Source organism: Hemitrygon akajei, chromosome 8 (assembly GCF_048418815.1).
Source record: "Hemitrygon akajei chromosome 8, sHemAka1.3, whole genome shotgun sequence".
NCBI lineage: Eukaryota > Metazoa > Chordata > Chondrichthyes > Myliobatiformes > Dasyatidae > Hemitrygon > Hemitrygon akajei.
In genome coordinates this window covers 66385137-66457225 of record NC_133131.1, presented here as the reverse complement: position 1 = coordinate 66457225, position 72089 = coordinate 66385137, and the positions used below count along the sequence as shown (strand labels likewise).

The window sequence follows — 72089 nt, the reverse complement described above, 5'->3', positions numbered from 1 at the left end:
GGGAAATTCAACTTTTTTCCAATGTCCCATACACTTGTTGTAGCAAAACTAATTACATACAATACTTAACTCAGTAAAAAATATGATATGCATCTAAATCACTATCTTAAAAAGCATTAATAATAGCTTTTAAAAAGTTCTTAAGTCCTGGCGGTAGAATTGTAAAGCCTAATGGCATTGGGGAGTATTGACCTCTTCATCCTGTCTGAGGAGCATTGCATCGATAGTAACCTGTCGCTGAAACTGCTTCTCTGTCTCTGGATGGTGCTATGTAGAGGATGTTCAGAGTTATCCATAATTGACCGTAGCCTACTCAGCGCCCTTCGCTCAGCTACCGATGTTAAACTCTCCAGTACTTTGCCCACGACAGAGCCCGCCTTCCTTACCAGCTTATTAAGACGTGAGGCGTCCCTCTTCTTAATGCTTCCTCCCCAACACGCCACCACAAAGAAGAGGGCGCTCTCCACAACTGACCTATAGAACATCTTCAGCATCTCACTACAGACATTGAATGACGCCAACCTTCTTAGGAAGTACAGTCGACTCTGTGCCTTCCTGCACAAGGCATCTGTGTTGGCAGTCCAGTCTAGCTTCTCGTCTAACTGTACTCCCAGATACTTGTAGGTCTTAACCTTCTCCACACATTCTCCATTAATGATCACTGGCTCCATATGAGGCCTAGATCGCCTAAAGTCCACCACCATCTCCTTGGTCTTGGTGATATTGAGACGCAGGTAGTTTGAGTTGCACCATATCACAAAGTCCTGTATCAGTTTCCTATACTCCTCCTCCTGTCCATTCCTGACACACCCCACTATGGCCGTGTCATCAGCGAACTTCTGCACATGGCAGGACTCCGAGTTATATTGGAAGTCTGATGTGTACAGGGTGAACAGGACCGGAGAGAGTACGGTTCCCTGCGGCGCCCCTGTGCTGCTGACCGCCGTGTCAGACCTACAGTCTCCCAACCGCACATACTGAGGTCTATCTGTCAAGTAGTCCACTATCCAATCCACCATGTGAGAGTCTACTCCCATCTCCGTTAGTTTGTGCCTTAAGATCTTGGGCTGGATGGTGTTAAAGGCACTAGAGAAGTCAAGGAATGTAATCCTCACAGCACAACTGACCCCCTCTAGGTGAGAGAGTGATTTGTGCAGCAAATACGTGATAGCATCCTCCACTCCCACCTTCTCCTTAATTAAGGACCTATGCAGTGGGACATTGCCAGCACTTGGACTTGCTTAGAAGTTAGCATTGTGCCAAAGACTCCAGTAGGTAGCAGACCTCATGCTCAGTGGAACTACCATTGCCTGCTCCTCAACTATTACCTTCCCTAGGGGTCACCATCAGAAGCAGACCCATGGTTGGTTCTCAATTACTGTCGTGCAAAAGCTGAAGGTTCTTTGATTTCTTACAAGGAAACAAACTTCTGATCTCAAGAGTTTCTGTGTCCACAAGGAACAAGCCAGGGGTACAGCTTGAAATATATTGAGGAATTTCCATCACTTGGAGTATGCCATGGATTTGGAAAGATTTCCAGGGGCTTGGGAATATTAAACTATTCTCACCTAGTCCCTCAGGCTACCCTGAGAGTCCTAATGAAGTGGAGGAAACATACGTAAAACCCTGAGTGGGCAATACACATTTATCCTCAAGAAGCAACTCCTTACCATCTTTCTATGTTTTAATACTAGCCCGTAGGAGCAGAATTAGACAATTCAGACAATCGAGTCTGCTCCACCATTCCACCGTGGCTGAGCCCAGAGCCCGTACACCCACTTTCTCGCCATATCCTTTGATGTCCTGACCAATCAGGAAACTATCAACCTCTGCTTTAGCTATACCCGGACTTGGCCTCCACCACAGTCTGTGGCAGAGTATTCCACAGATTTACTACTCTCTGGCTGAAAAAATTCCTCCTTGCCTCTGTTCTAAAAGGTTGTCTCTCAATTCTGAGGCTGTGCCCTCTAGTTCTGGATACCCCCACCATAGGAAACATACTCTCCACATCCACCCTATCTAGTCCTTTCAACATTCAATAGGTTTAATGAGATCCCCACACATTCTTTTAAATTCCAGTGAGTACAGGTCCAAAGCTGCCAAACGCTCCTCATACCTTAACCCCTTCATTCCTGGAATCTTCTTCGTGAACCTCCTCTGGGCTTTCTCCGTTGACAACGCATCCTTTCTGAGATATGGGGCCCAAACCTGTTGACAATACTCCCAACTGTGGCCTGACTAATGTCTAAAGGCTCAGCATTATCCCCTTGCATTTATATTCTGGTCCCCGTGAAATAATTCCAACACAGACACAACCTGTAAATTAACTTTCTGAGAGTCGTCCACGAGGACTCCTAAGACCTTCTGCATCTCTGATGTTTGAGCTTTCTCCTCATTTAGATAATAGTCTACACTATTGTTCCTTTTACCAAAATGCACTTCCCAACACTGTATTCCATCTGCCACATTTTTGCCCATTCTTCCAATTTGTCTAAATCCTGCTGCAATCACATTACTTCCTCAGCACTACCTACCCTTCCACCTATCTTTGTATCATTTGAAAGCTTTTCCTCAAAGCCATCAATTCCATTATCTAATTCATTGATAAACAATGTGAAAATTATCGGTCCCAATACTGACCCCTGAGGAACACCACTTGTCACTCTCAGCCAACCAGAAAAGACCCCCTTTATTCTCACTCACTGCCTCCTGCCTGTCAGCCATTCCTCTATCCATGCCAGTATCTTTCCTGTAACACCATAGGATTTCATCTTGTTAAGCAGCCTGATCTGTGGCACCTTATCAAATGCCTTCAAAAATTCCAAGTTAATGACATCCACTACCTCTCCTTTGTCTACCTTGCTAGTTACTTCCTTGAAGAACTCCAACAGATTTGTCAGTCAAGATTTCCCTTCACAGAAACTATACTGACTTTGACTTATTTTATCATTAGTCTCCAAGTACCGTGAAACCTCATCCTTATTAATGGACTCCAACACTTTCTAAACCACTGAGGTTAGGCCAACTGGCCTATAATTTCATTTCTTTTGCCGTTCTCCCTTCTTGAAGAGTGGAGTGACATTTGCAATTTTCCAGTCCCCCAGGACTATGTCAGAATGATCATGAACAATGTGTTCATTATCTCTTTAGCAAACTCTCTCAGGATGCTGGGACGTGGTCCATCTGGTCCAGTTGACTTACCCACCTTAAGATCTTTGAGGTTGCCTAGCACTTTTTCCTTTGTAATAGCAATGTCTCTCATCCTGCTCTCTGACACCAGCAGACCTCTGGCACACCTCTAGTGTCTTCCACAGTGAAGACTGATGCAAAGTGTCCATTAAGTTCACGTGCCATTTCTTGTGTCTCCCATTACTACCTCACCAGCATCATTGTCCAGTGGTCCAATATCAACTCTCACCTCCCTTTTACTCTTTATATAACTGAAAAAACTTCTAGTATATTGCTTTATATTATTAGCTAGTCTACCCTCATATTTCATCTTTTCCCTTCTTATAGCTTATTTAGTTGCCATTTGTTGGATTTTAAAGGTTTCAAATCATCCAACTTCCCACTCACTTTAGCTACCGCATATGCCCTTTCCTTGGCTTTTATGCAGTCCTTCACTTCCCTTGTCAGCCACGGTTGCCTGCCCCCACCATTTGGAAATGTCTTCTTCTGTAGGACATATCTGTCCTGCGCCTTGTGAACTATTCCGAGAAACTACAGCCACCTCTGCTCTGCCGTCATCCCCACCAGTATCCCACTCCAGTCCACCTGGGCAAGCTCCATTCTCATGCCTCTGGAATTCCTTTTATTCCAGTGTGATAATGATACGTGTGAGTTACGCTTCTCACTCTCAAACTGGAGTATGAATTCAATCATTATTATGATCACTGCCTCTAAGTGGTCCTTTACGTTAAGCTCCTTAATAAGAACTTGGTTATTGAATCTAAAATACTTTCCCCGCATAGGCTCAAGCACAAGCTGCTGAAAAAAGCTATCTTGTGTGCATACAACAAATTCCCTCTGTTATGATCTGACACTAACCTGATTTCCCTAATCCCCTTGCATATTGAAGTCGCCCATTACAATTGTGTCTTTACCTTTATTATATGCCTTTTCTAGCTCCCTTTGCAATCTCAACCCCACATTTTGGCTACTATTTTGAGGCCTATATGTAACCCCCTGGGTCACCTCAGGCTCGCTCAGCCCGTTCTTGTCTAGGGGGAGCAGCCTTCGACCCCGCCAAACTGGGTAATCAGCTGGTGTGGATGCTGTGTGATGTCCCCGCCTCACCAAAGAACAAACAGGACACCATATGCGATTAAATTATTACAGTTTATAAAGATTACTACAACTGATTAATAACCACACAGTATATATGAAGGAAAAGAAAATAAAGAAAAGGTGCCAAACTTATCAAAGTCCAAACCACTTCATGGCACAACCGTTGGAGCTCAATTTCTGAAGTCTTCGGGCCACCATTCGATCCCCTCCGAACTCCTCGACTCGCAGCTCAGGACCACCCGAAGTGGGCAACCAAGCACATCTATCTTCGTCTCCTCTCCTCGGGGTACCTCCTGGCCTTGGACCCCTGCTTGGAGTCCGTTCCTCGCCCAGTTTACAGCATCGCGTCCTCTCTCTCTCACCCCCTTGCGCCGATCTCCCCAAAAGCCCGCCAACAATAGCTTACAGACTCAGAAGAAAGAACATTAATCCCAATTGGTTAACAAAGGAATACAATTCTTGTTATCAGTAAATTTTAACCCAAACAAGCTTCCAGCACTCTCTCGCAACAAAGAAGCATTCCTACTTTTAACAAAACAAAGAAGCCATTTTGATTAACATACGCAGTAACAAAGAAAAAGAAGAAACCCCCCTTTACATATATATGATTCCCATAATGGTTGTTTTACCCTTGCAAATTCTTAACTCCAACCACAAAGATTCAACATTCTCTGTCCTTATGTTACCTCTTTCTAAAAATGTAATTCCATCTCTTACCAACAGAGCCACACCACCGCCTATGCCTTCCTGTCTGTCCTTTCAATACAAAGTATATCCTTTGCTGTTAAGCTACAACTATGGCCTTCTTTCAGCCACGACTCAATGGTACCCACAACATACTGACCAATCTCTAATTGTGCCTCAAGTTCATCTTATTCTGAATGCTACACACATTTAAAAACAACACTTTCAGTCCTGCATTCTTCGCCTTTTTGAATTTTGCCACTGTGGTACAATTTACCTCTTTGCTCTCTGTCTGTGTTTGTACCCAATTATTGGCTTGTCCTTCCTTACATTCATGTTGCACCCATCATCTACTTGTAAACCTGCAGGCTCATCCTCAGCTCTGTCATCCTGGTTCCCATCCTCCTGCCATATTAGTTTAAACCATTCCCAACAGCTCTAGTAAACCACCAACAAGAATATTGGTCCCCCTTGGATTCAAGTGCAACTTGTCCCTTTTGTACAGGTCCCACCTGGCCAGAAGAGGTCACAATTATCCATAAACCTGAATCCCTGCACCCTGCTCCAATTCTTCAGCCACACATTTATCTGTAAGCTCATTCTGCTCCTATCCTCACTGTTACGTAACTCAGGCAGCAGTCTCGAGATTACTACCCTTGAGGTCCTCCTTCTCAGCTTCCTTCCTAACTCCCTGTATTCTCCTCCCTTTTTCTACCCATGTCATTGGTACCAATATGTACCATGACTTTGGTTGCTCACCCTCCCTTTTCAGAATATCGTGGACACGTTCAGAAACATCGCAGACCCTTTTACTTGGGAGGCAAACCACTACCCATGTTTCTTTTTCATGTTCACAGAATCGCCTATCTGTCCCCCTGACTATAGAGTTTCCTATTACTGCTGCCATCCTCTTCTGTTCCCTACCCTTATGAGCCACAGGGCCAGACTTGGTGCCGGGGCACGGCCGCTGTTGCTTCCCCCAGGTAGATCTTTGCCTCATATCCTGAGTTTATGTGACCATTCTTCTCAAAGTCTGCAGTGCCCATCGTATTTCTACCGCCATGTTGCGCACAAACATAGATCTTTAAGACAAGAGGTCTTACAAGAGGTTCAGTCCTGGTCTTTTAACTCCTTCTGGTGATGGAGATTATCCTTCTCACAGGTTGGAGAAGGTGGCCTTTGGCAAGCTTCCACTCAACAGTCAGCGCACTGAGTACGAGAGTTAGGTTTACAGCTTTCCAAGTTGTTAGTGAGGTTACACCTGGGATACGGTATCCCAGATATGAGCATGCCATTGTACACAGGTCTCTGAACAGAATTAGGATGTGAGGTACAAATTACAATGGGAGATAGAAAAGGCAGGTAAAGGGGGCAAGGGGGAATTCAATGTGCTGGTAAATTGGGAAAACCAGGTTGGTGCTGGATCCCAAGAATTTGTAGAATGCCTATGGGACAGCTTTTTAGAGCCCACTAGGGGAAAGGCAATTGTAGATTAAATGTTGTGAAATGAACCAGATTTAATTAGGGATCTTAAGGTAAAGGAACCCTGAGGAGACAGTGATCTTAATATTATAGAATTCACTCAGCAGATTGAGAGGGGGTAGCTAAAATTGGATGTATCAGTATTACAGTGGAGTAAAGGGAATTACAGAAGCATGAGAGAAGAGCTAGCAAAAGTTGATTGAAAGGGGACACTAGCAGGGGTGACAGAGAACATTAATGGCTGGAATTCCTGAGAACAATTCAGAAGGCGCAGGGAAGATACACTCCAAAGATGAAGAAATATTCTAAAGGACAAATGATGCAACCATGGCTGACAAGGGAAGTCAAAGACTGCATAGAAGCAAAAGAGAAGGCATATAACATAGCAAAAGTTAGTGTGAAATTGGGAAGCTTTTAAAAACCAACAGAGGGCAACTAAAAATGCTATAAGGAGATAAATGATGAAATATGAAGGGAAACTAGCCAATAATATAACAGGGGATACAAAAAGTAAAACAGAGGTCAGAGAGGATATCAGACTACTGGAAAATGACGTTGGAGAGGTAGTAATGGGAGACGAATAAATAGCGGACAAACTTAATGGGTATTTTGCATCAATCTTCACTGTGGAAAACACTAGCAATATGTCAGAAATTCAAGAGTATCATAAGGCAGAAGTGAGTGTAGTTGCTGTTATTAAGATGATGTTCGGGAAACTGAAAGGTCTGAAGGTAGATAAGTCACCTGGACCAGATGGACTACACCCCAGGGTTCTGAAAGAGGCAACTGAAGAAACTGTAGAGGTGTTAGTAATGATCTTTCAATAATCACTAGATTCTGGAGTGATTCTGGGGGACTGGAAAATTGCAAATGTCACTCCACCCTTTAAGAAGGGAGAGAGGCAGAAGGAAAAATGTTATAGGCCGGTAAGCCTGACTTCAGCAGTTGGGAAGAAGCTGGAGTCCATTGTCAAGTATGAGGTTTCAAGGTACATGGAGGCATATGATAAAATTGGCTGAAGTCAACATGGTTTCCTTTAAGGGGAATCTTGCCTGTAAGAGCTGTTGGAATTCTTTGAGGAAATAACAGACAGGATAGGTAAAGGAGAGTCAGTGGATGTTGTTTGCTTGGATTTTCAGAAGTCCTTTGACCAGGTGCTGCACATGAGACTGCTTAACAAGATAAGAGCCCATGGTATTAGCATGGGTAGGAAATTGAAATAAATGTGGCCTTTTCAGGTTGGCTGCTGTTAATTGGTGTGTTCCACAGGGGTCGATGTTGGGAGAGCTTCTTTTCACATAACATGTCTATTATTTGGATAAAGGAATTGGTGGCTTTGTGGCCAAGTTTGTGGATATTATGAAGAGAGGACGAGGGACAGGTAGTGATCAGGAAGCAAGGAGTCTGTGGAAGGACTGTGACAGATTGAGAGAATGGGCAAACAAGTGTCAGATGGAATATAGTGTTGGGAGGTGTATGGTCATGAACTTTGGTAGGTGGAATAAAAGCATACACTATTTTCTAAATGGGGAGAAAATTCAGGACTTCGGAGCCCTCATGCAGGATTCCCTACAGATTAGTTTGCAGGCTGAGTTGGTGGTAAGGAAGGCAAATGCAATGTTACCATTCAATTCAAGAGGACTAGAGTATGAAAGCAAGGATGTTTTGCTGAGACTTTATAAGGCCTTGGTCAGACCATACTTGGAGTGTTGTTAGCAGTTTTTGACGGCATATCTAAGAAAGGATGTACTTGCATTGGAGACCATTGTGAGCAGGTTCACAAGAATGATTCCGGGGCTGAATGGTTTAATGTATGAGGAATGTTTGGTGGCTCTGGGCTGGAGTTTAGAAGAATAAGGGAGGAAACACATTTAAGCCTATGAAATATTGGAAGCTCTGGATAGAGTGGATGTGGAGAAGATGTTTCCTTTGGTGGGGGAGTCTAGGATCAGTGAGTCTTAGAACAGAGAGGCACAGCTTTAGAACAGCAATGAGGAGGAATTTCATTAGCCAGAGTGTGGTGTATCTGTGGAATTCATTGCCACAGATGACAGTGGAGGCCAAGCATTGGGTATACTTACCACAGAGGTTGATAGGTTCTTAATTAGTAAGGTGTCAAATGTTATGACGAGAAGACAGAAGAATGGGGCTGAGAGAGATAATAGATCAGTCAAGATGGAATGCCAAAGCAGGCCCGATTGTCTGAATGGCATAATTATGCTCCTATGTCTTATGTCTTACTACATTGGGATTTCCCTGTCATAGAATCACCCAAAATCCTTTGCTTGGATGGAGTAAAGGAAATACGGAAATGAGTACCCTGCTCGGTGGGCTATGCATCCAAGGAGGGTGATAGGCCACTTAATGTTGAACAGTACTTACAGTGGACTGAAAAGCTTGAGCATGTAGATATTAAGGATAGTGGATGTGCTGGAGCTTTCGAAAAGCATCAAGTCGGGTAAGTCACCGGAACTTGATGAGATAGATAGATAGATAGATAGATAGATAGATACTTTATTCATCCCCATGGGGAAATTCAACTTTTTTTCCATGGGGAGATGTACCCCAGGCTACTGTGGGAGGTGAGGGAGGAGATTGCTGAGCCTCTGGGGATGATCTTTGCATCATCAATGGGGACGGGAGAGGTTTCAGAGGATTGGAGGGCTGTAGATGTTGTTCCCTTATTCAAGAAAGTGATTAGAGATAACCCAGGAAATTATAGACCAGTGTGTCTTACTTCAGTGCTCGGTAAGTTGATAGAGAAGATCCTGACAGGCAGGATTTATGAACATTTGGAGAGGCATAATATAATTAGGAATAGTCAGCATGACTTTGTCAAAGGTAGGTCGTGCCTTACGAACCTGATTGAATATTTTGAGGATGTGACTAAATACATTGATGAAGGTAGACAGTAGATGTAGTGTATATGGATTTCAGCAAGGCATTTGATAAGGTACCCCATGCAAGGCTTATTGAGAAATTAAGGAGGCATGGGATCCAAGGGCACATTGCTTTGTGGATCCAGAACTGGCTTGTCCACTGAAGGCAAAGAGGGGTCGTAGACGTGTCATATTCTGCATGGAGGTCGGTGACCAGTGGTGTGCGTCAGGGATCTGTTCTGGGACCCTTACTCTTCATGATTTTATTAAGTGATCTGGAGGAGGAAGTAGAGGGATGGATTAGTAAACTTGCTGATGACACAAAGGTTGGAGGTGTTGTGGATAGTGTGGAGGGCTGTCAGAGGTTACAGTGGGACATTGATAGAATGCAAAACTGGGCTGAGAAATAGCAGATGGAGTTCAACCCAGATAAGTGTGAGGTGGTTCATTTTGGTAGGTTAAATATGATGGCAGAATATAGTATTAATGGTAAGACTCTTGGCAGTGTGGATGATCAGAGGGATCTTGGGTCCCGAGTCCATAAGACATTCAAAGCTGCTGCGCAGGTTGACTCTGTGGTTAAGAAGGCATACATGTGGTTAAGAAGATTGGCCTTCAGCAATTGTGGGATTGAATTTAAGACCTGAGAGGTAATGTTGCAGCTATATAGGACCTTGGTCAGACCCCACGGAGTACTGTGCTCAGTTCTGGTTGCCTCACTACAGGAAGGATGTGGAAGCCATAGAAAGGGTGCAGAGGAGATTTACAAGGATGTTGCCTGGATTGGGGAGCATACCTTATGGGCATAGGTTGAGTGAACTTGGCCTTTTCTCCTTGGAGCAATAGAGGATGAGAGGTGACCTGATAGAGGTGTACAAGATGATGAGAGGCATTGATTGTGTGTATAGTCAGAGGCTTTTCCCCAGGGCTGAAATAGCTAGCACTAGTGGGCAAAGTTTTAAGGTGCTTGGAAGTAGGTACAGAGGAATTGTCCAGGGTAAGTTTTTTATGCAGAGAGTGGTGAGTGCATGGAATGGGCTGCCGACAACGGTGGTGAAGGTGGATACGATAGGGACTTTTAAGAGACTCCTGGATATGTACATGGAGCTTAGGAAAATAGAGGGCTATGGGTAACCCTAGGTAATTTCTAAAGTAAGGACCTGTTCGGCACAGCTTTGTGGACTGAAGGATCTGTATTGTGCTGTAGGTTTTCTATGTTTCTGGTATGTTGGTGAAATGCTGCAGTGTTACCCAGTCTCATTCACTGTAGTAGACCTCAGCAACATTCACCTCTCAAAGCTACGGCTTTGGGTATGACTTCTGATTCCTCAGTAATCTCTAAGTGAATCCTGAACATTGTTCTGGGTAACTGATAATCTTTTTGCTGAGGGTAGCTACAGAGCCTGTTCAAGATGCTTTGAACTTATCTCATGTCTGAGGTCAATAATCTGTGTTAATACAAACAACCATTTGTGGCTCTGGGGAGTGATTGACGTCAGTCATGTGTTTTGCAAGCTGCAGCTCTATGCCCTGCAGAAAACCACACAATTCTTAACGTGACAGTTGTTTCTTTATTAGAAGTGCCTGAGGCACTGGTGTACATCATTTGAAATGTGTTTGCGGTGTATGTGAAACCAAATGGGAAAACCCCACAAAACTGATCAGTATAGATCTGTAGCTTTACTGGAAGGAAGCATCATTTCCATGGTGGTGGCAGGGTATTCAGCTGAGATGTTGTCTTTGTGATTTGTTTGAAACATGTACAGAATGAAATTCAACTCCCCAGGCAAGTGGCCATTAACATGAGAGTTGAAACTGATTCATTGACTTACAATGCGCAGAACAGTGTTTTTTGGGCAAGGGAGGAATGATCCCCAGGCTGTCAATGGAAGAAGAGATGGGTTGATCTTAACCCTCACACTTGTAGGGTGCTTTGTTAGGGTGCTTTCATAAATCCTGCCTCTCAGGATCTTCTCCATCAACCTATAATTTCCTGGGCTATCCCTACTCACTTTCTTGAATAAGGCAAAAACATTCACAACCCTCCAATCCTCTAGAACCGCTCCCATCCCCATTGATGATGATCATTGCCAGAGGCTTAGCAATCTCCTCCCTCACTTCCCACAGTAGCCTGGGGTACATCCCATCCAGTCCCGGTGACTTATCCAACTTGATGCTTTCCAAAAGCTCCAGCACAACCTCTTCCTTAATATCTACATGCTCAAGCTTTTCAGTCCACTGCAAGTCATCCCTACAATTGGCAAGATCCTTTTCCATAGTGAATACTGAAGCAAAGTATTCATTAAGTACCTCTGCTATTTCCTCTGGTTCCATACACATTTTTTCCACTGTCACACTTGATTGGTCCTATTCTCTCATGTCTTATCCTCTTGCTCTTCTCATACTTGTAGAATGCCTTGGGGTTTTCCTTAATCCTGTCTGCCGAGGCCTTCTCATGGCCCCTTCTGGCTCTCCTAATTTCCTTCTTAAGCTCCTTCCAGCTAGCCTTATAATCCTCTAGATCTCTATCATTATCTAGTTTTTGAACCTTTCGTAAGCTCTTATTCTCTTCTTGACTAGATTTACAACAGCCTTTTTACACCATGGATCTATCTACTATAACTTCCCTGTCTTATTGGAACGTACCTACTCAGAACCCCACACAAATATCCCCTGAACATTTGCCACATTTCTTCCGTACATTCCCCTGAGAACATCTGTTTCCAATTTATGCTTCCAAGTTCCTGCCTGATAGCCTCGTATTTCCCCTTACTCCAATTAAACATTTCTGTAACTTTTCTGTTCTTATCCCTCTCCAATGCTATGGTAAAGGAGATTGTATTGTGATCACTATCTACAACATGCTCTCCCACCAAGAGACTTGACACCTGCCCAGGTTCATTTCCCAATACCAGATCAAGTACAGCCTCTCCTCTTGTAGGTTTATCTACATATTGTGTCAAGAAACCTTCCTGAACACACCTAACAAACTCTACCCCATCTAAACCCCTCACACTAGGGAGATGCCAGTCAATATTTCGGGAAATTAAAATCTCCCACCACAACGACCTTCTTATTATTACTCCTTTCCAGAATCTGTCTCCCTATCTGCTCCTCGATGTCTCTGTTACTACTGGGTGGTCTATAAAAAACACCCAGTAGAGTTATTGACCCCTCCCTGTTTCAAACTTCTACCCACAGAGGCTCTGTAGACAACCCCTTCATGACTTCCTCCTTTTCTGCAGCCATGACACTATCTCTGATCAACAGTGCCATGCCCCCACCTCTTTTGCCTCTCCCCCTATCCTTTCTGAAACATCTAAAGCCTGGCACTTGAAATAGCCATTCCTGCCTCTGCACCATCCAAGTATCTGTAATGGCCATAACGTCATAACTCCAAGTGCTGATCCACGCTCTAAGCTCATCCGCTTTTATTCATGATACTCCTCACATTAAAACAGACACATCTCAAACCACCAGTCTGAGCGCATCCCTTCTCTATCACCTGCTTATCCATCTTTTTGCACTGTCTCCAGGCTTCTCTATTTGTGAGCCAACCTCCCTTTCCTCCATCACTTCAGTTTGGTTCCCATTCCCCAGCAATTCCAGTTAAAACTCTTCCCAACAGCCTTAGCAAACCTTCTCGCCAGGACATTGGTCCACCTCAGATTCAAGAACGGCCAATATCCTGACAGAATGTTGTAGACTTGCAGATCATGGCTGTTGCGACAGTCGCCAAATAATGGAGGTTGTACAAATATTTTGTTTTTTCTGTCTGTTGTACTGGAGAGCTCCTAGTGGGTCAGAGAACTGTTACATATAGTTAAAGATGAGCATTTGCTGCATAAATAGGTTTGTTAAATATCCTGTTAGATACTTGGAATAAAAACCATTCTTGCAAAAGATTGTGATCTGCTACGAAACTCAAGTGACTTTCTAGAACTGCTCACAATGTAAGAGATAACAATCAGGACAAAACGTTTTCAGCTCATTGCAATCAGCCTTTAGCAGGACGAAAACAGACTTTCTCATAGAGCCTATAGCTGGGAACCTTGCTGCTAGTCAGTCTGAGTTCAGGTACAAGTTTCTTCTGCAGTACTGAGTCTTGGCCTAACTAGTTCCAGATGAAGTTTTACCCCAGTGATATTTGTGGGCAGATATTTGACATGGACCTGTGGATGATGCCCATGACTGAGCAGCTCTTAACGTGGAAATAATAGACAGACAGACAGACAGACATACTTTATTGATCCCGAGGGAAATTGGGTTTCGTTACAGTTGCACCTACCAAGAACAGTGTAGAAATATAGCAATAGAAAACCATAAATAATTAAATAATAATAAGTAAATTATGCCAAGTGGAAACCAATCCAGGACCAGCTTATTGGCTCAGGGTGTCTGACACTCCAAGAGAGGAGTTGTAAAGTTTGATGGCCACAGGCAAGAATGACTTCCTATGACGCTCAGTGTTGCATCTCGGTGGAATGAGTCTCTGGCTGAATGTACTCCTGTGCCAACCAGTACATCATGGAGAGGATGGGAGACATTGTCCAAGATGGCATGCAACTTGGACAGCATCCTCTTTTCAGACACCACCGTCAGAGAGTCCAGTTCCACGCCCACAGCGTCACTGGCCTTACGAATGAGTTTGTTGATTCTATTGGTGTCTGCTACCCTCAGCCTGCTGCCCCAGCACACAACAGCAAACATGATAGCACTGGCCACCACAGACTCGTAGAACATCCTCAGCATCATCCGGCAGATGTTAAAGGACCTCAGTCTCCTCAGGAAATAGAGACAGCTCTGACCCTTCTTGTAGACAGCCCCAGTTTTCTTTGACCAGTCCAGTTTATTGTCATCACCAGCATCGTCACCAACTTCTAGATAGATAGATAGATAGATAGATAGATAGATACTTTATTCATCCCCATGGGGAAATTCAACTTTTTTTCCAATGTCCCATACACTTGTTGTAGCAAAACTAATTACATACAATACTTAACTCAGTAAAAAATATGATATGCATCTAAATCACTATCTCAAAAAGCATTAATAATAGCTTTTAAAAAGTTCTTAAGTCCTGGTGGTAGAATTGTAAAGCCTAATGGCATTGGGGAGTATTGACCTCTTCATCCTGTCTGAGGAGCATTGCATCGATAGTAACCTGTCGCTGAAACTGCTTCTCTGTCTCTGGATGGTGCTATGTAGAGGATGTTCAGAGTTATCCATAATTGACCGTAGCCTACTCAGCGCCCTTCGCTCAGCTACCGATGTTAAACTCTCCAGTACTTTGCCCACGACAGAGCCCGCCTTCCTTACCAGCTTATTAAGACGTGAGGCGTCCCTCTTCTTAATGCTTCCTCCCCAACACGCCACCACAAAGAAGAGGGCGCTCTCCACAACTGACCTATAGAACATCTTCAGCATCTCACTACAGACATTGAATGACGCCAACCTTCTTAGGAAGTACAGTCTATGATCCACCTAGCAACTTTCTATCGCTTTCAAGATAAGGGTATTGTATTTCAGCACAGTTGCTGGTGATACAGTACAGCTAATAGATGGTCTTGGACCCTAGATCAGTGCCCTGTTGATGCCCTATCCACAGGATGAGCTTTCCTTTCCTGCCATCTACAAGGAGCACTTGTCTCCGAGGTTTCTCATCACTAAACCACGTGTTCAGCAGTCCGTAGGACAAGGACAGCAGCCGCCTGGCAATATCACCACCTTCAGGTCTGACTGGAAATGCTGTGAATATGTTGTCATTGTTCCATCATTGCTAGTGAGAGTATCTTCACCACAGGATCTCTGACAGTTTAAGAAGCCAGCTCCCCTCTGCCTTCTTAAAGGCAACAAGTGAGAGGTAAGAAATGCTGGAGTTCCCAGTAACTGTGCATCCCATGGTTCAATACATCACCATGCGTGGGAAAGCACCAGTCCTGATGCAGGTTGTCAAACTGAAATGCTAACCATTCCTTTGCCTCCACAGATCCTACTTGACTTCCTGAGCAACTCCAATTGTTTATCTTTTGGTCCCAATTCCAGCACAGGCAGTCTCATTCTTTCTCCCACATTTTAACTGCTACCTCTCCATTTATTCTGTTCAAAACTTACAGTTCCACTTCACGTGACCAGCAGGTTGCCATAAATCCAAATTAAAATGTCAACGTTATTTCTGCTTCTAGACTTAACGTTCTGAAGACCATTGCATTGGCAATGAGATTAAAAGACATGGCCAATAATTACCTGAACTGGATGTATTGTTTCCATTGACAAAACCTCTTCTGATGGGACATAACATATCTAGAGAAAGGAATTGGTGTGCTTGCGCACTAATGCCCACTCTTGCCTGAATAACTGTTGGCCACTGCAAAGAGAGGCTGTTGGATACCATGCACAAGACTGCAAGGTGATAGAGTTAGCCTTCCAACTCCCAATCCATGTGCAATGGATTCGCAATGTAGGTCCCAGATTTCTTCCAGAAGCTTTAATTTCTTCCAGAAGAGCCCAAGACAACCTTGACATCATTAGTTTTCCAAGTGATGCCAAGTCAACACGGCTATGCTAAGAGAACATAGAGCAAATTCCAATGGTCATATTGACCTTTAATCATCCTGAGGCTTTAGTGGGCAGTTTGCCCATTTAAAGGGACATGATTGGGTCCATTAGAAATTTTCTAATATGAATATTCAATATTCCTGCAATTTTAAGCCGAGTACTTTCCCTTCCAAAGTGTCAAGCCCTTCCTGTCGTGGTTTCAGTTCCAGTTCTTCAACCCATGCCTCCTTCACACACTTCACCATTGTTTGACGTGCACCCTACCTTTTGTTCTCACCCATATTCAGTGAAACACAAAAGGACTATTTCTTCATTTAAAAATACAGGGTTTTGTGATAGTAACTGTATTTTTAATACAATGTATTTTGTACTATTTTTTTTCTTTTGACTTATAATATGTATCTTCTTGTACTCTGTAGACCTTTATATAGAAAGTAATAAAAATATTGAAAGAGAAAAATTAATCACATTTATTATTCATCTGCCTCACACACTGTTGCACTGAATGACAAAGTCATACTGATATTTTTACCAATAAATAACAATATAAACACCAGAGAAAACATTAAACAAGTTTAGACTGATGCACACAAAATGCTGTAAGAAATGAACAGGTCAGGCAGAATCAAAAGAAATTAAAACAATCGATGTTCCAGGTCGAGACCCTTCATTGAACTGGAAAGGGAGGAGTAAAGCAGAAGTACTTCTGTATTAAGAACAAGTTCTGCAACTGCCTCTCTCTGCCAGGTCATCCACTGAGTGGCTGATCACTCTGAAGAATAGGTGTGTTCAACCACTGCCTTGCAAAGGTGGGGAATTTGCCATAAACACCAGATGATAATGTTTGAAGGTAGGCCGATGCATCTCTGTTCTGCAGCTCAGTCTAGGAAGGCTCCATGTCAGGTGGAGAAGTGCCAAACAAAAGACACATTGGACCTCGGTGCAATCCAAAGATTATTCTCACTGCAGCCAAGCAGCAGGGGACTGAGCTATAGTTGTAGTCACACCATCTACAGGGTAGAGTTGCGGAGGAGCTGTGAGTTTGTTCTCATGTTCTGCTCAGTCTGAATCACTCTGCAGATTCAGGAAGTTGCAGACTCCCTCAGGAAGTAAAATAGAAGCAATTGTTCAGTCACTCTCCTTCAGTCTGGACTAGGAGGCCGTTCTGCGCTGTTTGTTGGTTCGTCCTGAAAAGTTAGAGAATGCACAAAATGGGTAAAACTGTCTTGCTCCAGAAAATATGAGTTAAAGTTTCAAAATTATGGCTTAAATTAGCTTTATAAAGTTTGTTCTAAAGTGAAGGCATCTGGAAAAACTACCATAATATTGCAAACATCTCAGCACATTTACTCCCATCTTTTACCAGCTATGTCTTTAATGTGACTCCAGTCCTCACCAATACCTTTGAATACAGTCTCCCCACTGAAGGCATCTGGCAAACTGGTCAGTATGACAAATGGCACTGCTGCTTCAACAAGGAAGCTCACTATCAGGCTTCTTTCCCTTTCCCCACTCTGTCACCTATCATGTCATTCCCTTTTCTCCATTCCTTCATCTAAGCCACATCTATTCTGAGGAGGAGACCTTCCTTTCCAGAACATTAGAGGCATCCTCCTTCTTCAAAGAATGAGGTTTCCCTTCCTCCACTACTGATGCTGCTCTCACCCGCATCTCCTCCATTTCCTAGGTATCTGCCCTCGCCCCACCTTCCCACTGCCTTAACAGGGATAAACTTCCTCATGCTCATCTACCTCCCATGAGCCTCCACATCCAGCGCATCATTCTCAACAACTTTTAAATCTTTATTGGGATCCTACCATCAAACACATCTTTACCTCCCCCTTCCCACTCTCCACTTTTGACAAGGGTTGCTTCCTCCATGATATCCTTGCCCATTCATCCCTCCCCACTAATCCCCCCCCCCCCCGCGACACTTACCTCTGGAAGAGGAATCAGTGCTGCACCTACCCATTCACCTCCTCTGTCACCTCCATTCAGGGCCGCTAACTGTCCTTTCAGGTGAGGCAACACTTCCCCTGTAAATCTATTGTTATTTACTGTATCCAGTCTATTCGATGCAGCCTCCTGTACATTGGTGATGTAGGTTGGGCACTTTGTCGAGCACCTTCACTGCATCGGCAACAAGCAGGATTTCCTGGTGGACAACCATCTTCATCACAATCCCCATTCCCATTCCGACATGGCAGTCCGTCGTCTCCTCCACCTCATCTCATGATGAGGCCACTCATGAGAACATCTCATATTCCGGCTGGGTAACCTCCAACTTAGTTACATGAACATCGGTTTCTCTAACCCAGTAATTTTCCCCCTCCCCTATCCCTCTTCCTCCATTCCCCACTGTGGCTTCATTCTTACCCCTCTTCCCAACTGCCTGTCACCTCCCATGGTGTCCCCCTCCTTCCCTTTCTCCCATGGTCCACTTTCCTCTCCTGTCAGATCCCTTCTCCAGCCCTTCGCCTTTTCCACCTATCGCCTCCTGGCTTCTCACTTCATCCCAACTCCCCCACCCAGCGGGCTTTACCCATCCCCTTCTAGCTTGTACTCCTCCCCGCCCCCATCTTCTTATTCTGGCCTTCCTCTCCAATCCTGACAAAGAGTCCTGACCCCAAACGTCTACTGTTTATTCCTTTCACGGGCACTGCCTGACCGGCTGAGTTCCTCCAGCAGTTTGTGTGTGTTACTCAGCACCAGGTTATTGGGTCAAAAAACAATGGATATCAAATCATGGCTTCACATTGTAGAAATGAAGAAAGCAGCACAACCAAACTTTTGGCTAATAAATTGCTACATCATATTCATATTAATACATCCTCCTGCTGGACATCTGTGGAGAGTGAACAACAGTGAGACCAGGAGTATTATTAGAAATATCTGCCCTCTTGTTGACTGTTCACAAGCTGGTGCTGAAACAGAACCATGATTTGGTCAGTTTGTCAGTAAGATGGGAAAGGGAAGGCTGCTGCTGTACAATAATGAATAGTTTATGAAGCTCTGTACTGGAAAACACTGTGGCTCTAATGAAGAACAGATTTACTGTATAAGGACAGGACTCCAGTGGCTAACATGTCTGTCCAGAAGAGAACGTGTCCAATGAAAGGAAGCTTACGCATTATTCACAAACAAGAGAAAATCTGCAGATGCTGGAAATCTGAGCCACACATCCAAAATGCTGAAGGAACTCAGCAGGCCAGGCAACATCTATGGAAAAAAGTACAGTCAACATTTCAGGCTGAAAACCGGGGAGTGCTTTTTCCCATAGATGCTGACTGGCCTGCAGAGTTCCTCCAGCATTTTGTGTGTGTTGGCCATTATTCCATGTTTTTAAGTAGTGAGCAGAACATGGGGAAAAGCTGAATAACTTTCACATTTCATGTAATATGATTTGAATCCGCATTAACAATCAGCATAAACAGCATTTTAGTATGCACCAGCGTGTAGTTGTAACTACTAGGCAGTGACGCGCTAGCTTAGCAGAAACAAAGCATTCTGTGAGATATAAAACATGAAGTAGCTACTGTACATGAGTCAGTAAAGTTACCAGGAATGCAGGTAAGCTGCTAGTGTTTAGAGCTAGAGAAATGGAATTCCACAGTAGAAAGGTTCCTGCTAAACATAAATGGAACCTTGATCTCTGCACTTCACAGAAAACATTACAGGATTGGAGGGAGTAATCAAATGCAAATAACAAGGAAAACTGAAAACACCAGCGCTGAAGAGACTCAGAAATCTGGGAAAATGTTTCCAAACACGACAGTGTCTGGAAAAATGGGGCAAAGGACAAGAATGTAATTATCACTGATGGCAACTACCAAATCTAGAATTAGAGTCACAGCAGAATATTGCTCTTTGGCCCACTAGTCCAAGCCCAAACTGCATTCTGCCTTGTTTCATCAACCCACACCTGGACTACAGCCCTCCCTTCTATCTATGTACTTACCCAAACTTCTTTTAAATGTTGAAATTGTATTCACATCCCCCTCTTACGCTGGCAATTCATTCCACATTCTCACCATCCTCTGAGTGAAGAATTTCCCCCAAGTTCCCCTAAACATTTCATCTTTCACCCTTAACCTACTGTCAGTGGAACATCAATGGAGAGGTCTGCTTGCATTTACACTATCTATACCCCCCCAGAAAGTTGTACATGTCTATCAATTCTCCCCTCATTCTCCTACACTCTAGGTAGTAAAGTCCTAACCTGTTCAGCCCTTCCCTATAACTGTGGTCGTCAAGTCCCAGCAATATCCTTGTAAATGTTCTTTGTACTCTTCTAATCTCGATGATATCTGTCCTGTAGGTAGGTGACCAGAACAGCATACTGTACAATACTCCAAATTAGGCTTCACCAATGTCTTATATAATTTCAACATAATATCCCAACTCCTGTATGAAAGTCAATGTGCCAAAAACTCTCTTTATGACCATATCTACCTGGGGAACCACTCCCGAGGAATTATGAATCTGTATTCTCAGAATCCTCTGTTCTAACTACACTCCTCAGTGCCCTACCACTCACTGTGTAAGACCTATCCTGATTGGTCCTACCAAAGTGCAACACCTCACACTTGCAAGCATTGAATTCCATCTGCCCTTTTACAGCCTGTTTTTTCCAGCCGGGCCAAGTCCCACCAAAAGCTTTGCTAGCCTTTGTCACTATCCAGTATGCACCCAATCTTGGTGTCATCCACAAAGTTGCTGATCCAGTTTACCATATAATCATCCAGATTGCTGATATAGATGACATACAACAATGACCCACACTGATCTCTGTACACACCATTAGTCACAGGCCTCCCGTCAGAGAGGCAACCATCTACTATCACTCGCTAGCTTCTTTCACAAAGCCAAGGTTACGACCTTATTCTGAAAGCCAAGTGACTGAACCTTCTGGACCAACCTCCCATGGTGGACCTTGTCAAGGGCTTTGCTGAAGTCTTTTGCTAAAGAACAACATCCACTGCCTTTTCTGCATCAACTTTCCTGGTAATCTCCTCAAAAAACTCTATAAGATTGGATTTTGGATGAAATGTTGATCGTACCCTGGCTTTCAATTGGTTGGCACAGGATTGAGGGCCGAAGGGCCTGTAACGTGCTGTAGATTTCTATGTTCTAGGTTCAATGACATCCTTAAGAGGCTTGATGCATTACAAGAGTGATTTGGGTGTAGAGGTCATAAAATCATACAGATAGATACATGTAAAGGAGTGTGATCCTATACAGAATAAACACAACTTTCTATCCACCTGTTCACTGCAGCTGAGCATCTGCCAGCAGGTATCCTGCAGGTATTGGCTCCCAAAGCCCGTGATCCGCTTGATCTGAAGGTCACAGACCCCCGCAACCTTTGCAGTAAAATCAAGTGTAAATGCCAGCTTGACAAACTCGGGATTCTCCTGTAGTCTCTTGTTCTTCACCTCTTTTTTGACATATTGGTCTGCAAGTTCCTTGAAGGCATCGTAGCTGAGGTTTGTGAAGAAAGTGGAAAGCTGGGAATCTCCTTGAAGCTGCAAAGTACGAGTAGGATTAATTCAGCTTTTGTTAGCAATAACCGCTGTCGTCCTTCACCAGTGATCCCTGATGCTAAGGATCGACACAACAAAACCAATTGTTACACCACAAAAAGTTACTACATCACATCCGTATTAACACATCATACTCATGGATTCAGTGGACAAATGCATTGCAATGAGGAGGGGTGAACTCTTTCAAACATCTGCCCTTGTGGCCTTGTCCATTCATAAACTGGATCGTTCAGTAGGTCAGATTCAGACAGCAGTCGTAAAGGAACAGAAGGGGATGGGGCTAAAGACTTATCGTTTGAGGGGGAAGAACTGGAGGCGGGTGGAAATGGGAGAAAGGTGAGGTCAAACAAAGAGAAGTGGGAAGAAGATCCGAAGGAGAGCTATAATTTCAGAATTGTTGAACTCTATGAACTTTGAAGTCTGAAAGAAAGGGAAAATGTAAACAATCGTCGCACCAAACAGGATAAAGTGGAATAGTGGGGCAAGGCAGGTTTGAATGGTTTAGAGAGCAATCAGGAGCTGGTACATTCTGATGAAGAGTCTTTGACCTGAAACATTAGTTTGTTATTCGTTCCACTGCTGAGTGTTTCCAGCACTTCCTGACTTTATGTCCAAATAGGCTTCACTGATGAGCAGTGCACACCAAGCACAGTGTCTCAGTGGTAAGTGCAATTCCTGTTTTGTTCAAAGTGCTAGGCTTTCCCATGACCATCTTTCCTCCCCACGGTAAAACAGACTCATAGGAAGTAGCAGCAGAGTGTTAAAATGGTAAGAGAGTGTGGATGTGGGATTCCTGACCTGCATCTTGTGAATTTTCATTGCATCAATACAAACACAGCCAAGTAAGTCTGCTGCTGATTCTCATTACCCATCCACCCCCACCCACACACTTACTTACAATCAGGACTCAGAACGGGACTTGCGAGAGGCACTGAGATTTACACAGAGTGGATTGTACTTTCCGTGCGATCCATCACCAAAAGTCATTTGGTAATGTCATGCCAGTGGGTCTGACTGAGTTCTCATTGTCAGAGCTCTGAGACTGGGTAAGCAACAGGTGATGGGAGAACAAACACAAGAAAATCTGCAGATGCTGGAAATTCAAACAACAACACACACAAAATGCTAGTAGAACACAGCAGGCCAGGTAGCATCTATTGGGAGAAGCGCTGTCAACGTTTCGGGCCGAGACCCTTCGTCAGGACTAACCAAAAGGAAAGATAGTAAGAGATTTGAAAGTAGTGGGGGGAGGGGAAATGCAAAATGATAGGAGAAGACCAGAGGGGGTGGGATGAAGCTAAGAGCTGGAAAGGTGATTGGCGAAAGTGATACAGAGCTGGAGAAGGGAAAGGATCATGGGACGGGAGACCTCAGGAGAAAGAAGAGAGGTGAGGGGAGCACCAGAGGGAGATGGAGAACAGGCAAACAACTAAATATGTCAGGGATGGGGTATGAAGGGGAGGAGGGGCATTAACGGAAGTTAGAGAAGTCAATGTTCATGCCATCAGGTTGGAGGCTACCCAGCCGGTATATAAGGTGTTGTTCCTCCAACCTGAGTTTGGATTCATTTTGACAATAGAGGAGGCCATGGATAGACATATCAGAATGGGAATGGGACATGGAATTAAAATTTTAATAGATGCTGCCTGGCCTGCTGTGTTCCACCAGCATTTTGTGTGTGTTGTTAGGTGATGGGAGAAGTTCCTTTTATACTTATCAATCTCATAACCCTGGTACATCTACCCATGACAACTCTGGTAGCAGGCACCACCCTATCTTTTGAGGGACAAAGTTGTATTGTGGAGTATTCTGTATAATTCTTTTCACCACACGACAGGCAGATGCCTTTTTTAATTATTGCGAAGGATGATGCCAGTGATCAGAGGCTTTTTGAAACAGTTGAGAGAAAATGAAAACTGAGGGTTCGACACTCTGGCATGACCATATTCCAATTCACTCTCCCCCTCCTTAATTGTTTCCCATGTCAGAATTCCTTCTACAACTTTGTGAACATTTAAACAGATATTGTGTATCTGTTGTACAAAGGTTGAGGCTTCTACATTGCTCTGCCTTTGAGATCTGTCGTTAAATGATTCATAGTCTTTGTCCTTGAACACTACTCAGATCCAGACAGAGTGTTGGGATGGCCTCCTGAATCAGTCACCAGCTCAGAAACCTGAGATAAAGTTCCTCAAGATGGAATTACACTACTCCCGACATCTACAACATGGCCTTTACAAAGTTCAGGCTAACACTACTCCCGATGTCTACAACACGGCCTTTACAAAGTTCAGGCTAACACTACACCCGACGTCTACAACACAGCCTTTACAAAGTTCAGGCTAACACTACTCCTGACATCTACAACACAGCCTTTACAATACACTCTAACCTTCTGACCATCCTGATAAACCTCTTCTGCACCTTCTGCAGAGTCTCCACAACCTGCTTGTAATGTGGCACACAATACTGCAACTGTGGCCTAACCATTTGCAATCGTAATGTGACCTGCCAGCCTTTATACTCAATGCCCCAGCTGGTAAAGGCAAATGTATTATACGCCACCTTTCTAATTGAAAGCCCTTGGGGAGTCAGGACATGGGTCATTTGTCACAGATTACTCAGGTTTCACCTGCTTTTATAATTGATTCATTCACCATGTGCCATGTTGTATTACGTGGGCAATCTTGGTCTTTCCATGAGCATGATTGTTCAAGGAATATTTTCCTGCAGAAGTGGTTTACCACTGCCTTTTTCTGGGAAGTGTTTTTACAAGACGGGTCCTCAGTCTCCAGGATGTTGTGTGGTGGTCACTTGCTGTTTGTTCTATCTTCCAGCCAATAAAAGCCTATATCTCGCCTCACGTCTCCGAGAGTTATTGATGGTGCATCACAGACACAATAATCAGAATAGCATAAAACATCAAGACTAGTGTTCACCTCAGCCTGAGATTGCACAAATTTGGATTGTACTCTCTGGAGTAACACACACAAAATGCTGAAGGAACTCAGCAGATCAGGGAGTATCTATGGAGGAAAATAAACAGTTGATATCTCAGGCCCAGAGACTTCATCCTGATAAAGAGCTTTGAGTCTAAGTATTGACTGTTTACTGTATTTCCCCACATAGCTGCTTCCTGACCTGCTGAATTCTTCCAGCATTTTGTGTGTGTTGCTGTAGATTTCCACCATCTTTCGTCTTTTATTCTCTGGAGCACCGGAGGCTGAAGGGGGACCTGACAGAAGAGTGTCAAATTAGGAGAGGCATTTCCAAAGTATCATTGTCAGATACTCAAGGGCATAGTGAGAGTGGAAAAACTTGAAGATGATGCGCGGAGCAAGTTTCTTTTTAAAAACAAAGAACGGTAGAAGCCTGGAATGTACCGTCAGGGAGGTGATGAGAGCAGGTAGTGTTGTCTATTTAACATTTCAGTAACATCTGAGTAATCGTGTATATATACAATTTGATTAAGCATCTTGTTTGATTAAATCGTTAATTATGGGCTATATGTTTAAATACATGAATTGCCTATGCCATCTCACTACCATGTGATACGTGCAGCTCGCTTAGAAGAAACATGGTTAGACTCACATCTCGGACTCCCTTGTCTTCTTTTAATTAGCTTAATGTTTTGAAGTTACAAAACATAACAGATACGATAGTGAAATTTAAGAGGCGTATAGGCAGGCACACTGTATTTCTATGTTTTATTGACTACCCTGTTGTACACACTATTTATTATAAATTACTATAAATTGCACATTGCATATTTAAAAGGAGATGTAATGTAAAGATTTTTACTCCTCATGTATATGAAGGATGTAATTAATAAAGTCAATTCAATAAACAAATGTGATAGAGGGGTATGCACCGTGTGTAGGGAAATTGGATTAGTTTCAGTGGTTAGCACAGACATCATGCGTCAAAGTTCTATGCCCTATGGGTCTCTTTCCTGCAGCACTTGAAACTTCCTGGGTTCACTGGGAATTTTATTAGCTGCCTATACTGGGTAACATCAGAATCAGGTGTGCTATCACTGACCTATGTTATGAAATCAGTGCGGCAGCACTATGCTTTACAGCACCAGCGACTGGTGGGTTCATTTCCCACCACTGTCTGTAAGGAGTTTGTAACGTCCTTCCCGTGACTGAGTGGCTTTCCTCCAGGTGCTCCAGCTTCCTCCCACCATCCAAAGACGTACCGGTTGGCGGGTTAGTTAGTCGTTGTAAACTGTCCCATTATTATGCTAGGGGTTAAATCAGGGGTTGCTGAACAACGGGGCTCAAAGGGACAGAAAAACTTATTCCATGCTGTATCTTAATTAATTAATCAACCAATCAATTAATAAATAGACAGATAGATAAATAAATAGATAGCTAGATGGATAAATAGATAGATAGATAGATAAATAGATAGATAGATAGATAAATAGATGGATAGATAGATAGATAGTTAATTAAATAGATTACTAAATAAATAAACAAACAAGCAAATAATTGTGTTGTTTGTGGAAGCAGTAAATACATCTTACCTTTGAGTCAACATGATCACCAACATTTTGGAGTATTTCAATAATTTTCCAAATGTTATCATCTGCTGTAGAGAAAATAAGGTGGAACATTGTCAGTACCTATTATACTAGTTCAGAAGCTGAGATCTCTCTGATTCTGTTCTGTGTTGTATTCAATTTGTATCCCAGAGCATCTAGTGACAAGTACAAAACTTCAAGATCTTGGGGGACTTTCATTCTTTTCTATCCAGTGGGGAATTTTGGAATGTTAGTCTATCATATTAGTTTCACAATTCCCTGGACCAATATGGCTTACAATCTGACAAGCATAACAGCAAAAGACACGATTAGTATAAGGAATTTTAAAACATATGGAACTGACATTGAAGCCCTGCTGTCTGCGCTGCCATTCTATAAGATCATGGGTGCTCATTGCAACAGTTCGCTGCATTCAACTCACATCCTTCAATGCCTTTAATATCTAAAAATCTGATGAAGATTCTTGCCCAAAATATCGACTGTAGATGCTGCCTGATGTGCTGAATCCCTCCAGCATTTTGTGTCTGGTGCTCTGGATTTCCAGCATCTGCAGAGCCTCGAGTTTATCTAAAATCCTATCTTTTTTTGTATATACTGAGCAACAGACCCTAGAATGTGAAACACTGAAATGCAATAGCATTTACAATCAATGATTATAATTGAAGAAATGTGCGGCATATTTGCTTGACCCAATAAATTAAACTGTCAAATTCATTAGACTGGCAGGTTGTGATTAGTGAGGTACAACAGGGAACAATTCCTGGAACCCAGCTATTCACACACTGTTTGCTTACGGGAATAAAGTAGATGGGATTTTATATGGAAAAGCATGTAAAGAGATTTCACGAGGAGACTGACAAGTAGAGTGGGTGGCCAGGTAAATAGCTGAAGGAATATGGGGGGAGGGGGTAAAATGACAAGCACTGGGTCGAGTTGGAGTTCAAAAGGACCTTGCATACAAGTCAGCAAAGTCCATCTTGGAGGCTCACCAAGCAATTCGGGGGCTGGGTGGTGTAAGTAGTATATTGGCCTACATTATGAGAAGATTGATTACAGCTGCTTTACAGGGCATTAGTGAGAGGGAACCTGCAGCTATACAGAAGACCAGGTGCCAGTCAGATAACCTCTTCCTCAATGTCAGCAAGACAGAAGAGATAGTTATCAACTTCAGAGAACTCTCACCACTCACTCCCCCATTTACATCAGCGGCACCACAGTGGAAATTGTGAGCAGTTTCAAGCAGACAGTGCACATCACTCACCACCTCTCCTGGCCCCAGAACACATGCTACTCAGCCAAGAAAACTCACCAACACCTCTACTTTCTGAGGAGGCTGAAGAGAGCTGGACTATGCACGTCCATACTGACGACCTTCCACAGAGAGCATCCTAACGAGATGCATCACTGCTCGGTACGGAAACTGCACTGTGGCGGACTGAAAGCCTCTACAACGGACAGTCAAAACCACTAACCCATCACCAGCATCAACCTAGCCGCCATCAAGGACATATATACAGAAAGGTGTCAGAAAAATATCATGAAGGATCCCACCGCCATCGGGGGGAAGGCATAGACATGGATTGAAAACTGGTTGGCAGATAGAAAGCAAAGAGTAGCGGTGAATGGGTGTTTCTCGGAATGGCAGGTGGTGACTAGTGGGGTGCCACAGGGCTCAGTATTGGGACCACAGCTGTTTACCATTTACGTTAACGATTTGGATGAAGGCATAGAAAATAACATCAGCAAATTTGCTGATGATACTAAGCTGGGTGGCAGTGTGACATGTGGTGAGGATGTTAGGAGAATTCAGGGTGACTTGGATAGGCTGGGTGAGTGGGCAGATACTTGGCAGATGGCGTTTAATGTGAATAAGTGTGAGGTTATCCACTTTGGGAGTAAGAACAGGAAGGCAGATTATTATCTGAACGGTGTAGAGTTGGGTAAGGGAGAAATACAAAGAGATCTCGGAGTCCTTGTTCATCAGTCACTGAAGGTGAATGAGCAAGTGCAGCAGGCAGTGAAGAAGGCTAATGGAATGTTGGCCTTTATTACAAAGGGAATTGAGTACAAGAGCAAGGAAATCCTCTTGCATTTGTACAGAGCCCTGGTGAGACCACACCTGGAGTATTGTGTACAGTTTTGGTCTCCAGGGTTAAGGAAGGACATCCTGGCTGTAGAGGAAGTGCAGCGTAGATTCACGAGGTTAATTCCTGGGATGTCTGGACTGTCTTACGCAGAGAGGTTAGAGAGACTGGGCTTGTACACGCTGGAATTAAGGAGATTGAGAGGGGATCTGATTGAAACATATAAGATTATTAAGGGATTGGACAAGATAGAGGCAGGAAATATGTTTCAGATGCTGGGAGAGTCCAGTACCAGAGGGCATGGTTTGAGAATAAGGGGTAGGTCATTTAGGACAGAGTTAAGGAAAAACTTCTTCTCCCAGAGAGTTGTGGGGGTCTGGAATGCACTGCCTCGGAAGGTAGTGGAGGCCAATTCTCTGGATGCTTTCAAGAAGGAGCTAGATAGGTATCTTATGGATAGGGGAATCAAGGGATATGGGGACAAGGCAGGAACCGGGTATTGATAGTAATTGATCAGCCATGATCTCAAAATGGCGGTGCAGGCTCGAAGGGCCAAATGGTCTACTTCTGCACCTATTGTCTATTGTCTATTGTCTATAAGAAATAGGAGCAGGAGTAGGCCATCCGGCCCATCGAGCCTGCCCCACCATTCAATAAGATCATGGCTGATCTGTCCGTAAACTCAGCTCCATCTACCTGCCTTTTCCCCATAACCCTTAATTCCCTTACTATGTAAAAATCTATCTAACTGTAACTTAAATATATTTAGTGAAGAAGCCTCAGCTGCTTCCCTGGGCAGAGAATTCCACAGATTCACCACTCTCTGGGAAAAACAGTTTCTCCTCATCTCCGTCCTAAATCTTCTCCCCTGAATCTTGAGGCAATGTCCCCTAGTTCTAGTCTCACCTACAAATGGAAACAACTTTTCTACTTCTATCTCATCTATCCCTTTCAAAATTTTGTACGTTTCTATAAGATCCCCTCTCATTCTTCTGAATTCCAGAGAGTATAGTCCCAGGCGACTCAATCTCTCCTCATAGGTTAACCCTTTCATCTCTGGAATCAGCCTAGTGATAGTGTCACTTTACGGACTGTGTATGTAATCAGTCTAAGTACATCAGCAATCCTATGTATTGATATTTATTGTGATTTTAGTTATTGTGCTCTTTATCTTATTGTGTATTTTTGTGCTTCATTGGACCCGGAGTGATGATTATTTGTTCCCCTTTCCACCTCTGTCGGGAAATGACATTAAACAATCTTAAATATTGAATCTGAAATCTTATATAAGAAATTACAGAGGGAGTGCAGCAAGGATTTAGTAGGCTGGTTCCAGGGATGATGGATTTGCCATGTGGGGGAAGATTGAGTAGACTAGAACTGTATTCTCTAGAGATTAGAAGAATGAAAGGAGATCTTGTTGAAGCTCATTATTGCAGGGCTCCTGATGCTGGATGCAAGGAGGGTGTTTCCCTTCACTAAGGAGTCTAGTACAAGAGGGCACAGTTTAAGACTATGAAGTACACTGTTTAGGAGTGAGATGAGGAGAAGTTTCTTCACTCAGAAGGTGGTGAGCTTTTGGAATTCACTATCCTGGGATTGGTGGAAGCTCAGTCATTATGCTCATGTAAAACAGGAAAGTGGTGGATCATCTATAATCCTGATGAATTTTGGAGCAGATGCAAAGGGTAGGATGCTCTACTCCCATGTACGGTTCTTGGAACATGGATCGTAGAGCTGTATAGCTCAGCAACAGGCCTTTCAGCCACAAGTGTGTGCTGAACGCGATGCCAATTGAATTAAACCCCTTATGCTTGCACATGATCCACATACCCCCATTCCTGCATAGTCATGTACCTATCTTAAATTCCAGTCTCATACCTGCTTCCACCATTACCCCTGGCAGCCTCTTCTCCGCACCTACTTGTGTTAAAAAAAAGCTTACTCCACCTTCCCTCGCATTCCCTCTGATATTTGACATCTCTACCCTGCAAAAGAATTGCATATAATATTCCACTCTAACCTCAAGATGGCGTTATTGAACAGCGACATGTGGTGGGTGGCTGACAAAACTTCTAAATATACCTCTTCTGAATTACTTTCTCTGCGATCTGCCGCCTGTAATTTCCCCTTAATCAACAATACTGTTGAGCCATCTTCACCATCAATCAATCTGGCAATTTCACAATCTTCTCAAGAACTTGGCAGAATTAACTCTCAAGTATGCAGGTATGGCATCTGTAAGTGGATGAAAGTTCAACATCAGGGTCAGAAGAAGGGGAGGAAAAGACGACTCCAAGCCGGACTGAAACACAGTGGAATGAAAGTTCCTTTATTTGACCTCTTGCTAGCAAATTGCCATCGCTGGAAGCCAAGATTGAGGACCTCAGGTCAAAATTGCTGTATCAGAGGGAATTGAGAAATTACTGCATTCTGGTTTTCAGAGAGACATGGCTCACTCTGGACACACTGAAGTCTTATTGATACACAGGATGGACCAGACTGCTTATTCAGAGAAGGCAAAAGATTGGGGTGTGCGTTTCATGATAAATTCTTTGGGTACTGGGATGTAGTGGTCTTGTTGCACTCTTGTTCCCTCAACCTGGAACATCTGATGTTCAAGTGCCAACTGTTCTGCTCACCACGAGAGTTCTCCTCCATGACACTGACCACAGTTTGCATACTGCCAAAAGCCAACATTCATCAAGCAGTATTCAATGCTGACATCACTAAACAAGAAACAGCCCACCCCGACGCATTTCAAATCATTGTCCAGGACTTTATTTAGGCTTGTTTCAATAAATCTCTGCCCAAATATCATGAACATACAACGTAGCACCAGGGGTCCCAACACACTTGACCAATGCTATCCTATGATTAGGAATATCAGTCTTTCCATCACACTCAACCACTACTATACAGCCATCTGGGATGTCTACCTTTCCTTGGCTAGACCACATTTTTGGTAAATCTGATCACCTGTCTTTCCTCCTACCTCCATAGACAGAGGCTAAAGAGCAAGGCTCCAGAGGTAAGGACATCAAAGAGGTGCGAGTACGGGATTACTTTGAGTCATTGGATTGTGCTGTGTTCAAGGACTAATTGTCAGAGGATCTGAATGAATAGACCACAGTTGTCACAGACTTTTTAAAAACAGTCATAGACAAGTGTGACCCCACGAAATCCTCAGAGACTCCCCAACCAGAAGCCCTGAATAAACCATGAGATCTGCCATCCTCCAAGGGCCAAATCAGTGGCATTCAGGTCTGGCAACCAAGTAAGATGCAAGAGGTCCAGGTACAATCTCAGAAAAGTTTGAGAAGATTTGGCATGACATCCAAAACTTTGACAAACTTTTATAGACATGTGGAGGGAGTATACTAGCTGATTGCATCACTGGCTGGTATGCTCTTGAGTGGGAAATCCTACAAAAAGTAGTGAATACAGCTTGGTCCATCACAGGTAAAATCCTCTCCACTACTGAGCAGTTACAACTACATGAAGTTACAACTCCCCAACTACATGAAGTGTTGTCACCAGAAGCAGCTTCCAGCATCAAGGACCACCCTCACCCCACCACCTAAGCCATGCTCTTTTGTCACTGCCGCCATCGGGAAGAAGTACAGGAGGCTCAGGACTCACACCACCAGGATCAGCAACAGTTATTACCTCTCAACCAGCAGTCTCCTGAACCAGAAGGGATAACTTCACTTGCCGCATGACTGAACAGTTCCCAGAGCCTGTGAACTCATTTTCAAGGAAACTTCATCTCACGTTCTCGATATAAATTGTTTATTTATTTATATTTGCACAGAATCTGTCCTGTGGAGAGCAGTCTTTCATTGTTTCTATTTTGTTTCTTGGAATTGCTGTGAATGCTCGCAACGAAACAAATCTCTTTGTACTTTGAACTTTGATAAGTGTTGGGCACTTCCTTATTGAGCAATGCCAATTATATTTTTATCTTTATCTACATCTGGAAGGCAGTCATTGCCCAAGTTCAACACATGGTTTGTGAGTCAGCAGCTCTGACATTGCAATACACCCCAACGGGTGTGGGACATGACTTTAACTGTTGTTTTAGAGAACACTTATGCATGATGCATAACCAGCAGCTATTTCACATTACGGTTAGTAATAAACAGATTGCTATTAGGTCTGCAGCCTGTGGTTGCAGGACTCGTGTTCGCTGCTGAACAGGAACAACTTTATATGAGGAAAAAAAGAGAGGTCAGGGACGTGGCTACAGACTGGGCCATAAGCTTTATACTATCAATAGAAGCCTTGTACTCTTGCCCTCAGCTAGTATCTCCCAAGCAGCCAAGCCCTGCTTCAGTGAGTGCTCAGCCTTCATGGACAGTCGCTCCCGCTAATCCAGCTCAGCAGACGGGCTGTCAGGGAAGCGCTGTTTGCTTCAGTTGGACAACCCACCAGACGTCGACATACACAATGGCCAATGGGGAAACAGAAGGAATTCATCATTGATGTCACTGCGGACACTGAAAGTGAAGCTGCCTTGGCTGAAGTGCCAAGAATGGGCCAAAGCTATGAAGGCTTAGCTTTGGCACCAAGGAACCCCTTCAGAGAAGGGAGGCAATTGGAATAAGAGCAATGTATAATTTTAGCCCAAAAGATTTTATCTGAGCTAAATTTACATGGGGTATGTCATTAGGACTTTCTCATTTAAAAACAACCAAATGTTTCCTCTGAGTCTGGTGCGCCCACTTTCATCACCCAAGCTTTGCCCAGAACTTTCACCTGCATCACCACTTTAAACTGAAAGGAGCCTCATGGGGTATCGACAAATACCTACTCCCACTGACGAATTCAAGGCTTTGCACCAAAATGGAAAGATGATCCTTTCACATTTCATATTTAAGTGCAGCATGTCATTTAAAACAGAGGTTTAGTTGGAATTGTTTTGAAACAAGATCCTCTGCTGGAAGAGGATTGAAGAGAAGTAAGAAAACAAGCAAGTTTGAAGCCACTGACATAATGAAAACTACGTCACAGCAACCTTTGGTTATATAACACCACAAAAAAAAGCGAACATATAAAGGTGATTCAAAACAGAATGGCCAAACAACATTTTATACTGAGCCTCTTACTTGGACAAATGGCGAACAGCTTGAAGGGATAAGTTTCCAAGGAGATATTGAAAGGACAGGCAGATGGTTAGAGAGGAGGAACTCCAGAGCTTAGTGCCATAGCAACTGAAAGGAGAGACACTAATGTTGGAGCAATTGAAATTGAGGTTAAGTAAATGACCACAACTGAAGGAGCTATAATATTTCATGAGTGATTTCAGAGGAGTTTCACAACTGAACAAGCAGTGTTTGGTGACAATCAATCTTCTTAAGCATTATTGCAGATACTTTTGGTGACAAAAACAGTTATTGAATTTGAGAGCCTACCACAATCATTTGTCTTTAAGTTTAGTGACTAATGCTCTCTGGTGCAACTGAACTACAAGTCTATTATAAATAACCCGTTTATAAAGCAGCTGGGTATAATTCTCCACACAGAGAAAGACTTTACCCATCATTGAGTAGTTCTGAAGGGCGATGGTTAAATATGGCCATTAGTCTATCAGGCATGTGTTGATGATTGCCACGATGTCACACACTCACCTGATTTCAAGCACTGCGTTTCTTCTGCTGTCCTTACACTTCTTTCTTTATCTTCACATCCTTCACCAGACTCTGGCGTCTGCACAATCCGCTCGACTTCCTCAGAGACCTGCTCATACAGGTACGCAGAGTCTCGTTCTGAAACGCATAGAGGTTACATGTTCAGCTCATTAACCTTGCATGAGCCTTGCATTCCCTGTCACTGAAACTGCTTGGAGATGCACCTTAGTTGCAACAGGAGAGCTTAGTATTGAAACCTGTGATTATTTTGGATTGAATGCCATTAGTATGAGAACATCTTGTACCTCCTAAGAGAAAAATAGAGATGTATTATCGTTATTGGAAAGTAGTGCATAATTTAGTCTAGCTACAAAGTCTAATAAAATGCCTGAATTTAAATTAACTGGAAGAAATGGCACATGACCACAGACTGGGTAGGCAGATACCTGTAACTGAAAGATAAGGCTAGACTATCAATCCAGTAATTGCCAGTGACTGGTTTAATAAAATCAATTTTTTTATATCAGAAGGATAGACATCAAAGAGTGATCACTTCCACTGCAGTCCCACTAAGGCGTGTGCACCTGGCCAATCTGTAGACACTGTTCTCTTGTTGATGAAAACTAACAGGGGTTGACCTCCTTCACCATAAACCCAAGAACATCACAAAGGAACAGGAGACAAAGGATTAGGAGGAACTTAAAGAAACTCAACGTCCACATCGAATGAAGCCATAGTGCGAGCAACTATATGACTGGATTTCTAGAGCAGATTTGGGGATTGTTCTAACATTAATTTAAAAAGTGCATCCTCAATGTGACAAATGCTGAATTGTATGTGGATTTGCTGGATTACAGATAGCTGCATGACCACGGTCTTGGTTTTTCTTGCAGTGTGAACTGCCTGAATAACTATCACCCGAGTGCACTCACAATTACAGTGATGAAAAGCTTTAAGAGGATGGTCATGGCTAGAATGAACTCCTGCCTCAGCAAGGACCTGGACCCACTCCAATTTGTCTATCGCCACAATAAGTCAACGGCAGACGTAATCTCAATGGCTCTTCACACGACCTACGTTAGGATGCTATTCATTCACTATAGCTCAATGTTTAACAGCATCATTCCCACAACCTTGGTTGATATGCTTCAGAATCTGGGCCTCTGTACCTCCCTCTGCAATTGGATCCTTGACTTCCTAACTGGAAGACCACAATCTATGCGGATTGGTGATAACATCTCCTCCTCGCTGACAATCAACACTGGTGCACCTCAGGAGTGTGTGCTTAGCCCACTGCTCTACTCTCTGTACATACATGACTGTGTGGCTAGGCATAGCTCAAATATCATCTATAAATTTACAGATGATACAACCATTGGGTGGAATCTCAGATGGAGATGAGAGGGTGTACAGTAGTGAGATATACCAGCTAGTTGAGTGGTGTTGCAGCAACAACTTTGCACTCAACATCATTAAGACCAAAGAGCTGATTGTGGACTTCAGGAAAGGTAAGACCAGGGAATGCAAACCAATTCTCACAGAGGGATCAGAAGTGGAGAAAGAGTGAGCAATTTTAAGTTCTTGGGTGTCAAGATCTCTGAGAATCTAATCTGATCCCAACATATTGATGCAATATAAAGAAGGCAAGACAGTTCATTAGGAGTTTGATGAGATTTGCTTTGTCACCTAAAACACTCAAAAACTTCTACAGATGTACCGTGGAGAGCATTCTGACTGATATAACTGATATCACTGTCTGATATGGGGGTGGGTGCAACTGCACAAGACCAAAAGAAGCTACAGAAAGTTGTAAAATTATTCAGCTCCATCTTGGATACTACCATCTGTAGTACCAAGACATCTTCAAGGAGTGGTGTCTCAGAAAGGTGACGTCCATTATTAAGGACCATCATCACCTAGGGTATGCCCTCTTCACATTGTTACCATCGGGAAAGAGGTACAGAAGCCTGAACACACACACTCAGTGATTCAGGAACACCTTCTTCCTCTCTGCCATCTGATTCCTAAATGGGCATTGAACCTTACTTTCTTAATATATATTATTTCTGTTTTTGCACTATTTTTAATCTATTTAGTATGTATATATATATATATTTTTACTGTAATTGATTTACTTTTTTTTCTATATTATCATGTTCTAGCTGCTGCAAAGTTAACAAGTTTCACGACACATGCCGGTGATAATAAACCTGACTCTGATTCTAATGAATGCAGGTTATCAAATTGTATGATTCATCTGCCACCAAATGTTTGGTCTACTTGCAAACTGAGTGATATTACTGATGTAAAGAGGGTATTGAGTACAGACATGATCTTTCCTATCCTGTATGTCATTCGGCACACAATCGGATAGAACCAGCACCAGCTATGACAGCTGTAGGAAAGATCAAGATCCACTACAAGAATGAGTCCAAAGTCCCAGTAGTTTCAATGATATGGAAAGAAAAGGTACTAGAGCTATCCAACATGGCATAGATGGTTGGATGAAAACTTCCATAAAAGTAGGCTTATAATCCCTTGACATACAAGATTAAGGGATGACCTGCACATTTATTTAATATGTTAAAACGATTTGCAGTTGAGAGAAGGTGTTTTCTATGTTGCGGAATTCAGAAGCAAAGGGACATACATAATTGTAAATGATTATCAAAATACACTACAATGGTGGAAATAAGAAGAAAACAAAATGCTGGAAACATCCAATGGGGTCAGGGAGCATCTATTGAAAAATACACAGTTAATGTTTGAAGGTGAAGTTCCTTCATCAGAACTGGGAAAAGAGAGAAAAGAAGTTGGAATGGACAGGACAAAGGCAATATCTTTGGTAAGGCAAGGTCAGGCAGGTTCTGAGTTAATGGACTTCCTTTATTATGGAAGAGGAAGGATTAGAATGACTAGGTGAACTATCAAAACTAAAATATAAGGGACAACTAGGCCTTTGTTTACCAGTTTAGAAGAATGAAGGGGAATTTCATTTCAAGTTATAAACCTTCTACAGGACTGTACAGACTGCATGTGGGAGGAAGTTTTCCTACTGACCGAGGCATGTGAAATTCAGTTTCATAGTCTTAGATTATGAGGAGGGATTTTCCAAGGTTCAAGCTTCAGGATTGTTTAATGTCATTTCCAGTACACAAGCGTAAAGGCAAACAAAATCGTTGTTACTCCGGATTCGAGACTGCCGCTGCAGAAGTTTTTGGGAGGGGGTGTTACTTTCAGAGGGGCTTGATGTATTTGAGTAGAAACAGAAGCATTAATGATATAGCGAGATGAGTATTTGAGAAAGCAACAACCAAAAGTTCTGGAAATACTCATCATGTCAAGTGGCATCTATGAAGAAAAAACATTGATTTCAGATCAATGAACCTTTCTCCCAGCTTTTATTTTGAAAAGTCTTTGACCTGAAACTTTAACCCTGTGTCTCTCTATGCAAACGTTGCCTGGTCCATTGTATATTTCTAGTGGTTTTTCTTTTCAGTTTAGATTTTCAGAATCTGTAGTTTTAAAATTAACGTTCGTAGGGACATATTAACCCCAGTGCCTTAAGGGGTTCTGGTGAAACTCTTCAAAAGCAGGCAAATTTCAATTCCTCACCATACTTCTGTAACAACATGTTGCTTTGTTGCAGAACCGTCCATGAACCCATGAACAACACCTTGTTATTTCTCTTTTGCACTAATTATTTGTTTTTGTAACTTACAGTAAACTTCCTGCCGTTCACTGTCGTGCTGCTGCAAAACAACATTCTCATGGCATACGGTACCGTGCAAAGGTTTTAGGCATCAAGCTGATAGCAAGTTTATAAATCTGGTGTGAGCAAAGGATGCTGTGTTGGGAACGGCGAGGGTGGATGCCATGGGAGGGTGTGGGACAGGTGGCAGAGAAGGTGTGCTGGGGTGGGAGGAGGGTGCAGGCGCAGACACACCCAGCCCTGAGACACCAGACAAGGTCATTTGATTCCAAGAAATTGGTTTATTGATCACTGCAGAATGTCTCTCTGGTGCTTCCCGCTCCCTCCCCATTCCCTTCCCTTTTCTCCAACCATGATTCCCCTCTCCCTGTCCCCTTTCTCACTTTAATCCACAAAAGAGACCCATATCAGAATCAGATTTATCATCACTCACATATGTCATGAAATGTGTTATTCTTTATGGCAGCAGTACAGTGCAATACATAAAATTACTACAGTACTGTGCAAAAGTCTTTGGCAAGGGTGCCCAACCACCAACTGTTCTAGCTGCTACCATCCGTGAAATGGTACCGCAGCATAAACACCAGGACCAACAGGCTCCGGGACAGTTTTTTCCATCAGGCCAACAGACTGCTTAATTCATGCTGACACAACTATATTTCTATGTTATATTTGACTGTCCTGTTGTACATAGTGTACTGTTTATTATAACTTACTATAAATTGCACATTGCACATTTAGATGGAGATGTAAAGATTTTTACTCCTCGTGTATATGATGTAAGTAATAAATTCCATTCAATCCAATTCACCCTAGTTATATATATAGTTCGAGAGCCTAAGAATTTTTATATATATATTTGTTCAGTATATAATGCTAAGACATTTGCTGAGTACTGTATGTCAATGATAAAAATCTGTTTCTGATTCTCTCAACTGGCATGCTGAAACGCCCTACCTGATATATTTTCTTTTGGCCTGCATCCACTGTTGAGATCCAGCAGGCTGGGTCGGGCACCCTTACTCTTACTGGCTCCCAGAGCAGCCAACCCGATGTCTTTAGCTTCAGAATTATTTCTCTTTAAAGAGAGAACTCTCCGAAGGCTATTTCTCTTCTTGAGCTTGTGAATGATGGGCAGCTCTCCAGGTGGCTCCTGGGTCCTAGCAAGGTGCTGTTGTCCATTGTGTACTGAAGGATTTTCAGCTAGGGGAGGGCCGGGATCTTTCAATCTTTTACGCCCCTCACCTTTCTTCTCATCACTTTTCCATTTCCACAGGAAACTCACAAATTTTCCAAAGAAGGTTTGAGACTTTTTCCCTTTTCTCCCATCCTTGCTCCGGCACTTACTGGGCTGCTTCTCCTCGCTTGACTCAACGTTTGAAGAGCTGGTGCTGGAAGGCATCACCTTATCTTTATGCTTTTGGCTCACTGTTTCATTTTGCATTTTTTCTTGACCCCTGCAATGTTTCCATGGAACAGCTCCCTCTTTGCACTTGATGTTTTTCGGTGAGACATTTCCTGGAAGCGAGCTCCACTTCACGATCTTGTTGTTGGCTCCACCTTCCTTTAGACTTAAACTGCGTCTGACGTAGGCCTCGACCACCCTTCTGGGCTGGAGTTTGCTGAAGTTCAGGTTCACCACATTTTCTGTGCAACCAAGGTGGCTGGTGACATGAGCTTCAGGTAGAGACTGCATTGCTTTAGTTTCAGAAATTCGCTGTAAAACAAAAGGAACAACATGTTCATCCATTAATTGATTCAAACATTCCGTCATGGAAGTTGAAGTGCACTTGGCTTATCTGCCCTCTGCACAAATCTCATTCCTCTCTCCATATGCATTCATTTTTAAATTCCCTTTTTACTCCAAATCTATGTCCCTATTTTAAATATCTTATGTATTCTGGTGCCAGCATATTTCCACAATATCTGCCCTGACCATCAACCACCATTTACACTGATCTTGTTCCAGTTTTCACAATTCCATTATCCTCATCAACTGCCCCAGATTCTATCACCCAGGGGAATTGCCTGTGGATGATTAATCTATCAACTCACTCACCTTTAGCAGAAACCCATATGGTCAAAGGGAGGAATTGCAAATAGCACCCATGGTCAGGACGGAACCCAGGCGTCAATGAGCCATTATGATGCCCTGATACGGAGCCACCCATTAACTCCATGTTGTAAAAACTCTACTTTTAATTCATCTCTTTGTTTCCATTAAGCTGCTTTTCCAGATTTGTATAAGGCTTCTTTAATATACTCTGAAGAATAATCAAGTAAGACATTTGCACTGAATTACTAAAAGAGAATCGGCCCTGATATTGTAAGGAACTGTGAGGGTCTGTGTAGAACGGCCAGCTTTCCCACCCTGCAGTTCTTTGGGTTATATATGTGAAGCTCCAAATGCACTGCTGTTATGTGTCTCGGATTGGACTTCAAACCTGGATTCTTTGTGCACTCAGTGAATCAATTCAGATTGTACATGATAACCCACAGCCAAACAGCAACAAATCACTCAATGCAGTCAGGCAAATCTTGAAGGGGGAAGTCAAGAATTTAAGTTGGAAAAAGGTTGAAGGCACAATCACTGAAGAAGATAGAATAGTGAACATAGAACATAGAAAACCTACAGCACAATACCAGGTCCCCACAAAGCTGCGCCACACATGTGCCACCTGAGAACTACCTAGGCTTTACCCATAGCCCTCTCTTTTTCTAAGCTTCATGAACCTAACCAGGAGTCTCTTAAAAGACCCTATCGTTTCTGCTCCACCACCATCACCGGCAGCACATTCCACGCACTCACCACTCTCTGCGTAGAAAACTTACCCCTGACATCTCCTCTGCACCTACTTCCAAGCACCTTAAAACTACGCCCTCTCGTGCTAGCCATTTCAGCCCTGGGAAAAAAACCTCTGACTATCCACACGATCAATGCCTAGTGGAGTAGTAAATAGAAGCAACATTGATGGCTCTACAATTGAAACCAGCTCCGAACATCGTCACAGCCGAAGGGTGGTAGTGGGGACGAGCTCCCACTGCGAAAGAAATGCTCTTCATGGCGTGCATCTCAAACAGCCTCTGACAACCAAGTCCAGCTCCTGGCCTTCACATGTGGCATAGTTCTTATGCCCGGTGGAGCTGTTCTCACTGACAGGAGAAGGGGCAAAGACGGGCCACTGGCACCTTAAAACCAGTTGCTCTGGGCAGATGGGGCTCGTTAACCCCGGATGGTAGTTCATCTAGGAGAGGGAAAACTCCGATTTCAAACCTCCGCTGCCTTGCAGCTATACCTGCTCACGGGAAAGGCTTTGGGAGTAAACCCCGAGGAAAAATCCGGAGTCGGAGTCCCGAAGGCGGCTGACTGCTGTACCCAGCACCGGCACGGCAACTCCTGCGATGCTGCTGGCACCAAACTGTATCGACTCCCGTCGTTCCTTTGGACCTGTCATCAGCATGGGCGGGGGGGGGGTCCCACTGCATGGGCAACAGATGGATCTCCGTATCAGTTCTGCCCTGGAGAGGCCACTCCCAGTGCCTACCAGAGGCGCAGTACCCATGGTCGACCACCACCGACGGAGGCTACACAATAGAAACCATGGAAGCAGAGAACTGTTATGGCAAAGAAGAAGGCTGTTCAGCCCATCAAGACCATGTTAGCTGTGAGGAGAGAGAGAGAGAGAGATTGCCTTCAACCTCGCTCTGGCAACTCCTGTAACATCACTGATGCCAACCTGTATTGGCCCTTGCCCTTCACCGTGGAGAGGGGAGACTTGCTGCTTGGGCAACTGCCTGTCTCCCATCCTGGCGAGAAGCCTGCAGGGTGGTGCGAGAGCCAATGGCTGACCCCATTCCGCCGATTAGAGCGACGAGAGCGACTGAAGCATCGTGGCGAGTGCGGAAGTGGAGATCGTTTTGGTTTTCCATGCTCCGCAGTCTCTCAGAGGATTCCGGGCGGGCTGCAGGAATGGGCGCAAGCCGATGTTTGGCGATTAAAGCTTCTACTGTTCGCCGACTAAAGCAACGAGAGTGACTGAAGCATCAGCGTGAGTGCCGAGGGTGGGGACGTACCGGCTGCCTGTCTTGATACCGAAGAGAGGGAGAGCCGGCTGCTGCGGAGAGTGTTGTCCAGGTGTCTTTCTGCATTTTTGCATGTGGACTTGGATGAAAAGAATCTTTTTTTTTCCAGTCTTATAGTTTTTATATTCTGTGTTTATTCGCCCCATCTTCTCAGTTTTTTTGAGAGGGAGGTGGGGTTTGGGGTTGCTGGTCCTTTCCTTTTTTATTTTGTGGCTACCGGAGAATCGAAGAATTTCTGAGTTCTATGCTCTGATTATAAACTGAACCTCTGATTATGTGAGATATCTGAGAACTGGTATTTTTAATTAGGAGAGCAATCCAATGGACAAGTTAAACCTGGCATAAGTTAAACTCATGGAATCTCCTCTACCACAATCCCTGGATATATCCGGTCCCACGCAAAGTGACAAGCCAGTGGTATGCAGGTGGGAATAGGCCTTGGTGGAATCAGCATGTCACCAGACCTTTATAGAAACTACATAAAGAAATACCCACCTGATTACCGCCTGTTCTCCTTCAGACAATGAGCCAGTATCCTCTGGTGATAACAAGAGTACAGAGTGTAACCAGAATGGGGAATTTCAGTGTTATCACCAAGGTCAGCTCACAATCAGCTCCTGAAGAGCAAATGTACTCTGATTACAGCACCATCCACAGGAGTGGTCACCTCCTCAGGTCCTATAATTACACCAGAATTTTTACGCTGGTTAAAGTCAAGTTCAAATCACCTTGAGATTCATTTTCTTGCAAGCATTTCCAGGAAGTAAAGAAATAAAAGAGAATTTATGAATTTATACATAAAGAAAGATGGAAAAACACCCAATGTACAAAAGAAGACAAATTATGTAATTTTTAAAAAAGTATTGCTGAGAACATGACTTGTTGAACATGAAAGTGAATCCACAAGTTATGGAATCAGTACAGAGTTGTGGTGAGTGAAGTTACTCACACCAGTTCAGGAGTTTGATGGTTTTAGGGTAATAACTGTTCCTGATCCTGATTATTGCTAATCCTAGACACCCTTCTGAGGAACCTGCTACACCAAGGTGGGACCTGGTGGTAACTGTAAAGTGGGAGAAATGGTGGAACATGAGTTTTCATGTTTGGGTTGAAGACAGTCTTGCTGCTTGTGATACTCCATGGATTTTCAGTTTTGTGCCAGCCACTCCAATCCAGCTACTTCATTCAGACTGCGGCTGGTGCACAGAGCACACTGGAAGGCCACCCACCCTCAGAGTGGTGGAGCAACACCTCAAACTCCATCTGGGTAGACTCCAGTCTGATGGCATGAATATTGATTTCTCATTCTGGTACAAAAAATCCATGCCTTCCCCTATTCTTCTATTCCCCACTGCAACCTCGTATCTTTTCTGAGCTGCCTATCAACACCCTCTGCGTCCCCTCCTCCTTCCCTTTCTCCTATGGTCCACTGTGCTCTCTTATCAGGTTCCTTCCTCGCTAGTCCTTTACCTTTCCCACCTACCCAGCTTCACTGATCATCTTCTAACTATCCTCCTTCCCTTTTTTATTCTGCCATCTTCCCCCTTACTTTCCAGTCCTGAAGAAGTGTCTCGCTCTGGAATGTTGACTGTTTATTCATTTCCATAGATGCTGGCTGGCCAGCTGAGTTCCTTCAGCATTTTGTGTGTGTTGCTTTGGATTTCCAGCACCTGCAGAATCTCTCTTGTTTATGATTACACAATGTTCTGTTCTGTTTGCAATCATTCAGTTAATGAAGCAGCCCAGGTGAATCCCAATCATAATAATACAATGGTCACAAATTTAAGCCAAAGCCGGGTATCCTGCAGCAAGCTGCTGACCTCCAGATGCCTCAAGCTCTTCCTTCTCAAACATGAATAAAGATATTCACCACTGTCTGGACTGTGAGGATCCATCAGCAACAAAAGATTTAACACCATCCAGGAGAAAGCAACTCACATCATCCACCACCATAAACAGTACAACTACTACTACTGCTTTGCAGTTACTCAACTGAGCTGGGGAGCAATACCTTCCAAAACCACAACCTCTACATCTACTAAGAGATAGCATGAAGTTGATGGGTTGAATGGTTCTCTTTCTGTTTCATTGTCTATAAGTTAAGTTAGAGAAAGAGGAAGGCTTCAAGCACGGGGGCACACCATCACCTTCCTGTTCCCCTCTAAGCCATTCACCGTTTGCTTTGGAAATTTATCACCAGTCCTTCAAAGCCACTAGGTCTGAAACCTTGAATTCCTGTCCAATAACTATACTACCAGCAATGCCCAAATGCTGAAGAATTTTCAAAATAAGGAATTAGATCCTTATTGCCTACCTGAATCAGTGTAGGAGACAGACTTCTTTCCTTGACCGTAGAAAGACGGGTTTCAATATGCCTGAGCACTTTACATTCCACATTTAGATCACAGAATGATATAACTTCCAATGCGAGAACACAATGCACGCTGAAACTGATTTGTTGAGTAGCTAAAGAGAGGAGATACGTAATCAGGATAAAGGTTGAACTACTCTAGTCAGGTGTTCAGATTTGCATTGGAGTCATATTCCTGTAAATCACCTGAAGCCCCGCTCAAGAAGAGGGGAAAAAAACAACAGGAAGTAACAGATCATCCTACCTCAGGATCAATTTGTTTGGAGCAACTCTTGCTAAACTGACAAGACAGCTGAAACGTCATCCTGACAATTAAGGCAGCATGACTGCATTCTTTACCTGCAACTTACCATTAACAAGAAAGAACTCGCCCAATGCCTCGAATCACCTCATCACCCAATATTGCCCTCGATATTCTTATTATCAGAAATGAGGCAGGTCATCCATCCACAGCAAACTCCATTAAAATAACTGAGATTTGACTGGATGATTTATATTCCTGGCTATGGGATAAACATACTTGCACAGCTTTTCTGAGTACTTTGGGAACTTTGCTGTCTGGCTGAGAGAATTAATAGGGTGACCGTTTCTGAAAAGCAAATAAATTGCCAAGATTTATGTTTTTATCTTTCTGCTTGTGTCACTGTGACCAAGTCCTGCCCCACCTTCAGCCTATTTTCTGCTCAGAGTGGTTATGTTATTATGTTCAATCTATTTGCTATGCAAACAACCTGGGCATTAACCTCTGATCATATTGATTTAGAACTTACAGAAACTGGCATGCTTCCTACCTGGAACCTTCCAGTTGGGTAATTCAGCTGCCAATTCCTATCAGGAGAAACTTTCATTTACCATAGGAAATAAACAAGAGCTCTTATCAACAGTTATATAGAAAGAACTTTCTCCCTGGTAACAAATTACTAAGATAAAATTCATATTGAAACTACCTGGGTTTTAACGGACAGACAGGACCCTTGTTTCTATTTTTACTGAGATGGCTAGGTAAAGGACGTCTTAAAAAATTGTTGAAAAGTTACAGTAAATTGTTTCCAACAAAGGGTCTATGACCTGAAACATTCGCTCTATCTAATCACACCATTGCAGTCTGGTCAAAAGAATACTTCAAGCATTTTCTGTTTCCATTTTAGATTTTCCACATCACCTTAGCTCTATGAATAGAATGCGGAATAAAAAAAGAATTAATTTGGGGGATATTCAACACACTGGGTTGCTCTGAAGGAGAGAGAAGCAGTTAACATTTTAGTTTAATGGCCCTTTCTCAGAGCGGGAAAGTGATAGAAGGCCACCAATCTAAAGCGTTAACCTTTATTTTCCTCTGCTAGCCGACTACTGAGTATCTCCAGCATTTTCTGTTTTTAAACATAGAACACAGACCGTTTAACCTACTCAAGATGAATCCAGCACTTCCCTCCTACTTTGCCCTCAATTGTTCCCACATCCATGTGCCTATCTAGGAGATTCTTAAATGCCCCTAATGTATCTGCCTCTACCACTCTCAGTGTAAATTACTTACCTCTGACATTTCTCTTCACTTCCAATCATCTTAGAATTGTGGCCCCTTGCATTAGCCATTTCCATCCTGAGAAAAGATCTCTGGCTATTCACTCAATCTCGAGGGCTCTTACTATCTTGTCACCTCACATTGTCCTTTGCTCGCTCAACCCATCTTCATAAGGCATGCCCTCTGGCCCTGGTAAATCTCCTCTGCACCCTCTCCAAATCTTCCACATCCTTCCTAAAATGAGACACTAAACTCAATATTCCAAGTATGGCTTTTATTATTTAAAAGAGCAGCTGGACAATCTTTTGAATTGTTGAAATACAGAAGGCTATGGATTTAATAGAGAGGTGGTTCCTTAAGGTAGTGTTAGCCAGGGCAGGTGGTGTGGATAAGCTCCCACTACCTATTACAGTGAATGCTCCCAATGTGTGCATCTCAAAGAGCCTCTGACAACCGAGTCCAGCTCCTGGCCTTCACATATGGTCTAGCTACTAAGTCTAGCGGAATTGTTTCTACTGACAGTGGAAGGGGAAAAGGCAGGTTACTGGTGCCTTGAAACTAGTCACTTCAGGCAGATGGGGTTCATCAGCCATGGTTGGCAGCTCAACTGGGAGAAGAAAAACTCTGATCTCAAACCTTCACTGCCTAGCGGATATACCCACTGATAGGGAAGTCTTCAGGAGTAAATCCCAGGGAAAAATCTGGAGCTGGAGTTCCTAAGGCAGTCCTACGCTGAGTTCAACGCTGACTGGCAACTCCTGTGATGCCACTGGTGCCAAACTGTATCGGTCTCTGCCGTTCCTTCGGATTATCAGCTACGTGGAGAGGTGCAGCCCGTAACATGGGGAACTACTTGCTCTTCATATCATACTACCCTGGCTTGCATATCCCAGAGAGAGCGAGGATGCAATATCCATGGTCGATCCTGACCACACTGGAGGTAGATAGGTGCAAAAGGCAGCATGGCCAGTTCTTGTGCTCCATGACTCAGTGGTGTTTTCTTTGCATGCGGACTTCATGTGGTTGAACGTAGTCAGGTGAATTTCAAGCCACTCACCTTGTTTGATAAGAGAATAAACTGTCCAAAATCATGGATAAGAAAAGAAAGGTAAAAAATTACCATGGAGTGTAGAGAGATAGCATATTTCATCAATAATTACAATGATAATACATGCAATCTGCATTTATATGACACTTCTAACTTATGAGAGGATAGGCAGTATTCAGGCAGAATTTAGTTGATTAGTGAGGGGTATAGCTAGGATAAATGCAAGCAGGTCTTTTCTATTGAAGTTGTGTGAGATTAGAACTAGAGGTCATAGGTTAAGGGTGAAAAGTGAAGTATTTAAGGGGAAGCTGAAGGGGAATATCTTCACTCAGAGGGTGGTGCGAGTGTAGAATGAGCTTCCAGCGGGGGTGGAGGGTGTATGTTCGATTGAAACAACATTGCAGTCAATGGCACTGGGCAGAATAACAGCTCAGAATGAACTAGATGGGCCGAAGGGCCTGGCTTTGTGACTCTATAGTGAAAGGATGAATAGGTGAGGACTTTCTTCCCTGGAGCATAGAAGAATGAGGGGAGATCTTATAGGTTATGAGGGATATAGATAGGGCAAATGCATGCAGGCTTTCTCACCCCAGGCCATGGGTTTAGGGGGAAAAGTGAAACATTTAAGGGGAACATGAGGGAAACTCCTTCACTCTGAGAGTGGAGCAAGTATGGATTGAGCTGTTAGCAGAAGGGTTCTATTGGAACATTTAGGAGAAGTTTGGATAGGTACATGGATGGGAAGGTTTGGAGGGATATGGTCTGTGTGACTGGGCAGGAGATCAGTTCAGCATAGACTAGATGGGCCTAAGGGCCTGTTTCTGTGCTGTGTTACCCTGTGACTCTAATTTGCCATTGGATTCAGTGGAGTTACTCAGAGGTGACCAAACATTTTGGAGGAATTCTAAAGCTTTGGGCCTTGTTTACTGAAGACAAGGAAACCAATGTTGTAGCAGAGGCTAAGTCGTAGAGATCACTGAGGCCTCGGGGAGCTCCCATCTGCCAGTTTATATTGTTCAGCAGGGCAGTGACGGTTAGTAGAAGTGATGAAATGGATTGAATTCTTACAGGAAGTTACACAAACAGGAGTGTCGATGAGGCAGTGCATCGAATGTACTTTGCTAGGCTGTTGTCAAGAGTCAATGTACCTGACAGATCAGGGAAGTAAAAGCCCATGGAGCCGATGTAAAATGGTGTTGGCTTCAATTTGGTTCAGTGACAGAATGCAAGAAGTAACAGTCAGCAGGTGGTGGCTCATCAGAATCAGGTTTACTATCACCGGCGTATGTCATGAAATTTATTGTTATGCAGCAGCAGTACATTGCAATACATAATAATAACAAACTATGAATTACAGTATATATATTTTAAAAGTTAAATTAAATAAATAGTGCAAAATGAGAAAAAAAAGTTGTGAGGTAGTGTTCTTGGGTTCAATGTCCACTTAGAAATCAGATGGCAGAAGGGAAGAAGCTGTTCCTGAATCATTGAATGTGTGCCTTCAGGCTCCTGTGCCACCACCCTGATGGCAGCAAGAAGAAGAGGGCACGTCCTGGGTGATGGGGGTCATAATGATAGATGCCCCCTTTTTGGGGCATTGCTCCTTGAAGATGTCTCAGCAGCTAGAGCCTATGATGGAGCGGAGTGAGTTCACAACTTCCTGCAGCTTTCGACCCTGTGCAGGCACCCCACACCCACTCTCCCATACCAGGCGTTAATGCAGCCAGTTAGAATGCTCTCCACTAGATCCACAAAATCTAACTAGATTCTGAAGCAAATTATTCATTTTGGAAAAAGGCTTACCATGGTACAGAGAATGATTGTGAACAGGACCCATCAGTTGAGGCTTTGAAGCAGATAGCTCAGATAGCAAGTTGCAGTAAAACTCTGTTAATCCAGCACATTTATGATTTTGTGGTGTCAGACAAGCAGATTTGCCAGATTATCATATGTTATTCTTTATTGATACTCTAATAGACTTCTATTTCACATCACTTTAAATGTTACATCGTGAATAATAAATTTGTCCAGTAAACCAGATATGAGGAAGCAGAACCAGGTGAATTTCAAGGGTGAAAGAGGCCCAGAAACCGTGAGTTTCAAGGGAATTCAGGAAACACGATGCAGAATGCGGGCAACAATAGAGAAAATGTAGCAATCTAGGACCTAGTGAATGGAAAAGAAGCAGGAATCTGTGAGTGGAAGGTAGCATGGGAAATGGATATCAGGATATCACAAAGTGCTTTTTAAGAAGAAAAGACCTTTTGAATGATTCTGCTGTGGTATACAAACTGTGGCTGAGAAATTGTGCCCAGTAAGACACCACAAAGCGATCTGTGACAGATTGTGTTTATTAATGTCTGAATACATGAGAATGCAGGAAGCTGCAGTGAGTAATGATCTCAGTCCAATATTTCATTGTCACGTCCCTCCCTGAAATCAGAAGTACGCACGAGGCACAGTCCCAAGAAGCCAGCATCCATCATCAAAGATTCCTGCCATGTGGGCCGTGCTGTCCTTTTACAGCTGCCATTGGGCAGGAGGTACTGAAGTCTAAGGTCCTGAGCAGAGGAAATTAACTCCACTTTGACTTTGCTGTCTCATGTTGACATTAAAGATCCTACAGCCCTAGGTGCCTAGCAAACGTCTATCAATCCGGCGGTCCAATCAACGACAGGAGCAGGCCACAGCGACAAGGTTTCTTGCAGGTCGGCCACGCTCATTTAAAAGTACAGAAAGGATAAGCGGGCTGCCATTGTTGGGAGTGGGCCAGGGGTGAGAGCGGGAGTGTCAGACTTTGGCTCAAAGGAGTATTCGGCTCAAAACAGGTGTTGGGTTCGGTTAAGGTTCCCTTTTTTTTCCGAAGGCGGTGAATTTGTGGAATTTATTACCACAGGCAGGTCAGGTCATTGGGAGTATTTAAGGCAGAGCTTAATAGATTCTTGATCAGGCTCGGCATCAGAGGTTATGGGGAGAAGGCCGGGGAGTGGGGCTGAGGCGGGAAAGGAAGGATCAGTCATGATTAAATGGTGGAGCAGACTCAATGGGCCAAATGGCCTAATTCTACTTCTATGTCTTATGGTGTAATCAACATGACTAAAATGTGGTGCTATCTGTGGAAGTTTGGAGTGTACGGACTGACTTGAGTCTTTCCTGCGCTGAATGTAGTCACCATTTCAAGAGTACTTTATTGGCTGTGAAGTACTTGAGGTCATGTAAGGTACTTAAACTTGTGAACTATTTTTAAGTAACTAATATTTTCCTATTCAGAACAATACCCCTGCAGCCTTTAAACTTTTCAATAATAAGGTGTGAAATCATCAGAAGCCCATCCACATTGATATCACAGCCAAGAACTCTCATGAACCCAGGAGGCTGAAGAAATTTGGTATGTGCCTGTGGACTCGTACCAGTTTTTATCGAAAGCATTCTGTCTGGATGCATACAGCTTGATTTGGCAAGCGCTCTGCCCATGACCACAAGAAGTTGCAGAATGGTGTGGGCACAGCTCAGCACATCATGGGAATCAGACTCTCTTCTCTGGACATTTTCTTCTCACTGCCTCAGTAAAGCAGCCAGCATAATCGTAGAACCCACCCACCCTGGACATTGTCACAACAAGCCTGAAAGTTGAAATCACGTACCACCAGGCTCAAGGACAGCTTCTATCCTAATGTTAGATTCTTGAACGGACATCTTTTACAGTAAGATAGACTACTGGCCTCACAATCTACCTTGCACGTTAGCATTTACCTGAACTGTATTCTGCATTGTCATTGTTTTACCTTTTTGTAGCTCAATGCACTGAGTGATGATCTGATCTGTATGAACAGTATAACAGTATGCAAAGCAAGTTTTTGACTGAATTTGGTACATGTGACAATAATCAACCAATACCAGTGTAAAAGGGATGTGCTCAGTCACTCTGAGAACAGTTGTACGAAAGATTGCTTCATCTGCAGCATTTCCTGATATTTCATTTTACAGTGAAAGTGGAAGAAGTAAACACTTACCACCACTGATTGGGAGTGGCTGAGAACACTTGTGAGATTAAAGTGCAAGGCTGTACTGTAAGGAAGAAGTGGCAGTCACGTAACTTTTGCAAGAAATTTTCTTCTCCTAATGGAAGTGACTGCATCATTTAAGGAACAGACTGAATACCTGGTGGATATTCTGCTGGGGGAAGAAGAAGAAGATGATGATGATGATGATTCTTTCACTGGCTTCCGATGCCTTGGGAAGGCCTCAGAAAGTGATGAAGGTAAATTCTAGACGGTGTAAAATTTGTCTGCTACCTGATAGTTTACCCTGTGGAATTGCCTAATTGTCTACTCTTTAGAGAAGCCTAATACTCTACCCTTCAATTATGCCCATTGTTCAGCCCAGCATTTATGCCCAAAGTTCCAGCCCATACTTCAGAATCAGGTTTATTATCACTGGCATACGTTGTGAAATTTGTAACTTTGCAGCAGCAGGACAGAGCAATATATAATAAATTTAGGGAAAAAAAACTGAATTACAATTAGAATACATACAGCATTTATAATAAACAGTTAAATTAAAATATGTAGCGGAAAAACAGAAATTTAAAAATTTGTGAAATGGTGTTCATGGGTTCAATGTCCATTAAGAAATCAGATGGCAAAGGGGAGGAAGCTGTTCTTGTGTCATTAAGTGTGAACCTTCAGGCTTCTGTCCCTCCTGCCCAATGAGAAGAGGGCATTTTCTGGGTGGTGTGGGTCCTTAATGATGCATGCAGCCTTTCTGAGGTATCACTCCTTGAAGATGTCTTGGATACTACTGAGGCTAGTACCCCTGATGGAGCTGACTAATTTTACAACTTTCTGCAGCTTATTTTAATCCTGTGCAGTAGCCCCTGACCCCCATACCAGACGGTGATGCAGCCAGTCAGAATGCTCTCCATGGTACATCTGTTTTCGTGTCTTAGGTGACAAACCAAATCTCCTGAAACTCCTAATGAAATATAGCTGTTGCCTTGCCTCCTTTATAACTGCATCCATATGTTGGGACCAGGTTTGGTCCTCAGAGATACTGACACCCAGAAACTTGAAGCTGCTCATTCTCTCCACTTCTGATCCCTCTGTGAGGATTGGTATGGGTTCCCTCGTCTTACACTTTCTAGTCCACAAATCAGTTCTTTGGTCTTGCTAATGTTGTTGCTATGGCACCACTCAACTAGCTGTTGTATGTCCTGAATGTCTTCTTGTCACTATCAGAGATTCTGCCATCAATGGCTGTATCATCTGCAAATTTATAGATGGTATTTGAGCTATGCCTAGCCACACAGTCACGTGTATATAAAGAGTGGGCAAAGCACACAACCCTGAGGCGCGCCAGAGTTGATCGTCAGTGAGGAGGAGATATTATCACCAATCTGCACAGATTGTGGTCTTCTGGTTAGGAAGTCAAGGATACAGTTGTACAGGGAGGTACAGAGGCCCAGGTTCTGTAGCTTATGGATCAGGTCTGTAGGAATGATGGTGTTAAACACTGAGCTATAGTCAATAAACAGCATCCTGACATGGGTGTTTGTGTTGTCCAGGTGATCCAAGGCCATGTGGAGAGCCACTGAGAATAGGTCTGCCGTTGACCTATTGTGGAGATAGGCAAATTGCAGAGGGTCCAGGTCCTTGCTGAGGCAGGAGTTGATTCTAGCCATGACCATCCTCTCAAAGCATTTCATCACCATAGATGTGAGTGCTACTGGTATAATTGTTCCCCTTTTGAAGCAGGTGGAAACTTCCAACCATAGCTGTGAGAGACTGAAAATGTCTTTGAACACTCCTACCAGTTGTTTGGCACAAGTTTTCAGAGCCTTACCAGGTACTCCCTCTGAGCCTGCCTATTCACTCTCTTAAAAGCAGCCTGATGTTGGCCTCCGAGACAGAGATCGGAGGGTTATGCTCATTATCTACCTTACTGTTATACCCCATAGTTTACCCAATACTAGACATAGTATTTTACCCTCTCTAGTAATATTCCCTGTTATTGTGTGTATCCTCTGTAATAATTGGTCCTCTGGAAGATCAGAGTGGTGATCAGTGTGTGGAGCGAAAAGAGAAATGAATGCTTAGGGCTCTGTAAAAATGGATAAATTACTGGACACATACACAGTATAAAAACACAACGAATGCCGGAGATACTTCACGACTCATGAACCATTGGTGTCGAGCAGCAGCAGATGATGTTTGCACTTCAGGATGATGAGCCTGGAATGCTAGAAAACAAACATTTTAAGTTGAAAAGAAGGAAGGAGGATAGAGGGGAAAAAAAAGGGCATGTGTGGGATGAGACCCGCTCATCAAACTGAAATACTACATAGAAACGGACCCTTTGGGCCACCCATGTTGTCCATTTTGCCTATCTACACAAATCTCATAGCTTGCATTAAAGCTGTATACTTCTATATCTTGCCTGTCATATGTCTGTCTAAATACTGTACCTCTTAAACACAGTAATTGTATCTAAATCTATCACCTCCATTGGCAGCACATTCCAAATACCAACCACTTATACTGGTGAAAAAAAAATTACCCCTCGGATCCCCTTTAAAACCCTTCCTCTCATTTTAATCTTTTGTCTTCTCTTTGGATGTCCCTTCTGTCTGCAAAAGATTTTAACAATCTCTCCCAAACACACTTCCCATAATCATACATATTTCTCAGCTCATTTCCCAGTTCTTTCTTCAGCTTCCTTTGCTCCAGGAAAACAAGTCCATCCTTTCCAATTTCTCTCACTAACTGAAGTCCTCAGTATCATGGTGAATCTCTGCTGCATTCTCACCAATGCAATCATATCCTTCCTGCAGCATGGTGACCTGAATTTCACACAGTACTCCAAGTGCAGCCTGACCACTGTTTAGTTATACAGTTGGAAAATAATGTTCCAAATCTTACATTCTATGTCGTCACCTATGAAAGCAAGTTTACACTATGCTTTCTTCACCTTTCTCTCAAGTTGTGCTACTACTTTCAGGGAACAGTGGACCCCTCACTCTCTCTGTTTATCACTACTCTATCATTTACTGTATGTCCTACTCTAATTTGACTTCCCAAAATACATCACTTTGCACTTGTTGGGATTAAGTTCCATTTAACAACTCCCACCCAACTTTCCATCTAATTTATAAACTGACATATAGGAAACCTTCTTTGCTGTCTGTAACAATACCAGTTTTCTTGTCATTCTCAAGCTTACTAACCAGACTTACCACATTTATATCCAAGTTGGTAATATATATTACAAGCAGCAAAGCTCTTAGCACTGATTCTTGTTCTTATCATAAACTCCAGTCAGAGGAAATTCCTTCCATCATTGCCCTTCACCTCCTTTACAAGCCCATTAGCCAGCTTGCTTCGGATTCCACACACCATAACCTTCTTGATCGGGTTACCATGCGGGACCTTTTCAAATGCATAACTCTGCATCTTATCTGCTTCTCTCCACAGATGCTGTCTGATCTGTCGAGTACTGCCAGCACATTCAATTTTATTTCAGATTTATAGCCCTTGTGTTTATTTTGATTTTTATTCAGTGATTCTTCTGTGATTTAGAAAAACAGGCGATCAAATCCTTAGCACACAGACTGCGGGAGATTGGAGACCTGATAGACCACGAGCATTTGAATTCCTTCTCAAGTGAATTTCAAACACTTGTAGCAAAGCATGCGAGGGACCAGGTAGGTGTATGAACTTTACCATTAGCCAAGTTGATACCTTTTCCCAAGAAAATGATTTTGGGTGACTCTATGACAGGGAAGTCATGATGCAATCTTGTCAGAAGTACTGCAATTGAGTTAAAATGGAGTCTAAAATGCCTTTACATGCCTTTGAAGACATTTTGAGCGTGTGGACTGAGCAGAATTCTGGCAAACTCACTGGATGACAAGTGTCTGATCAGTCAGAAGACTGTATTCATTCCCATGTTCTGATGGTTTGTTAGTGGCATTGGCCTGCCCTCACAAATGGTTATAGATTTCACACAGCTATTCATAGAAGTTTCCCCAAGTATTAGCCAATATTACTCCCTAACTGTGTTAGCACATTGACTTATGAATTAGGAGCAGGATTTCATTACTTGGCTCCTCAAGACAGCTCTGCCATTCCCACAATCATGGCAGAGCCACGTAGCCTTAACTTCCCTCACAGCTTCCTACCTTCCCTAATATCTATCCACCTCTGTCTTAAAAAATATTCTAATACATTGGCCGAATGTGATTTTCCTTTCACAAGATCTTTCTGACTTTGCCTGATTATCTTAAGTTTTTTGAAATTCCCTGCTACAATATCTGTAATAATAGTGTCATATTATTATTTTTATTTATGTGGAGATTTAGCATGTTAACAGGTCCTTCTGGCCCAACGAACTTGTGCCACGCAATTACACCCACGTCATAACGTCATTGTCATAAAGCATTACATCAGAGAAACAGGCCCTTTGGCCCATCTAGTCTATTAATCTGCCTAGTCCCATCAACCTGCACCCAGACCATAGGCCTCCATACCTCTTCCACTGATATACTTATCCCAATTTCTCTTAAATGCTGAAATCAAACCCTTATCCATCACTTCCACTGGCAGCTTGTTCCACACTTTCCCCGTCCTCTAAGGGAAGAATTTCCCTCTCATGTTCCCGTTAAGAATTTTACCCTTCACCCTTAACCTATGACCTCCAGTTCTAGCCTCATCACCCAACCTTCGTGGAAAAGCTCGCCTGCATGTATCCATCAATATCCCTCATAATTTGAAATATATCTATCAAATCTTCCCTCATTTTCCAACACTCCAGGGAATAAAGTCCTAACTTATTTAGCCTATTGCTATAACTCAGGGCCTCAAGTCCTTGCAACATCCTCTACTCTTTCAGTCTTACTTATATATTTCCTGTAGATTGAACTGCAGACATTCCTTCAAATTAGGCCTCACCAACATCTTATACAACTTGAACACTACATCTCAACTTCAGTCCAATTAACCTACTAACCCATATGTCTCAGGAATTCCAATATCAAGCATTAAACACCACTGACATAAATTATCTGGACATTGGTATTATTCTTGTGTCTTTATGGGGAAAAATAGGCTTTATATTTCCTGCATTACTACAATGACTACAGTTCCGAAATTGTTGATTAGCTATTAAGCTTTGGTAGTTACTTTTCAGCACTGCTCTGGCATATCGGCATAGACTTTAATGCTGAAGTTTCTTGAGTGAGGCTTGAACCCACACTCTTCTGCTCAAGTGCAAAGGAGTCAGAAATGAGAGAAGGAATTTCAGAGTTGAAGCCCTTGGCAGCTAAAGGCAGTGCGGCCACTTGCCACTTAAAAGGCCCGAACAGGAGAAGATCAAATACACTTCAGGGTTACTTGAATGGCAGAACACCCTCAATAGGATGAATGGCCTAATTCTGCCCATATGTCTTATGGTCTGATGGGGTTGAAGAAGGTTGCAGGATTGAGGTTAGAGATGGATAAAGATGGCAAAAGGTTGAGTGTTATTCAGAGGAATAGAATGGCAAAAATAAGGTAAAAACACTGAGCCATCTTTTAAGTGACCTCCCTCTCTCTCACAAAGGCATGTGAGCTATTTTCCAGCACAGTGAACACGATCTTCCAGAACTGGTCCAGTGAGAAGGAACTTGCAGTGGAAGAAAATCTGCTGAAGATCTCAGCTTCATTGGGAATGCAAACTATGAAACAGGTGCCAAACCTAATTGAAGAAATTGGGGCTGCCTTGAAAACTTTTATTGATACAAAGCTCAAAAACTGGGTGAGCAAGTCGAATGGATGGGTAAGTGATGAAATAAATGAGGGATTCCCCACCTTCATTAATGGGATCAATGATCACGTACAAGTTAATTGCAATGTTCAGAGTGACATTGGTAACAAAAATCAGAGAGATTCTTCAGATGCTGGGAATCCAAAGCAACACACACAAAAATGCTAGAGCAATTAAGCATGTAATCACGAGGAAATCTGCAGGTGCTGGAAATTCAAGCAACACGCACAAAATGCTGGTGGAACGCAGCAGGCCAGGCAGCATCTATAGGAAGAAGTACAGTCGATGTTACGGGCCAACCAGGTGAAATACAGCTGAGTTAAAATGGGCACAGGAAGAAAGAGCAATTAAGTAGCTCAGATAGCATTTATAGAAATTAACAATGTGCTGAAACTGGTGGTTCATAAAAATCATTTCAGGATTGAATGGTTTATCATTTTTGATGGCTCTGGGCCTATATTCAAAGGAATGAGGGGTGACCGAATTGAAACCCATTGAATGGTGAAAGGCCTTGATAGAGTGGATGAGGAGAAGATGTTTCCTGTGGTGGGAGAGTCTAAGACCAGAGGACACAGCCTTGGAATAGAGGGGTGTCCTTTCAGAATGGAGATGAGCAGGAAATTCTTTAGCCAGAGAGTGGTGAATCTGTGGAATTCTTTGCCACGGGCAGCTGTGGAGGCCTAGTCATTATGTATCTTTAAGGCAGAGGTTGATAGGTTGATAGAAGGAATATAGGGAGAAGGCAGGAGAGGAAAAATGGATCACCCATTATGAAATGGCAGAGCAAGCTCGATGGGCCAAATGATATAGCCTTATGGACATTAATAAACAGTCCACGTTTTAGGCCAGCACCCTTGAATCTCTGAAGGGAAATTCCTCACTTTCAGCATTGCATCCAGGTGAAATACAGATGAGTTAAAATGGACGCAGGAAGAAAGGCTCTTGGCAACTAATACAGAGAGGAAGGGCCTGTACACGCATCATCCAGATTGCGCAGTGTGAATGCACAGGAAGGATACATACATCAGAAGATTAAATGAGCAGGTTGTTCAGCTGAGAAAATTGTGTGAGAATCAGTGCTTATGCGCATGAAGAGTATTAATTCTGAAAAAAATTGGAATGAGGAGAGGGGACCAATAAAGGCAGCAGGGTTTATGAGTGGGTGTGGATACGAGTGAATGGACAGGAATTTTCATAGTGTGAATGAATTTTCAGGGTGTTCATCTGATTGATAAAGCAGACTGGTTACATGAGACTGAAGCAATGCAGAGTGTGGATGTGACATCAGAGAAGGAATGAGAAAGAGGGTAGATCAGGAAGGAACATGGCAGATTCTGTAAATGTGGAGGCACGCACAGCAACAGAAGTGAATACCAGGACGAGTGGGTGTGTGCATGCAGTCCTGGATAGGCTTGTCCGATTGAGAAAGGGAAAGGGTGGTAGGATGAAAGAATCATGGTTGACAAGAGATGTGGAAAAACTAGCTGAGAGCAATAAAGCAGAATACATAAGGTTTAGGAAGCAATGATCAGACAGGACTCTTGAGAAATGTAAGGTGGCCATGAAGGAGCTTCGGAAAGAACTTTGGGGTGGTAGTAGGGGACATGGTGAGTAGGATTAAGAAAATCCCCAAGGTGTTATACACATTAAAAGAGTGAGGGTAGGAATGATCAGAGATTAAACAGGAAATGTGCCTGGAGTTGGATGAGGTGAGCAAACTAGGGAATTTCTCTTTGGAGTGAAGGAGAATTTAAGATGATAAGATGTATTGATAGAGCAGACAGCTGGCACCTTCTCCTCAAGGGCAGAAATATTAATACAAGGTGCCATAATTTTAAGGTGATGTGAGGGTTTTTTTTTTACACAGTGAGTGGTGGGTGTGTGGAACACACTGCCAGGGGTGGTGGTAGAGGAAGATAAATTGGAGACATTTAAGAGACTCTTAGGCACATTGATGAAAGGAAAATGGAGGGCTACGTTGGGGAGATCCAGTAGATTTGTATTGTACATGCTACAAACTGTGCAATTGAATACAGGAGAGGGTGTCTGCAGTCAATTTGCTGTCAAAGCTTGCACTTAAGGGCATTAAGAAGCAGGTGACCTTTTAAATAAATGGATACTGTGTGATGCAATTTAAATCTGTCACCTTCACCTCAGAAACTGACAGTTAAGATAAGAGCAACAGAATTCAATATGACAAATAGTTTACAAGGTAAGTTAGCGGTCATCAAAAGTAATAAAATGTCAACAAAACAATTGGATTGATTTTTAATTGGCTGGAATTCAACAATATTTATAATTAGCTTACGTAAGCATAGTCAGAGCATATTCTTCCATGCTACAGGGAGTCCATGATAGCTTAGGAGAAAGTCCATGAAAATAGCTTACACGAATAACACCAGAATTCAGAGTACAGAGCTACATTCGCTAATAATTGAGAACTAGCTTTTTTTTTTCCAGTTCTGGTGAAAGGTGTTGGACCTGAAACATTAAATTTGTCTGCAAATACCATTGGACCTGGTGAATTTTTTTAGCATTTTCTGCTTTAGTCCAGATTTCCAGTATCTCTCCTATATTCCTTAAGACTTTCTGGAGAACTGAAAAAAGGCTTCAAAACTATGATTGGATTGGGAAGATAAATACACAGTATATATTTCTTATGAGAATGTCTAAATTCAGGGGGCATCAATCAACCATAATATACAGCAGAAATTGAAGAGAAATGCAATAGCTTTGAAAGTGAAATATATAACTCACCACTGCAGGAAAGGGCTGAGGTGATTAATGTCAATCCAATCAAAATAAAGCAAAGCAGTAGTAGGAATAGGGAAGAATGCTGAATGGAATGAGTGAAGATCTGTGAGGAACATTAGCACCAACACATGAAGAGTCTGTTCTGAGGGGATACAGGGGAAGGCATTGACTCCAGTCTCTATACGGCACTACAGGGAACAGGAAGGAACTTAACATTGAACATTTGCAGTATTGTATACAGCTGCCCTTAAACTTAATGGGATAATACTTTTGTGGAAGGTTTCCTGTTTGTGCTCCTCAAGCTGTTAAAGAGTGTGGTCTATCTTCTACATCTATAAAAGTAAGAAAAAACTAATTTATTTACTATTTCCTCTTTCTCTTCATGGTTTCTGTTAGTAGTTTCGTTACTTATCTTATTGCTGCATGTGTAACTTTATTTCCTTGTTTATCATTCTCCAGCCTCTATCTCCACCTCTCACAAGCTGGCTCCATCTGGCCCTTCTTTCTTTCTCTTCTGGCCTAAGACTTTGCTGTAGTAAATTTATGTACAGCTGCCACACAAAAAAAATTACATATCTAAATGATGATAAACCTGATTCTGATATGGGTCTCTACTGTGGACTGAGAGTGGGAAGGGGACAGGGAGAGGGGACTCATGGCTGAGAAAAGAGGAAGGGAGAAGGGACTGAGTGGGAAGCACCAGAGAGACATTCTGTAATGATCAAAAAACCAGTTTGTTGGAATCAAATCACATTGCCTGGTGTCTCAGGGCTGGGTGTGTCAGCACTCATGCCACTCAACCCCCTTCCCTCCACTCACAAGCCCTGGCACTCCTCTCCCACCTGTCCCAAAACCCTCCCTTGGTACTCCAGCCTCATCATTCCCAACATCCGTTGCCCCTGCAAGAATAACAAACTCACTCTCTGCTCCACATTGACAAAATAGAGCATTATTTAAAAATCTTAGGCACCCTAAGACTTTTGCACAGTAAAGCATATGAGACGTATGACATATGAGTATTCCAAGGAAGGAATGAATCTGAAAAGAAAGATGCTGGCGGAGAACTATACTCCGGTGTGGAAGGAGACATGACCATGGGAAGGTGATTGCAGGCAAAGAATGGTGCAAGGGAAAAACTGTACATGGAGGAGGAGTGAGGTCATGTTTGTAGTGAGGGACTATTCACAAGGAAGGAGTTTGTGTGTACCTAAGGAGTATTCTTGCAGAAGTAGCATGCATTAGGATTGTAAATGGTGCATACAATAAGAAATCTATACAATAAATTGGTGTTGCAGCTACTGCTCCATCCTTTTAACCACATTTCTTTTCCCTCAGGCAAATGTTAAAATTGAGTGAGGAGCATCCAAGAGATCTTCTAACACATCCGTTCAAAGGCTGTCTGCTTCCACCATCCCAGGAAAAAAGACGATTGCATAGAAATAATGTGAAGTTTCAATTTGTACTGGAGGAATGGAATGTATATCCCTTAAGCATGATACCTTGTGAGACCAACACTGACAGACCACCATCGTACATAGGGACCTGCATTAAAATATCTGCCCAGATTTAACTGAAGGTTTTTGTGTATATCAGCAAGTGTGAGTAAAGTTTGCTACTCTTTTGCAGCTCTTAAAAGCAATCAGTCCTGAAGAATCCTCAGTTCATTTAGACACTGTTCCCCAGTTGTTGTATTCAGTGAATTTCCTCAGGAAGTCCTTCGGTATATTACACTGGATGTGGCAAAAATGTCACTCTCTGCTCTGCACAATACACATTTGCACTGATGTATGAAAGAGTTAAATTTATATGCTCAATGGCAATAACATTCATCTTTTCAGTGGATGGTTGTGAGTATAATCTGTGTAGAAGAGGATAACAGTGAGATTATGCATGAGGGAATTTGAGTGAGGCAGCATTTGCTAGTGTGGGTATATGTATGTCTCTGAGTTTGAATGCAGAGGTATGAATTGATAGTTTTAACGTATAGTTGGGTGTAAGTGAATGCCTGTGACTCTGGGTATGACTAAGTGGTTACAACACTAAAGCAGATATGAACTGATTGATTATGTATGTGGTTTAACTATTTCAGGTTATTACCTTCAGCATGTCATTTACACCAAAGGGATTTACATTTCAAACTGTTTGTATTGTATTAAATCATATTTGAAGGATGAATTTGAATTAAAATAAAACGTCACATTTATCTGTACAAAAGAAGTGAAACAATCTGCTCTATTTTATCAGCAAAGTTGCTCTCCCAAGGTCCTTGACCATGTCGTCTCCTATCACAGATCAGCATATTACTGATTGTGGCTAGATGGCACCAGTGAGCAATGGCAACATCTTGCTGATAGTTTATAAAATGACTCGATGTTCTTCTGCTTCTGAACGGTGATCGGTTGCAGCCTGTAATATCCCTTTCAAGAATATCTGTTGACTGAACAATCTGGCGCTTCTGTGATCTCCTGACGGATTCGGCGCCAGTGAAATTCCTGATCTGTGGTTGGCTCCATTACTGTGCGCCAATCAGGATTAAAATTGTCGAGGATGAGAGTGGAAAATGGACAGCTGTCTTGCGCTGCCTGCCTGTGTTTGACGGTCTCTTCCGTTAGCAGGCAGAAGGTGCAGGAGTCTTGGGCCCCACAGAGCCTGGTTTGAGAGCGCTCTTGCCCTACAACCATTGGTCTAGATGGGCTCCACTCACTTCAACCCTGAATACACTCTGCAGCCGTGGACTCACTTTTGGCAGCCCTGCAGTTCATATTCCTGTGTTTTTTGTTCACTTCTTATTTGCTATTTGTGCGATTTGATCAAGGCACTTTGGTGCTGGACTCACTCCGCAGCTGTGGCCTGCAGCCATCAGAACAGTGCTGCCGACTCACTTCCAGGGACTCTGCAGTGAACATTATTTGTTTACTTTTTATTCTTCACACAATTTGTTGTTTTTTGACATTGGGTGTTTGATTATCTTGATGGTACACAGTCTTAAGTTTTTAAGAAAAAATCTGCCTTAGGGCAAGAAGGCAGAATCGCCTGCCCTTCACAAGGTGGTTACAAAAGGCAGACAGCCGGTTGTGAATGCTGAATCACTGGGAATAAGGAAAGAGATGGAGCGGCAACTGGGAGGATGGAGGAGGGGAGCAGGGATGTGTAGAGCTGAGTGTTGGTGAAGGCAGGGCCTGAAGGGTCATATAAAAGGAATGGGTGCAAATGATAGGTGTAGTATGGTGGGGAGAATAGTTTTGTAGGGTGATGTGGAATGAGGAATGGCGTGGTTATGAATGGTGGGTGGGCTTGGATCAAGGAGTTTGGTCATCTGGATTGCAGGAGTGGGTCTAAGGCGGGTAACGTTAGGGGCAGCGTGAGGAAGAAGAGAAGGAAGGAAGGGATGGGTGTTTGTAAGAATGGAGTGGGAGGGAGCAGAAATATAATGAGGGGTTAAGGTGTCTGGTCTTTACTTCACCACAGCAGCAAGGGAATGCAGGTACAGAGAGAGACTGCCAGGGTGAGTCTAGTCACCAGGTGGGACAAGCTACGCCTGAGAAGTGCCCTGAGGGGTGGGACAAGTTTCAGACACATAGATGCTCAGAACAGACAAGGGAGAAATGCGAAGATTAAGCTCGGCAGACGGGGCGGGGCTTGGCCCGACCCGGTCACGGCAGCGGGGGGCGGGGCTTGATCGATCACGGCGGCGGGGGCGGGGCTTGATCGATCACGGCGGCGGGGGCGGGACGGTGGATCTCGGCGGCGGGGGGCGGGGCTTGATCGATCATGGCGGCGGGGGGCGGGGCTTGGTTGATCTCGGTGGCGGGGGCGGGGCTTGGTGGATCTCGGCGGGGGGCGGGGCTTGGTTGATCTCGGCGGCGGGGGCGGGGCTTGGTGGATCTAGGCGGGGGGCGGGGCTTGGTGGATCTCGGCGGCGGGGGCGGGGCTTGGTGGATCACGGCGGCGGGGGCGGGGCTTGGTGGATCTCGGCGGCGGGGGGCGGGGCTTGGTGGATCTCGGCGGCGGGGGGCGGGGCTTGGTGGATCTCGGCGGCGGGGGGCGGGGCTTGGTGGATCTCGGCGGCGGGGGGCGGGGCTTGGTGGATCTCGGCGGCGGGGGGCGGGGCTTGGTTTAATCAGGACGGGCGGACGGGCCCAAGCTTCGCAGAGGAACAACGGCGGCGGTCCAGTCATTTCCTTGTTTCAATCGGGCGCACTGCGAGTTCGGTACACTATGCGGGAACTGACTGAGCAGGTCAAACTCATCGTGGAGCACCTGCTGGAGGAGGACTTCCTGGAGACGGACAGTGGCGACCCAGGTTAGAGGCACCTGGGGCCTGGCGGGAAGGGCGTCATCTCGGCGTTTGAGCGGCCTCCATTGCGGTGGGAGTGGGGAGGTTGACCGGTGTGTCCGTGTCTGACGGGAAGAAGCGCGGCTGTGGTGGGAGACAAAGGTGACTTCTCCGGTGTGGGGTGAAGAAAGGGGATGCTGTGAGGGGGATGGGTGTCCGTGTGGTGGGCTGGAGGAAGAGGAGACCTTGTGCTAGGGGAGGATCCTTGTCGTGTGGAGGGGGATGAAGGGCGGCTATCGTGGGAGGAGGGACTATGCGGGGTGGTGGAAGAGGGTCTGTAATGGGAGGAAGGTGTCGCCATACTTGGGAACGTTGAGGATGTGATGATGAAGCTGAAGGCTCTGTTGCCCATCTAGTTTAAATTTTTTGGGGGTCAGGGGACAACTGGAGAGGGAGAGCATGCATAGAGTTGTTATAAGATTAATAATGAAAGCAGGAGTCAACCGTTTCCCCTCCTCATGCCATTCATTATGATTACTTTTTAAACATCCCACTACTTTCCCTGATCCCTGGATTCCCCTGAATTCCCAGTTGTTAAAGTGGAACCATACAAAGGCAGTCATAAACCACCATCATTTCCCTGCATATACCATGTATTCCTTTGATTTCCTTCATAATTAAAAAAAATATCAAGGTCTGCCTTGAATGTGCTCATTCATCAGGTAGGAAATTATAAACACTATGTAAGTGAAGGGTTTTCTTTTCTCAGTCCTGAATTTGTGCTTTGTTTTCGGTGCACCCTGAATATATCAATTGGGAAACAGTTTGCTTATATCTGTTAAATTCAGGAGAGTATGGGGCCTCTCCACCAACACTCTCCTTACTGAACAATTCCCTCATTACAAGAATTGATCCAATAAACCTTTGGTTGCACCCATGGCTGTACAGTGAGGCTTCACTGGGTGTTTAAAATTCCAGTAATACCTCTTGTTCAAAAATCTATTTACAAGAAGGATAACCAAGATATTGTGCTCCTTTCTCATTTCTTTCGGTACCTACGCGTTAACTTTCAGTGTTTGATGTGTGTGGACACCTTTAAACCTCTCACTGTTTAACGACACTCTGCTTTTTTCTACGTAATATTTCACCTGCTATGTCCTTATCTGTTCACTGTACATCTTGGAGCATCACCTTACAGCACCTGCGATCGGTAATTGGGTTTTATTTCCTGCTCCGTGACCATGGGGTTTTCCTCCGGGTGCCCTGGTTTCCTCCTACATTCCGTAGACAGTTAAGGTCAGTTGTGGGCTTATTATGTTGGCACTGGAAGCATGGTGATACTTGTTGGCTGCCCTCCACCATCCTCGCTAATTTGATTTGACGCAAAAGATTGTGATTTGATTGTGTGTTTCCAGCTAACCTTTAATCCCTGCAATCCACATTGGATTCCATCATCAGCAACGTTTTTAACTGTATCATGGAAACCATTGATGTAGGTTGCGCACACCTGAAGTTCCATCAGTCACCTTTTGTCAAATGCCCAGTCATAGTCTTCCAACTGAATGTGATTAATTTCTTCCTCCTGTTTACTGCTCTTTAACCAATCTCAATCCATGCTGGTATAGTACTCTTAATTGTGCTGTATCATTATTTGATATGTGGAACCTTAATATCTTAAAATCAAATACGTCTCCTCTTGAGCTTGATTCAGCTTCAGATGGGATCATCTCTTCATAACTGCAGTTCTGTGCAAGTGATAACAAAGAAGTAAGAAAGCTTTTCAGACAGAGTGAGGGGACGAGTTCCAAAGCAGAGCAAACAGCCCAATAACCTAGATTCCTGTTTGTGCCAAATGTGAATTGGCATGGAGTCAGCTGATCTGAACATGCACCTTAACTCAAGGAAGTCTAAGGTCATGACTACTGGCAGCGCAACCAATTTCAATCTCGATGGAGAGGAAATTGAAGTGGTTGACAGTTTCAAGTTACTTGGATCGATGATTAATACCAAAGCAGTAAGCATTCAGGAAATCCAATGAAGTATTGCTCTTGGCAGAGTAGCCATGAAGGATTGAGAGAAGATCTGCAGGAACAGGAATCTGTCTCTACATGCAAAGATTCAACTTGTGCAGGCAATAGTGTTCTCAACGATATTATATGGATGGGAAAGGAAGAGGATAGGAAGTGTATCAATGCCTTTGAACTGTGGTGCTAGAGAAAAATATCACACATCTTATGGACCTCTCTCAGAACAGTCAGTCCTCAACAAGATCAAACCAAGTCTCTCTCAGCAGGGTCAAATGACAAGACTCCACCTATTGTACTTTGGCATATTTTGCGAAGAAACAGCTCCCTGGAAAAGAATATTATCCTCAGCACGGTGGAAGGACAACAGAGGAAGGCCACCAATCTGTTGGATGGACACATAAGGACAGCTTTATCGCAACGTGATCTACAATGAGCTGCCTTTGCGTGGATCAAAACCCATTTAGGGCAACTATCCATAGGGTCGCCATGAGTCGACGATGACTTGATGGCACTTAACTAATCTGTACTGAAGATAGGATTAAATTTCATGGGATATGAGTGGACCAGAAATTAGATGAACCAGTTTTAGACTACAGGGAATTGACAATAAAAGTTGTGTCATATCGAGTGTTGACTAAGGTGGGCAGGGATTTTAAGTTCAAGTGTGTGACAATAGATGACCAACAGTAATATTTAAGTTAATATTTCATAAGTATTAACAAGAAAGAAGTGCCTAACTAAAAGGCTGAATTATTTTGTGAATAACGATGGCAGGCTTAAAGATTGGAAAAACTTCAGAAACCAGCAAAGTATTGGGAAAAAATTTAAAAAGAGCAGATGAGAAAGAGAATCTCAAAGATATATGACAGAAGAAAAACTAAGTCAACTTATTAATAAGAAGTTACAATATAATACACTTCAGACATATCGACCAGAAAAAGCAATTATGAGAACTAAACAGAGATATTATGAACGAGGTGAAAGATCACATAAGGTCCTTGCATAGCAGTTGAAAACAGACCAGACTTCTAAAATGATAAATGCAATTCGAACAAGAGTAAATAAAATTACTTATAAACCTTTAGAAATTAATGAAACTTTCAAGAATTTTTATTCTGAATTGTATAAATCAGAATCACAAAATGATAATGTCAAGATAGAAAGGTTTTTATCACAAATAACTCTTCCAAAATTGAATACGGAAGAACAGAAGGGATTAGATATGCCTTTTACATTAAAAGAGGTCGAAGAAGCTCTAGGATCATTTCAAAGTAATAAATCTCCAGGAGAAGATGGTTTTCTGCCTGAATTTTATAAAAAGTTTAAAGATTTATTAATTCCTCCTTTTATGGAGTTAATACATCAAGTGGAAAGAACGCATAAACTTCCAGAATCTTTTTCGATAGCTATTTTAATAGTATTGCCAAAAAAAGATAGAGATCTTTTAAAGCCAACATCATATACGGTATTTCTTTGTTAAACGCTGATTATAAAATAATAGCAAAAATCTTATCTAACAGATTATCTAAATACTTACCAAAATTAATACATATGGATCAAACAGGATTTATTAAAAATAGACAATCGGCAGATAATGTAACTCGGTTATTTAGTATAATTCATTTGGCTCAAAAGAGGGAGGAAATGAGTGTGGCAGTTGCTTTAGATGCAGAAAAAGCATTTGATAGATTGGAATGGGATTTTTTATTTAAGGTATTGGAAAAATATGGATTAGGAGTATTTTATATAAAATGGATTAAAACCTTAAATACTAATCCCAAAGCTAAAGTAGTGACAAATGGTCAAATTTCAACACCATTTCAGTTAACAAGGTCAACTAGGCAAGGTTGTCCATTATCACCTGCTTTATTTGTGTTGGCGATAGAACCATGAGCTGAATTAATTAGAATGGACCCAGATATTAAGGGTTTCAGAGTTAACCAGGAAGAATACAAGATTAACTTATTTGCTGATGGTGTTCTGCTTTATTTAACAAACCCATTGCACTCGTTGCGTAAATTATCCTCTAGATTAGAAGAATATGGGAAAATATCAGGTTACAAAATAAAAGTGAAAGTTTACCTCTTACTAAAGGAGATTATAGTCAATGTCGATTAATAACTCAATTTAGATGGCCGACAAACGGTATAAAATATTTAGGTATAAGAGTTGATAATGATATAAAGAACTTATATAAATTAAATTACTTACCATTATTGAAAAAAATTCAAGAAGATCTTGATAAATGGATGATATTGCCAATAACATTAGTAGGTAGAGTAAATACCGTAAAAATGAATATATTCCCTAGACTACAATATTTATTCCAATCACTACCAATACAACTACCCCAGAAGTTTTTTTAAGAGTTAAATAAATATGTGAGGAAGTTTCTTTGGAAAGGTAAGATGTCAAGAATATCGTTGGAAAAATTTACATGGAAATTTGATCTAGGAGGGTTACAACTTCCAAATTTTAAGAATTATTATAAAGCAAATCAACTTAGATTTATTGCATCTTTTTTTGAGAAAGATAGACCGGCATGGATTAGAATAGAACTAGATAAAATAGGAGAAAATACACCAGAAGATTTTATATATAAATGGGAATCTAAATGGATACGGGAAAAGAAAGAATCTCCTATATTAAAACATTTGATTGACTTATGGAATAAGATAAATGTTGATGATGAGACAAATCTTTATTAGCAAAGAGATCTTTAATTCAAAATAGACTTATTCCTTTTACAATGGATAATCAACTTTTATATAATTGGTTTCAAAAAGGGATTAGATATATAGGAGATTGTTTTGAAGGAGGTATATTAATGTCATTTGATTAATTAAAGAATAAATATGAAGTATCAAACAACACTCTTTTTTGTTACTTCCAATTAAGGGCTTATTTAAGAGAAAAATTAGGACAAACAATGTTATTGCCGGAATCTAATGAAATAGAAACTTTAATTCAAAAAGGAAAAACTAAAAAATTTATTTCTTGTATGTACAGTTTGATTCAAAAACAGGCAATTAAACAAGGAATCCATAAGTCAAGACAAAAATGGGAAAGTGACTTGAATATTAAAATTGAAGAAACAAATTGGTCTTGATAGTATGACAAATACAATAAATGTCCGGTTAAGATTAGTGCAATATAATTTTTTACATCAATTTATATATTACACCACAAAAAATAAATAAATAAAATCCAAATTTATCTGATCAGTGTTTCCGATGTAACCAAGAAATCGGTACTTTTTTACATTCTACTTGGTCTTGTTCTAAAATTCAACGTTTTTGGACAAATTTAAGAGTTTTATTGGAATAAGTTATTGGAACACAACTTCCACATAATCCAATATTATTTTTATTAGGTGATATTGAAGGGATAAAATCGAAACCCAAATTGAATAAATATCAGAAAGAATTCATAAAAATTGCACTGGCAGTAGCCAAAAAGGCTATTGCAGTTACTTGGAAATCGGATTCATACTTAAGTATAGATCGTTGGAAGAATGAAATTTCCAGCTGTATTCCACTTGAAAAAATTACTTATAATTTAAGAGATAAATATGAAACATTTTTGAAAATTTGGCGCCCTTATTTACAAAAGACAGGATTAAATATATAGGTGCTCAGAAGATAAAATAATTGGTTATTTGGGGAAAGAAATAAATATATATACTAAAGTTATTATGAACTCCGTGGAGCATGTGGGGATCTTCCGATATCCAGGCATTCTTTCTTTTTTTTCTTTTTCTATTTTTCTATAGGGATGTTAGGGGGGAGGGGCTAAGGGGAGGGGGGAAGGGTATATATATTTTTTTCTTTCTGTAATCATTTGAAAACTCAATTAAAAAAGAAAGAGCAGATGAAATGAGAAACCAGAGTAAAAATATGATAGCTGAGGAAGAAATAAGACAGTTGCAGGAGTTCCCATAAGTACGCAAAAAGGAAAGCTGAAGCCTAATCCGAATTAAAAGTGAGGAATGTTGTTTATAAACGACAAAATCAAATCAAAAAATAGGAAATCGAGGGTGCACATTGTAAGCCTATTAACAGCTAATGTTAGCAGAGATCTAGGTCACACAAGCATCAAAATTAAAATGCAAGTATTTATTAAAAGACTGGCATCTTGGCCTTTTTTGCAAGAGGAATGGAATGCGTATCAATACATACATTTTGGCACAGCTGCACAAGAATTTGGTTATATTGTTGACCTCTTTATTTAAGGAATAATATGAGAGATTTTTCACGAGATTAAGGTTACCTTGAGCTTTCACTGTGCAGGAGTTTAGAAAAAATAATAAATGATCTTGCTGAACATGTAAGATCCTGAAGATAAAGCAAAAAGAACAGCAGATGATGCAGATCTGAAATAAAAAAAGAAAATGCTGGAACTGTTTCTCTCTGTTTACAATTGCTTCATAATCTATTTCCAGAATTTCCTGCTTTTCTTTAAGACACTGCCCATCTTGAAAGGTTAATATTGAGAGGATAATTGCTCCCTGGAGAATTTGGAATTGAGGTCTTAGGATAAGGTGTATGCCCTTTAAAATTGAAATGAAGAAGCGCTTCTGTTAAAAAGCTGCGAATCCTCAATTTTCAGTGTTCACATTAAAGACCAAGAGTGTTGGGCTTTTCGATTTTAGGGAAATTGGCAAATTATAGGAACCAGGCAAGTATGTGAAAATGAGATAAAGTTTGTCAAATAATGGAGCAGGCTCAAGGGGACCAAATGGCCTGCGGCTATTTCTTGTGTTCTTGTCTAAACACGTTCTTCTTTAGGATGCAGTAGATTGTGGTGTCACTACAGGCAAGTTTTGATTTACATAGAACATAGAATAGTACAGCACATTACAGGCCCTTCGGCCCACATTGTTGTGCTGACCCTCAAACCCTGCCTCCCATAAAACCCCCCTTTAAATTCCTCCATATACCTGTCTAGTAGTCTCTTAAATTTCACTAGTGTATCTGACACCACCACTGACTCAGGCAGTGCATTCCACGCACCAACCACTCTCTGAGTGAAAAACCTTCCTCTAATATCCCCCTTGAACTTCCCTCCCCTTACCTTAAAGCCATGTCCTCTTGTACTGAGCAGTGGTGCCCTGGGGAAGAAGCACTGACCATCCACTCTGTCTATTCCTCTTAATATCTTGTACACCTCTATCATGTCTCCTCTCATCCTCCTTCTCTCCAAAGAGTAAAGCCCTAGCTCCCTTAATCTCTGATCATAATCCATACTCTCTAAACCAGGCAGCATCCTGGTAAATCTTCTCTGTACCCTTTCCAATGATTCCACATCCTTCCTATAGTGAGGCGGCCAGAACTGGGCACAGTACTCTTAAGTGTGGCTTAACCAGAGTTTTACAGAGCTGCATCATTACATCGCGACTCTTAAAATCTACCCCTTGACTTATGAAAGCTAACACCCCATAAGCTTTCTTAACTACCCTATCTACCTGTAAGGCATCTTTCAGGGATCTGTGGACATGTACCCCCAGATCTCTCTGCTCTACCACACTACCAAGTATCCTGCCATTTACTTTGTACTCTGCTTTGGAGTTTGTCCTTCCAAAGTGTACCACCTCACACTTCTCCGGGTTGAACTCCATCTGCCACTCCTCAGCTCACTTCTGCATCCTGTCAATGTCTCTTGGTAATCTTCGACAATCCTCTACACTATCTACAACACCACCAACCTTTGTGTCGTCTGCAAACTTGCCAACCCACCCTTCTACCCCCACATCCAGGTCGTTAATAAAAATCACAAAAAGTAGAGGTCCCAGAACAGATCCTTGTGGGACACCACTAGTCACAACCCTCCAATCTGAATGTACTCCCTCTACCATGACCCTCTGCCTTATGCCGGCAAGCCAATTCTGAATCCACCTGGCCAAACTTCTCTGGATCCCATGCCTTCTGACTTTCTGAATAAGCCTACCATGTGGAACCTTGTCAAATGCCTTACTAAAATCCATGTAGATTTCATCCACTGCACTACCCTCATCTATATGCCTAGTCACCTCCTCAAAGAACTCTATCAGGCTTGCTAGGCATGTTCTGCCCTTCACAAAACCATGCTGACTGTCCCTGATCAGACCATGATTCTCTAAATGCCCATAGATCCTATCTCTAGGAATCTTTTCCAACAGCTTTCCCACCACAGATGTAAGGCTCACTGGTCTATAATTACCTGGACTATCCCTACTACCTTTTTTGAACAAGGGGACAACACTCGCCTCCCTCCAATCCTCCGGTACCATTCCTGTGGACAACAAGGACATAAAGATCCTAGCCAGAGGCTCAGCAATCTCTTCCCTCGCCTCATGGAGCAGCCTAGGGAATATTCCGTCAGGCCCCGGGGACTTATTTGTTCTAATGTATTTTAACAACTCCAACACCTCCTCTCCCTTAATTACAACATGCTCCAGAACATCAACCTCACTCATATTGTCCTCACCGTCATTAAGTTCCCTCTCATTGGTGAATACCGAAGAGAAGTATTCATTGAGGACCTCGCTCACTTCCACAGTCTCCGGGCACATCTTCCCACCTTTATCTCTAATCGGTCCTACCTTCACTCCTGTCATCCTTTTGTTCTTCACATAATTGAAGAATACCTTGTGGTTTTCCTTTACCCTACTCGCCAAGGCCTTCTCATGCCCCCTTCTTGCTCTTCTCAGCCCCTTCTTAAGCTCCTTTCTTGCTACACTATATTCCTCAATAGACCCATCTGATCCTTGCTTCCTAAACCTCATGTATGCTGCCTTCTTCCACTTGACTAGATTTTCCACTTC

At 42.8% G+C, this 72089-nt stretch overlaps 2 protein-coding genes across 2 annotated transcripts in view; one reads left to right on the top strand and one right to left on the bottom strand.

Annotated features, from left to right (window-relative positions):
* Positions 1–16363: 16363 nt before the first annotated feature.
* LOC140731946 (uncharacterized) lies at positions 16364–43947 on the bottom strand. Its single transcript, XM_073053951.1, has 6 exons — positions 43806–43947; positions 38366–39125; positions 33697–33834; positions 25965–26029; positions 21155–21415; positions 16364–17077 (listed from the first exon to the last, which is right to left on the bottom strand). Exons 2-6 carry the CDS (start codon positions 39102–39104, stop codon positions 17033–17035), a joined length of 1248 nt encoding a protein of 415 aa, XP_072910052.1. The 5' UTR covers positions 39105–39125; positions 43806–43947; the 3' UTR covers positions 16364–17032.
* An 18642-nt stretch (positions 43948–62589) lies between these two features.
* LOC140732508 (uncharacterized) overlaps positions 62590–72089 on the top strand; it is a 28401-nt gene continuing 18901 nt past the window's right edge. Inside the window, exons 1-2 of the mRNA XM_073055276.1 lie at positions 62590–62788; positions 62874–63287. Coding sequence (XP_072911377.1) covers positions 62590–62788; positions 62874–63287 — 613 coding nt within the window. The remainder of the gene's footprint in view (positions 62789–62873; positions 63288–72089) is intronic.

Coding starts and splice junctions, on each gene's coding strand:
- LOC140731946 (XM_073053951.1), bottom strand. CDS start 39,104: ATGCAGTCTCTACCTGAAGCTCATGTCACCAGCCACCTTGGTTGCACA. Junction 33,835..38,365: donor GCCAAAAGAAAATATATCAG/GTAGGGCGTTTC, acceptor TATGCGTTTCAG/AACGAGACTCTGCGTACCTG. Junction 21,416..25,964: donor GTGATCATGTTGACTCAAAG/GTAAGATGTATT, acceptor CGTACTTTGCAG/CTTCAAGGAGATTCCCAGCT.